Source organism: Chiloscyllium punctatum, chromosome 36 (assembly GCF_047496795.1).
Source record: "Chiloscyllium punctatum isolate Juve2018m chromosome 36, sChiPun1.3, whole genome shotgun sequence".
In the NCBI taxonomy this organism is placed as follows: Eukaryota; Metazoa; Chordata; class Chondrichthyes; order Orectolobiformes; family Hemiscylliidae; genus Chiloscyllium; species Chiloscyllium punctatum.
Genome location: NC_092774.1, coordinates 72011595 through 72062312, shown reverse-complemented (window position 1 = coordinate 72062312; position 50718 = coordinate 72011595). Strand labels below are relative to the sequence as shown.

Below are 50718 nucleotides of genomic sequence, written 5' to 3'. Positions count from 1 at the left end.
TTAAATTTCCCTTCATAATTATTCGTACTTTCTGTTTCACAGGATCCGATTTGGTGACGGCCTCCCCTTCACCTTCACCTGCAGGTATTCCTGACTAAGATTAGTATTTGTGTTCGCGTTACTTTCCAGAAAAGTGACATTGATGCTGTTGGTACTTTCACGATTTTGAAGCTAGTGCCATTGTTTACTTAATGATGATTATTTACAATTTTCCATGGCAGACCTTAACTATGCTCAACCCATTTGTACTCCCTCCTTTAAGGGCAGGAAAGTCCACCTATTTCTATGCCTGTTGTCGTCTGTTCATCTTTGGGAGTCTTGTTAATCTGTGAGTTGGTCGCATTACTGGTGGTCATGCAGAGAAAATTGCAAACGAAAGGTAAGCATCACATCTACCGACTGAGCTAACACTGCGTCCCTTTCACTGTTGCATATGTTCTCGGTGCTGTAGATTCTTATTGCACTTATCCAGCATTTGACTGAGGTGGTCACGATTGTGCGGCATTTCTTGGCTGTCTGTTTTCTTCGAGGGAGTTTGCCCAATGAAACGCTAAGTTTTAATAAACACGCAGATAAAATGCATCAAAACTGCAAATAGCAGATAAAAGAATATTCTAACTGTGTGAATTATTCACCAAGTCGTTCAATATATTTGGAGTGTAACTGAATTAACGTGTAATGTGGAGTTTCTCCAGTCATTATCATTGGGAAAGAAATATAAAGACTGCACTTTCTTATCTTTCAGTTAACATATACATGACATTCCAGAACAAGTTAATTAATACAGCAATATGTCTCCATTTCTTTGAGATATTTGCAGACTGCGTCCAAATATTTCTTCATTAGTTACTATTCATTTATGGTTCTTCAGTGTCTGGGTGCTGCAACCACAACCCAAGAACATTGAGAGGATTAAGGGTCCTTTTAAGGTAACTTTCAGTGAGGCAACAACTGGCTTCCCTTGACTGAGCAAATGATACTTCTATACTTTGCATAGTAATTTAAAAGCGTTGGCCTGGGAACCATTTTCCACGAGTTGGCAATGACAATCAACACTAAGAACAATCATTTTCTATCCTTTCACATGCTCTTAATTTTTCCTTTACATATAGCCACATAAACTGTGCACTTCGTCTATCACGATCAATGTCATCAAGATACACCTTATTTCATTCGTCTCACGGTTTGGTTTTTACCGAATTGTCATAACTATGCAATTGTTTAATGAAAGTAGTCCAATTCAAATAACATAATTATCAACCTTTTTTGTAAGCACCACAGGGTCTTGAGCATTAATTTGTAATCTCCTCAATGTTATCAAGTTTTTTAAAAGAAATATAGGTGAGGTGAGGCCATACTGGATTTGGTTCTGGGTAACGAACCAGGCCAGGTATTAGAACTAGAGGTACGTGAGCACTTTGGGGACAGTGACCACAATTCGGTGATTTTTACTCTAGTGATGGAGAGGGATAAGTGTGTACTACAGGGCAAGAGTTATAGCTGAGGGCAGGGAAATTATGATGCGTTGAGGCATGACTTAGGATGTGTGGATTGGAAAAGTAGATTCCAAGGCAAGAGCATAATTGATATGTGGAACGTGTTCAAGGAGCAACTATTGAGTGTCCTTGATAAGTACGTACCTATCAGGCAGGGAGGAAAGGGTCGTGTGAGGGAGCCGTGGTTTAATAAGGAATTGGAATCCCTTGTTAAATGGAAGAGGGCGGCCTCTGTAAAGATGAGGTGTGAAGGTTCAATCGGGGCGATTGAGAGTTATAAGGTAGCCCGGAAGGACCTGAAGAGAGAGCTAAGAGCAGCAAGGAGGGGACATGAAAGGTCCTTAGTTGGTAGGATTAGGGAAAACCCTAAGGCTTTCTATCGGTATGTTAGGAATAAAAGAATGACTAGGGAAGGAATCGGTCCAATCAAGGATATTAATGGGAAGTTGCGTGTGGAGGCTGAACAGATTGGGGAGGCACTGAATGAATACTTTTCGTCAGTATTCACTCAGGAACAGGACATTTTTGTCGATATGAATACTGAGGCACGATTAAGTAGAATGGATGGCTTTGAGATATGTAGAGAAGAGGTGTTGAAAATTCTGGCAAGGGTGAAAATAGATAAGTCCCCTGGGCCTGATGGCATTTATCCTAGGATTCTCTGGGAAGCAAGGGACGAGATTGCAGAGCCATTGGCCTTGAGTTTTGTGTCCTCTTTGTCTACAGGAGTAGTGCCAGAGGACTGGAGGCTAGCAAACGTGGTTCCCTTGTTCAAGAAGGGGAGTAGGGATAATCCTAGTAACTATAGGCCAGTGAGTCTCACTTCTGTTGTGGGCAAAGTCTTAGATAGAATTGTAAGCGATAGGATTTATGCACATCTGGATAAGAATGATGTGATCAAGGATAGTCAGCATGGTTTTGTGAAGGGCAGGTCGTGCCTCACAAACCTTATTGAATTCTTTGAGAAGGTGACTAAGGAGGTAGATGAGGGGAAAGCGGTAGATGTGGTATATATTGATTTTAGTAAGGCGTTTGATAAGGTCCCCCATGGTAGGCTACTGCAGAAAATACAGAGATATGGCATTGAGGGTGAGTTGGAGGTTTGGATTAGGAATTGGCTGGCTGGAAGAAGACAGAGGGTAGTAGTTGATGGCAAAGGTTCATCTTGGAGTGCCGTCACTAGCGGTGTTCCGCAAGGATCTGTTTTGGGACCATTGCTGTTTGTCATTTTTATAAATGACCTGGAGGAAGGGTTAGAAGGTTGGGTGAGCAAGTTTGCGGATGATACGAAAGTCGGAGGAGTTGTAGACAGTGAGGAAGGATATGGCAGGTTACAGCGGGATATAGAGAAGCTGCAGAGCTGGGCAGAAAGGTGGCAAATGGAGTTCAAGGTAGCTAAGTGTGAAGTGATTCACTTTGGTAAGAGTAATAAAAAGATGGATTACTGGGCTAATGGTAGACTACTTGGCAGGAAGATCCTATGAGGAAAGGCTGAGGCACTTGGGGTTGTTTTCATTGGAGAAAAGAAGGTTTAGGGGTCACTTGATAGAGGTGTACAAGATGATTAGGGGGTTAGATAGGGTTGACAGTGAGAATCTTTTTCCACGTATGGAATCAGCTATTACAAAGGGGCATAGCTTTAAATTAAGGGGGGGTAGATATAGGACTGATGTTAGGGGTAGGTTCTTCACTCAGCGAGTCGTAAGCTCATGGAATGCCCTGCCAGTAGCAGTAGTGGACTCTCCCTCTTTATGGGTATTTAAGTGGGCATTGGATAGGTATATGGAGGATAGTGGGTTAGTGTAGGTTAGGTGGGCTTTGATCGGCGCAAGATCGAGGGCCGAAGGGCCTGTACTGCGCTGTATTCTTCTATGTTCTATGTTCTATGTTCTATAGGTTATTAACATTTTAGTTTGTTCATTGCATTAAAGAGTTTCATTTTCTGCACTCAACATTTTGACTCACATGCACCATTGTGAGCTGAAAATTTTCTTGAGTAAATATTTGAATCAGCAAAATTCGAACAAAATACCCATATTTATACCAACAAGTGCAACACGCTCTTTCTGTTTAACATGCTAGGGTTCGGTAACTGATGTGACAAGGAAATTAATCATGGCGTGTTCATTTGTTTTTTCCAAGATCTTCTGCCTTCAGCGATCAGTTAACGTTGTGTGAAGATTCTAATCACCAGCATTGTGTGAACTCATTCTTCTCTCTAAAGGTTCTTCAGAAACAAAGACTTTGTTTCTGCGAGTGTTCAGCTACAAATGCTGACCAGTATGTCTTTTATTCAACAGAACTTTACCTTGGTGGCAGAGGCTCAAGTCTTGGTTTGTACCAAGGAATCTATGAAGAAATTGAGAATGTTCCCCCTGGCAAGAGGACGGGTCACAAAAATGGACCAGGTATGTATTTCCTATTGTACAGTGAATCGTGACTGGATAAGTATAGCTTCCATTCAATTTGCAGTCTTACATGATTAATGACTGAATGAACATGATTAATAGTTAAAACACGGTCGTCGTGTGTGGGAAGCTATCTCAATAACTGTGTCTCTGTCCGCATTTAGTGAGATGAAGAATTTCAATATGATAATTCCCACTGCCCTACACTCATGATAGATTATTTCTGGCATGTATTTGAAAAAGCAAACTGAACTATCAATTTCACTTCTAACCTGGTTCCACCCAAACCCCTGCAGAAAGCTGGACAACTAATCAATTCGTCATTGATTTTAAAATAATATAAAGTTTGCAATAAGTAGGGATCACACAGCACCAAAGAGTGGAAGCAAAATTGAGGAATCAATGTATAAACAAATATGATGAGTCACAGAAGATGAGTGGTGCTGAAAGTCTGCATATGACTCTGAAACTTTGCAGGTGTTCAGACACAGTGTAAGTGAATGGAAAGAAAATGTCTGGAAGATGATAAATGTGAAATTATCCATTTTGGTTGGAATAAAATTAGAAATGACTATTACTTGAACGGACATGGCCTGAAAAGTAAAGATAGCAGATTTAGGACTAAATTGAGGAGGAACATTTTCACCCACAGGATTGAGAATTTATGGAATTCCCTGCCTCATCAGATGATTTTAGAGCTGGGGTGAATGATGTTGTGAATATTAAAATCATGAGTAAGTCGAACTGAAGCCAAGAAAAGATCAGTTATGATCTTATTGAACGGCAGAGCTGGCTGGAACGGCCAGATGGAGTTCTCCTGCTCTTAGTTCTTATATCATATTCTTTCCCACAGTGGGTCACTTGACATTATTCCAGAGATTTCTGCAGGCACGATTAAAGAACAATACTTTCTTTTGTCACCCTACAATTAATAACATAAAACCTTGAACTACAGTCCATAAGTCTACGACTTACAGGAGCAGAATTAGATCATTTGGCTCGTCGAGTCTATTCTGCCATTCAATAAGGGCTGATGTGCTTCTCAACCACTTTGCTTTGCCTTCTCTTTGGATGTTTGTATCCCCTTATTAATCAATAACCTGTGTAATTCTGTTTTAAGATACACACTGATTGGCCTCCATAGCCATCTATGTTCCATAGATTCGCAAGCCTCTGGCTGAAGAATACTTGCCTTATTCTAAATCTTCGAGGAGAAAGTGAGGACTGCAGATACTGGAGATCAGAGCTGAAAATGTGTTGCTGGTAAAGCGCAGCAGGTCAGGCAGCAACTAAGGAGCAGGAGAATCGACGTTTCAGACATCAGCCCTTCCTCAGGACTCATGCCCGAAACGTCGATTCTCCTGCTCCTTGGGTGCTGCCTGACCTGCTGCGCTTTTCCAGGAACACATTTTCAGCTCATTCTAAATCTTCTTGGTCATGGCTTCTCTTGGAATTCGAGCTTGAAAATAACTGTCCATTTTTATTTTTAGTAATTTATGCTTCCATTGACTCACTCAATCGCATTGAATACTACACCAGCCACAACGTGACTGACATTAATCCCGGATCTGAAAATCTTGAGGTGGAATCCAACAGCATTCCAGGTGTGTATGGCTTCACTTTCTGTCAATTCATTTTTTGTCCTACATTGTCTACACTGTCCAACATTTAACGATGGCAACCCTCACAAGGTAATGTGACCACTGCATTCACACGATAGTGTGACCACTGGCTGTTTCATAAGGAGTGTTAGTTAAAGTGAAAACTGCTGTTTTGATACCACATAATCATGGGCATTGTCTGTCCGGCTCGTGACGGCCAAAAACAACCAGGTTATCATTCTAATCGTATTTGCCAGCACACCTTGGCCCACAGCCTTGTATCTCTTGACATTGCAAGTGTACCACTAAATACTATTATGAGTGTCTTTTGCCTCTATCAAACTTCCTGGCAGAGAGTCGAATATTTCCTATTTACTTCTCCCATCACTTCTCTGAAATGTATGATCCCTGATCTTTGATCTCTCCACCATAGAGAATGTTCGTTCCTTTCTTCCCCAACTACAGTCGTTATCATTTCATGACTCATCGCAGCCATGCCAGCAACTGTGCATGCTCAGCTGCAAGTCAATCAATTGCAAGATAGATACAGCGGTAGGTCTCTCAGCCCTTCGTAACTCTTCCTGCATTCAATGAGATAATTCTAAACTCTGGTGTGGCCTAAATCCAGCTCCCTGCCTTTGAAACATGTCCATAAATACCTTTGACCAACATTAATCTCTGCCACATTGAAAATTAAGAATTGATCAGACATCAGCTAATGTTTGTGAAATATATTTCCAAACCCTTGTACAGCTTTATCCTTTCTTGACATCTTCACTGAACGGTCTGGCATTAATTCTGTGTATAACACCTCGAGCTAAAATAGTCTAATCACTTGAAGTATTTTTATTTGCATACCCTGTCTTATCCGGGTTATTGTCTTGAATAATTCGACCAGAAAACCTTTCACCTTCTCATTTCCAGGCAAAACAATCCCAAATTGCACCAACTCTGCTCATTCCATCACTTCAGAATTACGATGACCGACCTAACTCTTCTGGTCTCAGTTTCCAGCACTTGCCTTATCTGAGGCAGTAATCTCGTTTTCTAGTTATCGTTATTGTGTACTTCAATTTGTATCAGTGATGCTCATCTTTCCCACTAGGTCGAATTCGTGGTGAGTATGACGATGTTGAGACTGAAGATGCAGAATCTCATGATGGAAAGTTACAATTGGACAGTGATCGTGAAGAACCCCTCACACTTACAGATGATGATAGTGGTCTTTGTTCACTCGGTGAGTTGAATAACAGATACTCACATCTTTAACCAACTTTCTACGCATTCACACTGCCATAATTCCTTTCCATTCCATGATAATATTATATTTACTTGAAAATCCAAGAACAACGTCCAAAGCTACTAGTGCCTTATCCCCATGACTTGTCACTAAGAAAGAAATGTACTATTGGAGGAAAATTTTTATTTCAACAGCATAAGAACCGTTTTTAAAAAATGAATTCCATGCTATTCATCATACACTGCGTCGTGTCAGTTCTTCGAATCGCTGATCTTCACCCAATTTTGTATTTACAAATCTATAAAATTGCTGTTTCAATGCATCATCAACTGGCTGGATGGAGAATACGAAAGATGGGGTTTTCCGTGCTGAACATTTTGAATGGTTTAGTTCTTGTAGCTCACAGGGAATACAGAGCTTTGGACCTTTCCTTGTCATGTGCAAAGAGACGTGCGTTTGATGTGGTTGTTTTCAGGAACTGCACTCACACCCATTCCCGAAGACGAATACATCTCCTGACGCAGAACATTACAAATGCCAATAACTCACGGCTGTCTTTGAAACCCAGACTATCTGATCAGCTGCTTAACCATTTTAGTGTTTTCGAATGGCCATTTGGAAAAGAAAAGCTGCTCCAATGTTCCTTGTGTTCCCAATTATCCGCTTCCATTATTCTCCACCTTCTCTCCTTTTTCACAGAGATGATTAATTACTGTTGTGAGAACCCTCCTGTAACATGTAACAGTCACCACACTGACAACCAAGTTCCTGTGTTTCTTTGTAGAAGGGTCACCGGGCCTGTAACTTTAACTTTGATGCCTTCCAAACATGTGTCCAGACATGCTGAGTTTTTCTAGCAATTCCCGTTGTTTGATTCTGATTACGAATGGCCAAATGAGCTTCACTGCACTGCATGATTCGATAGAGCAATGATTCAGCCATTGCCATGTTACCTCTGTTGTCCAAACAGAAAATCCATCTGACTTCCCCTGATAACTCGCACATCGGTGGCACTTTCACTGTTGACATGCACTGGATGTGCGATCCAAAATTTTACAACGTACGCATCAAACCCATAATTGCTACGTTTCCCTCTGAGTACCAATGTTTCTGATGCAGAGGAGAGAATGGGATGCCTCGGCTTTCTGCAAAATTCTGAAATATCTTGAGCATTATGTAATGTTGAAAGTCATCTTGGAAAACTTGACAAGCGTGAGGCTTGTTTCAATTAATGAAGAAAGCAACTTTTATTGTTTCACAGACATCTCTTAAATTGTTTTAGAAGAGTGATAGAAACCATAGATATTTGTTTATCTTGCACTTTCAATCAACATCTCACCTGCAAAATCGTGCATGGCCAATGATATACTTTTGAACATTTCATAACTACTATAATTTAGGATATTGCCCAGCCAATATTCGCACAAACCAGAGGCGATGATCATTATATAATATTTTCAGTGAGCTTGTTGTTTGTAGAATAAATATTGGCCCAGTGATCACTTGCTGCACACATCTCTGCAACTCTTCAGAGTAATTTCCAGGCTCTCGTTTCCATCCAACCGAACACACAGATAGAGAAACATGTCATTGTGCCTTCCAAATATGGCCCATCATCAGTCTGACATTGCAGTGGCAGAATTAGTCTTGCCCCTACTCCATGGAGTGAGAGCTTCATATCGGGATTGATTGATTCATGTGCGGTGAATAGAGCCAGAGGCGACTTGAATGCGTGGACTCAAATTATTTTCTTTATCATTTCAGGCAGATTTTAGAAGCTATTTCAACATGGGACGTCCTAATATTTCGCGAATTCGCCGACTATCGTTTTGAATCTGCCAAATATTTTTCTCGAATATAAGCTGCAACTGGTCGTTATTGAGCAGCGTTTACTATGGCATTGAAAGGAATATATTTGCATATATACTTGAAACATTGCATGCTGTGTGTTTTAATGAGTTAAAAGTGGGTATAAACAGAGTTCATCGGAGTTATTTTTTATGTGTGAATATATTATGTAATTCATTTCTCAGTGTGGAAGTTTGAAGTCACAATAGTGGACGATGGTCCTGTGGCTTGTCAATGAGGTATTGAGGAAATTCCATTTGTAATTGCTTTGCTTTCTCATACCGCATGAAGGAGGATTTTAAATTTGTCAAGCCAAAGAGTTCAATGAAGTGCTGTCTTGCTGTTTATTGAATGAAATGTTCTCTCCATTAACATATCCTCCATGAACTGGGAATATTTCTGAAAGTGAGGCGGCAAAATGTAGGAGACAATTCAACAATAAAAATGCAATGATTACAAGTATGTTTTGGGATTCTGAGTCCGTTTGTTGATGTCAGTGCCACAGTGTATGTGTGTGAGTGTCAGTGAGGAAGTGAGAGTGGTTGTAATTAGCCGTGCTTGTGCAACTGCATCTCTGAATATGAGAATACTTGTGCTTCTGCCAGTGCATTGGAAAGCTGATTGCAGGAGGGAAGTACACAGGAAATGGAAGGGAACTTGGAAAGTTAACATACAGAAGGATCGTGGCTTACAATCTGCTTTTCTATAAAAGTAGCAACGCAGGAAACTTTGGAAAAATATGATTTGAGACACGGCATGTTTGAGTGTCAGAAATGTGTAGGATAATATTTTAATGTGTAAACAAGCAGGGAGTGGTGGGTGAGAAAGACAGAACGAAAAGGGAGAGACAGAGATTAAAAAAAGGAGAACACATCAGGAGATGATATCTGTGACTGTGTCTCTGTGCAGTGGAGTCTCTGTTTATTTTAGATGTTGAATGTGTTGAAATAGGGTGAAGCCATTCCCCACTTTCTCTCAGTTGTCACTTTTGTTCAAAGAGATGGAACACTCATGGTCATGTTGATGCGAGTTCCCTTTTTGTGTCATTGCATTTTGTTGTGTTTGTACCAGTGTGTCTGTACCTGACTGAAATGCGATACACTTTATCTGGGAGGGAAGTTTGAATGAAACAATAAGCTAAAAAATGCGTGAGTCAAAGGCTTGGAAGTTCTCTCGCTTTCTCTCTCTAACCACTCCACCAACCCTGTCCTCCTCTTGTATTCCAAATGACACAAGCCAACCAATACGAGTCCATAAGCGGCAGATAGTTTTTCATGGATAAAGCATTCAAGCCTGTGAATTTGCCAGGTTACATTGAATCGTTGTTCTTCAAACCCTGCGCTTGTAGAAATTTTGTTCAATCAATCTTGCCCCTGTGATATGTGCAGAAGGAGATGAACAGACCCAGTGTTGGCCTGACCCCCCTCAAATATTACATTCTTCCGTCACTTAGAATCTGACTCAATAAATTACATAGAATTGTAAATTGCACAAAGTGCATGAAAATTCATCGTGTCTCCTAATAAAAACAATTCAATGGGAGGTGTCTGAATGCAGTTGCGGGCAAATGTTCGATTTAATGTGTACAATGTCAGGAAACAGCCCAAAGATAAATCAAATCGACATTGCAGTAGAAACTCATAGATTTTCTCCACATAAACATCTTTCATTCTGAGGGAACCCGAAGTATAATTGCAATCATCTCACTAGTGTGCTAATATCTGTATGCTTGCATCTCTCTCTCTGATGGTAGTTTGATGGCTTTCACGCTGCAGCATCTCCTGTGCAGTGGCGTTGATCAGCCAGCAGAGGGCGGCGTTGTATCACTTTCAACACAAGGGAGCAATTGGTACAGAGACATTTCTCTTCGCCTCTCTTTCTCTCTGCCTTCTTCTTCTTTCCTCTTCACTCCTCCATCTCTCTCTCTCTCCCTCTCCCTGTCCCACTCTCAGCTCGCTCTTCCTTCATTTCTCCCTTACTCCATGTCTCTCTCCATGTTTCCCGTTCTCCACACCCTCTGCCCCATCTTTAAGCCTTCCTCTCCTCCTTCTGATCCCGCACTGTCTCTCACTCGTTCACTTTCTCGTGTTCCTTTCTGCCGTGTCCCTCTTCCTCTCTCTCCCTGAGTATTTCCCGCAGAGCTGCTTGAGGTCATGTGCCACATGTCCATAAACCATGACCATTTTCCCACATGTCAGTCATGGCTCAACAATGGCGAGTTTGGTCCCTGATATACATTGATTCCAGTTTTGCAAGAGCTCCTTGATTCTACACTCGCTGGAATGTGGTTTTGATATCAGCGGTTATCACTCTCACCTTACTTCTGGAATTCAGCTCTTTCGTTTATGTGTGAACCAAGGCAGTAATGAGGTCAGAACCTGATTGAATCTGGGGGAACTCAAGCTGGGAGTGACTGCGTAGGTTCATGCTGGCAGGCACTGCTTGATTGTACTGTTGATGACGCTTAACATGACATTTACGATGATTGGAAGTAGGCTTACGGGGTGGCAATATACCAGTTGCACACTCCTACCACCCTGTGTGAGAAACGTGCCTTTCACATCTCTTTTCAACTTCCCTATCTCACCCTAAATGCATTTCCCGAGTTTGATCCAGTTCAATTCCGGGAAAAAACGATTGTGATCATCAAGCCTACTTATGCATCTCATAACTGTACAGACTTCTATCGAGTGTCTCTCATCATCTGCCACTCCAGAGATAACAAGCCAAGTATTACTAGCCTCTCCTTCTAGTTCCTTCTAATTCAGGCAGCATGCTGGTAAACATTTTCTGAACCCTTTGCAAAACCTCCACAACCGCCCTGTAATGTAGTAACCAAAATTGAACACAGCATTCTTCGTGTTGCTGAACCAAGGTCTTGTAAAAATGCATTTTTTTTACGATTGAAAGAAAACCTGGACAAGGAGACCAGAAATCACGACAAGAAGAAATGATCGAAAGAATGGGAATGCCTTTTTCAATATCGCGTTTTGTTTTACATTGTCCGCAAGCATGTGATGAAAACACATTCTGTGTAATCCTTGTTTGAGAACATGGCGTCTGAAGTGGAGGAAAGATGGGTGTCATTTTTGTATTATGCCGAAATATATATTTTATTGATGAAGTCACAGAGTGATCTTCGAACAACGAATTCACCAATTATAAAACCATTTCATCTCTTCAGCCACACATCTTACCTAGCGTTAGAATTAGACCCGGTTTAAATTAGCTGAATAATGCACAAATTGAAGAATTGTTGTGGTTCTGTTCGCCGAGCTGGGAATTTGTCTTGCAGACGTTTCGTCCCCTGTCTAGGTGACATCCTCAGTGCTTGGGAGCATCCTGTGAAGAACTTTTGTGATCTTTCCTCCGGCATTTGTAATGGATTGAATCTGCCACTTCCGGTTGTCAGTTCCAGCTGTCCGTTGCAGTGGCCGGTATATTGGGTCCAGATCGATGTGCTGATTGATTGAATCTGTGGATGAGTGCCATGCCTCTAGGAATTCCCTGGCTGTTTTCTGTTTGGCTTGTCCTATAATAGTAGTGTTGTCCCAGTCGAATTCATGTTGCTTGTCATAGGACAAACTGGAAGACAGCTAACGATCCGCATCCATGAACACCAACTAGCCACGAAACGACACGACCAGCTATCCTTCGTAGCCACACACGCAGATGACAAGCAACATCAATTGGACAGATGAATGAACAGGTAGAGGATAGAGAGAGAAGGAGACCATATGCATGCAAATGGAATCAGTTTAGAACAGCATCATGGTGGACACAAGCATATTGGGCAGAAAGGCCAGTTACTTTGGAGGTCTGTCCTTTGTTCTATGTTGTGATCATATAATTCAGTGACATCAGTGCTCAATGTCTTTCTCCGTCTAATTCCCATTGCTTTATCCCTGCTCCGACTTAGTGCAACTTTCCCTCTTCTGCGTCTCTCGATGCTAATTATTTCCAAGTCTTGTTCATGCTTCATATCCCCTCCTGCCTGCCTGAGAGATCTGGACAGAGAAGATCGGGAGAAAGCATTCCCGAAAACAAATGGACAAGCAGCTGACAACAGTAGTTTAGAGATCTGCAAAAGCAGCGAAGATGGACGTTAGGATATGGAAGGCACTGCCTGGAAATTTGGGGAATGCAGATTGAAACTTGCCACAGCATTAGATGAATATGGAAGCAAGTATATACAAGGTTATCCGATTAAGGCAGGATACTGGCATTAGGTAATCATGAGTGTTTGAACAGCCAGGACAGACACGATTGGCCGAACAAACTCATTCCAGTCTGTAACGCTATTGCAACTCAGTGATTTTGTGACAGACAGGCTGTCTTCAAACCTATAGCCTTAGTCTTTGATCCTAATTCATGTTTGTTAGCACTGCTTGGATCTCAAACTGATCTTTTCTGTCACGCTGAATCATTCTGTTAGACGTTTGTTTACCAGTAACTAGATTACAGAAATTATGTGCGACCGTTCAGGATTTAAGGTGTTAACATATTTATAGATTCCCTGTTGACATGAGCTTGGAGCTGAGATGTGCTCTTCCATGATGAAGTACCCTTTGAGATTCTGTAGAGTCTCTACTCTAATTCCGAATTTACTGCTTTTCTGGATATGTTTTTGTTTATTTTAAAGGAGAAACAGGCGACAACATTAGAGCACAGAATTTACATGGTACCAGGTGTTTCCTGTTGTTTGAATAGAAAGCCAAGACGTGCAGTGACGGTTCTGTGGTTGTGCAGACTGAGAAGCTGCCTTTTCATACACTGAACCTTCCATAAATCTTGACAAATTTCAAATTATGATCTGCTGTAAAATATGCTTCTGCCTGTTTTCTAACAACATGCTACGGCTCTTAGATGTAATTAAGTTGTTGGTAATGTCCAGCATTTCTGATATCAAAATGTGTGTTCATGCATATCGCCTCTGTCTGAAAGATCAGATTTCTTCAGATGATTGGCAATTTGCCCTGTATCGCAACACAACCCATATATGATGTGAAATTCTGCAGCGCATCTGTGAGACATGGCTCAGGCGTTGTCTTGTCGATGAATAGTGCAAAACAGCACAGGATAAAACGGAAATCGTTGATAATGTGAATGAATGTAATCAATAACGCTAAACTGTACCCAGTTTCGAAACTATGGTAGCACGATCAAAGTTCTGATGGGGTTGGCAATCTGAATTAAGAACAGAGAAGATCTGCAGAAACTTAGGGATAAATATGATTTTAATGTTTCGAGTACATTGACTGTTATTCAGACTTGAAGAGGGCTGGATAATGCTGATTTATGTGCAGTTCATTTGAGATGCTCAAGGGAAAGAGATGTGGAGAATAAGCAGACAACAAAACAGAGACAGGCCGTTCAAGAGTAAAGGCGCGATGTGGATTCTAAATCGATATTGATGATAAGTGTGACGATCAGGACATCACTGATGAGAGCACTTACAGTTTCATCCAAAACACTTATGTACATTACAAACAACTGAGTTAAAGCACTGATGCTGTTGTAATAACATTGATCACAGACTTTCAGGGAGAGAAAATAACGCACACGCTTCCACAACTTCACTTTGCATTCTGTGATCATCCAATTTTGTTTCACGTATTTTGTGATCTACACTTCCATAAGGAGTGGTCACCTGCAAAAGGGTAATTTTGACACGATAACGTTATATCAATGTCTCTGCACTTTTCATGTCCAGAGGTCGTGCGGAAAATGGGCCACATGTGTTCCTGTGTTAACCACAGGACAAATCCAACCAGGCCAAATATTGTCTAAACCCGTTTATTCTCAGTCAGTAGTCTTGTAATTGAAGGGGGTCATCAATGATGCTGTCAAACAGGTTCCACATGGCAATCGACTGCACACTGATTCCCAGTCTGAGTTCCAACAGGGCAATCTAGCTCTTAATCAAACACCAAAAATGCTGCAAATCTCACCATGTCTCGCTGCGTCTGTGGACTGAAAAACATAGTGATGGAATACTCCACAAATGCCAGACTTTGTGCAGCTCCAACAAAACTCAATAAGCTAAAAAGCACCCAGAACAAAGCAGCGAAGTGACTGTGTCCACATACACAAACATCCAATACCATCACTCAGCAACAGCAATGTACATTTTTTTCAAAATCCTGAAAAATACCTTACTCACGCCATTGTCGGTCTAACTTCAGCGTTTCGAGTTCAAAGTTTTAAGAACCCAGATCATGACGAATTTCTGAAGGCTAAAAAAAGCGATGGGTAATAAATGCTGGCAGAGACAGCGCTGCCCGTATCCAGTGATAGAATTTTAAACAGAACTGTGAAGTTGATTAAAGGGAAATGGTCTGAGGTTGAGATCATGATCTGCATTCCATTCCACAATTGATTACCCTAGAAGATCTGGATTATCCCTCTTTCTGCTCCACATGTCACAAAGTGCAATGAAAGAGTCAACTACTAATTGAGGGGTGATAGATTCAAGTCAGATGCCAGTGGCAGGATCTTTAAGCAGAGAGTGGTAAGGGCGTGGAGTGCCCTACCTGCTAATGTAGTCAACTCAGCCACATTACAGAAATTTAAACAATCTTTAGATGAGCACATGGATGATTTTGGGATAGTGTAGGGGGACGAACTGAGAATAGTTCACCGGTCGACGCAACACCGAGGACCGAAGGGCCTGTTCCACGCTGTATTGTTCAATGTTCTGTATTCTAACTTTACCTTCTACATTTAGCTTCCACAGTTTTCACGCTGGTAGGTAACTGATGCTTTTTTTCTTGAATGTACCCAATGACATCACAATCTTTTCGAGAATTCCACTCACAATTCCCGAAGTGACAAAATCTCTGTGCAACCCTACGAAATGGCAAGCCTGTAAACCAAGACCATGACCCATTTTTCTCGATACCATAAGCCAGACGAACATCAAACCTGCATCCTGCATGTCAAGGCGGTTAGAATTATTTGCGTTTCAATGACATCCTCACCAATGATTGTGGACACAATGAATACAATGTTTCCTTCCAAGACACATCTGATATGATAGAAATCAATCTGGTGGATTTCATTGCAACTATTCCAATGCAAGGCACTGTATCTTAGGCAAGGGGATCAAAACGGTACATAATACTTCAACGGTCTCTGCTATCTTCTGGAGAAGTATTTCTTTTTTTAAAAAACTTTGTTCTTGGACTGAACCCGTTTTGTCAAAGAAGGTCACATTAGCACTTACCTTTCAGTCTCGGAGTTGCTTCCTTGTTTTCAGTTAATGGTGTACCAAATCATCCATTTCTCTTTGTTCTTTATCACTAACATACCTTTAAATATTTATTTTACTCTCTGGTGTTCTATTCGGTCCTGTTTTCTGTCCAATGTCGTTAACCTCACACTGATCCGAGTTAGAAGGCATCTTTCACGCATTTGCTCTTTGACTCAACTTGTCCAGAAGGCCTTGAAGCCTGCTTGTATGGTTCTGATCAGCAAACCTCTCAAAGTCACATTTGATCCCCTCATCCAAAATCGCTGAAGTGCGTTTTACAATGCTAATCTCGCACCTTCGATTTCCCATGCACTCCATCTATCACCTCCTTCCACAGAAAATGCACATTTTTTTCTCTCTGTGAGACAATTCTCTGTCCTGGCCTCGACTTCTCTTCCATAATTAATTTCAATTTTGTATGCCCCAATTGAAGCTTGTTGTCACATTGTTTATGGTGGACGCTACCATGTTCTGAATATTGCAATTAATCCGTCAGCCTGTACATCCCTGTTTCTCCCTTCCTCAAATTTAGAACAGACAGTTCATATTTTCCATCCCTATTATTCCAGACGTGTTTCCTTTTCAGAATTTGGATACTTTTGCATTGTGACAAACCAAAACATGTACTAAATCTATTGCCATCTCAGTTAGTGCCAAAACATGCAGTTTACCAGTCTCCACGATTCATTCCGAATGAAAGCCTTCAGTCTGAAATGTCGATTCTTCAGCTCCTCGGATGCTGTCTGATCTCTTGTACTATTCCAGCGCCACACTGTTCGACTCTGATCTCCATAATCTACAGTCCTCACTTTCTCTGATGAAGCGACAAACTTGTTGCATTTTTTTATAACTTAGTCTACTCAGAGATTCGTAGTGGCTTAGAATGCATTGCTTGTAACTGTAGTAGACCCGCCAACTTTCAGGGCACTTTAATGGTCATTAGACAGACTTATGGATGAAAATGGACTCCTGTAGGATAGATTGATTTCACAGGTCGGCTTCGGATTGATTCCACAAGTTGGCACAACATTAACGGCCAAAAGGGCCTGTATTGCGCTGTAATGTTCGATATTCTACGTTCTATGCTCTACATGTACAGTCACAGTTGCCATGATGTCAGGCCCTGCAAGTTTGAAAGATGAGGCACATCAAGAGGAAATTTGATATTTGGCAAAATTGAATATTTGCGAAACATTGTTGTATTGCACTGTATCCGTCCCATAAGAGCTGACAATCCAAGGAGGGAAATCAATATGATTTGAAATTTGAGCAGATTTTGCATAGGAAGAGGAAAAGAAAACAATTATTCCCTCTCCGAACTGGGTTTTGACAAATTCTACCGAATGATCCTGATGAGTTAAATATTGGAAGGTCTGGTGATGGAGACGAGGGAACACGTTTGCAGAAGAGACATAGAAATTAAAACTGTAGTAAAAATAAGGTAATTTTTTGGGGATTTTTAAAAGTTTTTCTAAAAGTTAATTCAATGATTAACACATTTAGAATAACAGAAAGATGATTTTTATAAACAAACAAGACCGACATTTGAAGAAAACAACAAGTTGAGCAGCATGTGTGGACACACAAAGCGAGTTAATATTTTGAATCAAATGTGATTATTCTGGGTAAAAACAGTTTTTAATACTGTGAACAAACTGGGGAGGAGAAGAGACTGAAACAGGCGGACCGCGTGCTCAGAGGATAAGACAACGGACTGATAGTTATAGTAATGGACAGAATTATGACTCAGAATAGGTGCTCAGGAGTGAGGCGAATGAGATGAATATGGGTCTGCTGTGCTGAGACCAATGTCGACAGGACAGGAATATATAAGGGAGGAAAGGGGTTACTTGTAATCTAAAGGAAGGGTGGAGGTTCAGCTCTGAAGTTGTTAGTCTCCATTTTTAGTCCTGAAGAGTGTAAAGTGACGAAATGGAAATTGAGCTCTTTCTCCAGCTGCTCGTGGAGATGCTGAGTTGCAGAGTATCTTCAAAGAATCTGAGACCACTAACCTCCTGTGGTTGTGTGATTCTGTGGTATGGATTCCGGAGTGGGGACTCGCTTCCAAGTCAAAATCGGAAACGTCATTGATCTGTTAAGATGAACCCGGTTTCATTGTACCCATTAATGGTCACATCATTTCTCATTGGTGGAGAGGACAGAGTTTACTTCATAGTCCGCTCACGTCAAAATCTATTGGTTGATGGAAAGAAACACGAGCCCCTGGACAAGTCTTGGTGAAGGAAACAACTGTTGGAGAAATCGAGGAGTCACTTGATATGTTAACTGCTGCTCAGTATCTGTGAGACAGCATTCAGCAAATGTTCAGATTTGATCTGGAACCACCAGCTGGGACGATGGTTGTAACCCTGGTGAACTTACTTCTTCTGCAGCTGTTGAACTGTGAGTTATGGTCTCTTGAATACATTTTCTTAACCATTGATAGGTCAATGATTAGTAACATACATGTGGCAAAAATATAATGATCAGTCCATGCGAGATAAAATAGTGGCATGATCAGGAATGAAAATTATTTTGTCTTCAGTATTTTCCGACTTTTTATGGAACTGTTTCTGAGGCTTCAGAGCTCCCCGACCACAACCTTCATTCACCCCCAAACCTTGCACTTATTCGCTGTTTCCGTACAGCTCACAGAGTTGAAAACCTACTCCGACAATTCGGGTTTGTTTGGAAACAGTGCCCATCGCTGCTTCAACAGTGTGTGCCTTCGGGAAACCTGCTGAACAATATCTACCAAATTTATTCGTTAATGTTTGGGAGCGTGTAAAATAGAAACTGAATATTTTACCATTTCTCGGAGCTTGATGTGCCACTGATTTTAGTTATTATTTCTTCTTTTAATATTCAAAAAGTTTCTCGATAGTGATGCATTTATACAGAGCCATTGCAATGTCAGTGAAACGAAGGGACTCTGGGCCAATTTGGGACATTTTTTTGGTGAGACAGTTGTGTAATTTTGGAAACGTGACAGGCAGGTTCCTCCGAGGAATCTAAGAAACATTGCAGTGATAAAGGGCGCAGGTAGCCGTTCACATCCTCAGTGAAACAAAGGCGCTGTGTGGTAATTTGTTATATTTTATTGTTGAGACAGTTCTGTAATTTTGGAAGTTACAGAATTATTCCGAGAAATCTGTTAGAATTGTCGCTCTCATAATAGGCACAGTTAACTGGTCATCTTCAAATAACCAAAGCAAAACATTCACACTGCATTATGTCTGCAAATGTTGCTAGATCTGCGAAATATTTCCAGCAATTTTTCCTTTGTTTTTGATTTCCAACATACATAGTTCGTTTGTTAGCCAGTTTCGTTATTCACAGAATTTGGTCGAATGATTGGCACTGGCCAGTTCAGTATCAAAAGCTCTTCTTCCTGTACTTGGAAAGTTGTTGAAGAAATTCAGTCAAATTACTGTAAACTTATTTAACAGAAAGATGCTTCTTTTCTCTCTCCAAATAACATCTGTATTTGTAAAATACATTTACATTCATACGTAGTCATTGAAACAGGTCACTACTGGACCGTAGTTAAAAAGTGTGGTGCTGGAAAAGCAGAGCCGGTAAGGCAGCATACGAGGAATAGGAGGTTCGATGTTAAGAGCATAAAATCTTCATCAGGATAATGATCTTATGCTTCAAACGTCGACTCTCCAGCTCCTCGGATTCTGCTCGGCCAGTTGTGCTTTTCCACCACCACCCTTTTTGACTTTGATCTCCAGCATCTCCAATCCTCACTTTCTCCTCCTTCTGCACAATCCTGTGTGAAGGACAAACAAACACTGGAATTTGACTCTCTACAGAATACTCTAAAGGCATGTCTTACATGGACAGTTTTTAAACTATACATACTTGAGTCATCAGGAAGGTCTGATAACTGAACGGACCCCCATATACCTTCTGCTCTAAGACCTAAGACAGTGGTCTTTCTCCACTGTCTTAGTGGCAGCTGCCCCAACCTTAAATACATTCCTCAACACGTTGTCCTGGTCCTTGGAATGTGCCACTGTGCAACCCTCGTTCAGGGTCAAATACTTGCTCTGGATTACCAAAGAGTTTAAGGGCAACAAACGTGCATTTTTCAGCGACTTGGTGTCCTTCCAGGTGCAGTTGTTTGTTTCAGTGTCAGGGTGTGTCATGGGGAACTGACCGTAGAGCACTGTGTCCTGAGTCAAAGATTTGCTTGTGAAGACCCTCGACAGAAAGTACTACATCTTTCTCCAGACATCCTTTGCAAAGGACCATTCCAGAAGGATATACTTTAAGTCCCTACCGGTGTCCCCGCCCCCCTTCCAAACCCCGCATTCACTGAGAGAGCAGTGTGTGCAGCCGCACACTAGCTAGGTGTACATGAGAGATCTCGCAGTTTGTGCCCTTCCCAAGTGATATCTTCCTGCTTGTTAGAACGTTCTAATGGTGAAGCATTCTGCCAAATGACTTGGACAGTCTGATGAGTGAGCAACCCGACAGTAATATCATTTTGTTGGCAGAGTTAACTCTTTGAAAATTTGAACTCACTTTAAATGTATCTCCTATTCTCTGGTGAGAGTTGTACCCATTCTCTGATGAGAGTTGTGCTAGACTTACTTTCAGACATGATCTGAATAGGAATATGGAGGCAGTTTAGGCGTCTTATCTTGGTTTGAAAGTTTGTTTTGCTGACGATGTTATCACTGATGGAAAGCCAAGAAGGAAGAAATTTTCAATCTTCTCAAGAAATTCTGAACAGCTGTAACGGTTGTCTGTTATATTTGGGTCCACCGGGTTCTGGGCTAACAGTGAATATGGTGTCAGTAACACACCAGTCAACACCGTGTCACCATTGATTCAACTCACGCACAAATGGATTATACTCTCAGATGAAACCTGTGATCTGTGTGACCGTTTTGTGATATTATTCATGGAACTAGGTGACTTTTATGTGGAGGTGCCAGTGCTAGTTTCGGTTGGACAACGTTTAAAATCACACAACATCATGTTAGAGTCCAACAGGTTTATTTGGAAGCACTAGCCTTCAGAGCGCTGCCCCTTCATCATGTCGTTGTGCTGATAGAGGAGCAGCACTCTGCAAGCTAGTGCTTCCAAATAAACTGGCTCGACTATAACCTGGAGTTGTGATGTTTACATCTGTTACTTAATTTACGTTCGCCGCATTCGAGAATTTTTGTATGATTTGATGTGGAATTAATATGTTTACCTCAATATTGTTTTACATCACAATTTTCATTACGCAAGCCTTTCAAAAATGAAATATCCAAAACAAATCCTTTTCAAACTTTACTCTCAGTGACAAATGGGAGAGGTGAAAATCATTATTAGGATATTTATTTCACGACTCTTTTTCTTTTTGTTCAAAACTGTGGGAATGTCTGGTTTGGTCAATGTTACAGAAAATCCAACCAGGCGGCGGTGACCTGAACTCATGGTCCACTGCATTAGTTGAGGCTCGGTACATCATCATATGTGAGGAGAGAATTACAGAATCAGGATCAAGTATCAGTGAAGGAACAAGAGCGCCATTCCAATCAGGATGGGAATTCGTAAGTGTTGGTACTTTCCATTTTCTGTGCACCTTGTCAGCTGGTGCAGGTGCAGTTTTGTTCGGTTGTGTGAAGGTGTTTAGTTGAGTTGTTGCCATTAACATTGATGGCGCAACATCTGTGGCTGAATCTTGGTGGTGAATGCTTCAAGTTTTTCAGATAATGGGCGGTGTGTAAATGAAGCCGATTGCTTTGTGCGAAGTGCCTTCCAGCTTGGGAGTGTATGTTGCAGTTTAATGCAGCAAAGCAAGCAGCGAATGTCTGTTAATATCGCTGGTTTGTGGGTTGCTCACAGTTATTACTCTTCAGCAGTCAGAAAGTGAATAATGCTGAAAATCTGGCACCTGTTCTCCACTTGTAGTGAAAGGATGGGCATCCTGGTTCAGATTATTATATGGAGCAGCTCAGTTGATTCCAGCCTCGGGCGAGTGACTGTGTGGTGTTGACACATTGTCCCTGTGTATGTCTGGCTCTCCTCCAGGTGCTCCGGTTTCCACCCACAGTCCAAAGCTGTGCAGACCATGCCAAGTTGTCCACACTGCGTCAGGTGCATTAGTCAGAGGGAAATGGGTCTGGGTGGGTTGCTCTTCGGAGAGTCAGCATGGACTTGGGCCAATTGTCCTGTTTCCACTCCGTAGAAAGTCTAGCTAAAAAATATTCTGTCTATGCTATGGCGTAGTATGTTAAGAGAGTTCATGTACACTGAAATGTATTGCTTTGTGGTGAATTAGGTTTCTGAATCTCTGGAAAATTTACTCGTATTTATCCAGTGACATGAATTATCCAAGATATTGAAGCCTTCTTTTTCATTCTTCCCATGTACGTATTTCCATGTACATTAATGAATTAAGTGCTTGAATCAGAATCTTGTGGATTATTTTCATAAACCATATCACAGCGGTTAAATCAGCCTCTCGAGATCGAAATGACGGGTTAGAGTAACTGGTGTGCCTAGAGTCTATTGATGGACTGCATTTCGACAATTCATTTACACCCAAATCACGGATACAGTGACACTGAGAGTGAATTGCAGTTTATATCCAAAGACTAAACTGGTATTATTTCCTTTAAAGTTTAGTTGCTGTCTGTTTTGTCCTAAGATAAAAAAAAGACATGCACATCAACACTGCTCAAGTCGCTCAAAGACTCGATTTCACTTTCAAAATTATTTTATAAGATGATATATGACCAAAAGAGGTTGAATATAAATTTATTAACATGAATTTTGTGGAGTACGCATAACCGCGTCATACCTTAAAGAAACTTCAAAAATGTTGGATGAAATCAGGAGATCTGTCAACACAAATGAAGAGGGAAACACAGAAATGTTTAGAGTCTGATACGATCGCTCAGAACAGAAGGATAGAAAATAAGGAGTCACAACATAGTGGCAATTTTAACACTGTTCCTCTCTCTGCATGTGTTGGGGTTCTCCAGAATTCTCCACATTTGTTTCAGATTTTCAGTTTGCACTTTTCTTTTCTACCATCAGCCTCGTGTCTCAATTATTTTGGCTTAATTTGTAAAATTGTTTACGTTGTGAATTTGACGTCCAGAGACAGTAACCTGACGTTGTTTCATATAATTTAAGAAAAAGCATTTCGGGTTCAGTTGGAAGGAGACCCGTTTGGGGACTGATGCAAGAATAAATTCCCACAGAAATGGAGGTTGCTCAGAACCATTGAAAGAAAGATTTCTGAGTGAGTTTGTGTAACTTCGAGATTAACAGTCTTAGTGGCTACTAAGAAGAGACAATAAATTTGACCGAGAAGTAAATTTACTCTGGTTCTGCATTACATGTACACTATTTTGTTTCATCGCATGCTTTGAAACTTTTCAATTTGTGAAACAGTGAGACAAATTGGATTGCTTCATCTCATATTAATTTATCGAGAAGTAGCAACATTCTTGGATCAGATGATAGAGCACGAGATGGTAAAAGGCTCCATCATTATGTTTTGTCGATCGTTGTTGAACAGATGAGGTGCCAGAAGACTGGATGTTGGCAAACCTGGTGCCACTGTTTAAGAAGGGCGGTAAAGATATGCCCGTGAAGTGTAGACCAGTGAACCTGACCTCAGTGATGGGCAAGTTGTTGCAGGGAATCCTGAGGGGCAGGTTTCACATGTATTTGGAAAGGCAAAGACTGATTAGGCATAGACGACATGGCTTTGTGCGTGTGAAATCATGTTTCACAAACTTGATTGAGTTTTTTGAGGAAGTAACAAAGAAGATTGATGAGAGCAGAGCAGTCGATGTGACCTATATGCACTTCAGTAAGGCGTTCGACAAGGTTCCCCATGGAAGACTGATTAGCAAGGTTAGATCTCATGGAATGCAGGGAGAACTAGCCAGTTGGATGCAGAACTGGTTCAAAGGTAGAAGACAGAGGATGGTGGTGGAGGGTTGTTTTTCAGACTGGAGGCCTGTGACCAGTGGAGTGTCACAAGGATCGGTGCTCAGTCCTCTACTTTTTGTCATTTACATGAATGATTTGGATACGAGCATAAGAGGTACAGTTAGTAAGTTTGCAGATGACACCAAAATTGGAGTTGTCGTGCACAGTGAAGAGGGTTACCTTAGTTTGCAACAGGATCTTGACCAGATGGGCCAACAGTCTGAGAAGTGGCAGAAGGAGTTTAATTCAGATAAATACGAGGTGCTGTAAATCTTAGCAGGACTTTTACACTTCACGGTAAGGTCCGAGAGAGTGTTGCTGAACATAGAGAACTTGGAGTGCAGGTTCATAGCTCCTTGAAAGTGGAGTCGCAGGTAGATAGGATAATGAAAAAAGCATTTGGTTTGCTTTCCTTTACTGGTCAGAGTATTGAGTACAGGAGTTGGGAGGTCATGTTGCGGCTGTACAAGACATTGGTTCGGATATTGTTGCAATATTGCATGCAATTCTGGTCTCCTTCCTATCGGAAAGATGGTGTGAAACTTGAAAGGGATCAGAAAAGATTTACAAGGATGTTGCCAGGGTTGGAGGATTTGAGCTCTAGGGAGAGGTTGAACAGGCGAGGGCTATTTTCCCTAGAGCAATGGAGGCTGTGGGGTGACGTTGTAGAGGTTAATAAAATTATGAGTGGCATGGATAGTGTAATATGCAAAGTCTTTTCCCTGGGGTGGGGGAATCCTGAACTGGGGGGCATAGGTTTAGGGTGAGAGGGGAAAAATATAAAAAGACCTAAGGGATAACCTTTTCACGCAGAAGGTGGTATGTGTATGGAATGAGTTGCCAGAGGAAGTGGAGGAGGCTGGTACAATTGCAACATTTAAGAGGCACTTCGATGGGGATATGAGTAGGAAGGGTTTGGAGGGATATGGGCCCAGTGCTGGCAGATGGGACTAGATTGGGTTGGGATATCTGGTCAGCATGGACAGGTTGGACCGAAGGGTCTTTTTCCATGCTATACATCTCTATGACTCTATGACCCTTATTAGGACAGTGCATGAAATATGAAATTGCAAGGTGCATAAACCGCTTCAATATTCACCTCGTGCCCAAGAAATGAATAGCTGACTTCTTAATCCACTATTGCCCTTTTATATATTCTATATTAGTCAAGAAGAAATGCAAGGATCACTCCCAGGCACCCATGTTCAACTCAATGTTTTCTGTTTTACTAAGACTTGAATTCTTTATTCGCGCCATATTTCTACTACTTCGGTAGACCATGAAATCTAATTGATCCTTTATGTAAAGAAAAATGGATGTTTGAAGTCATATCAAATTCGAGGTTAATGCATTGTTTAGTTTCTAAATTTAGTAATGAATATGTGTTCAGTTTTAATCTGCATACAGAAATGTCAAGTATTCTGCATTTTTGCTGCTGTCAATAATTTTGTTTCTTTATATTCCCTGTGTCGATTGACACTTAACTGAATTACAAAATCTCAGACAAATTCAGATTTTTTGAAATCTAAATGAACGCAACAGTAAAAGAAAAAATGGTATTCATGTCCCTCATGTGTAGTTGAAGCAGACTGGAAATCAACTTGCCTTCTTCCTCGATACAGCGAATCAGCTGGAAGTAGGCAGTAATCTGTCTTAGCTAAATAATGCACTGGCACTGGACAGGTTGTGGAGAAGGTTCACAGCATTGATTCTGGAGAGGACAGCTTGAGAAGACTAGGACTATATTTGGTATTTAGAAGAATGAGGGGCGAATCTTACAGAAAGATAGAAAATAATGATCGGAGTAGATATGATGGAACCATGGAGGTTCACCACACTAGTGGGTGAAAGTAGAACTTGGAAAGTAGCCTTAAAAAAAGGAGGATCAGGTTTCAGACTGAGATAAATAGGAACTTTTCCAGCCATTCTGTTGTGAATCTGTGGAATTCCCCGCCCAGTGAAGCAGTTGAGATTATCTTGTTGGATGAAATCAAACGTAGATTTATGGATTATTGAACAGTACTGGAATTATTGGTTGTTGAGAATCGGCGGGTAAGTGGAACTCAATCCACGAAAAGTACAGCCATGTTCTCATTGAATGGTGGTGCAGCCTTGATGGGTCAGATGGCCCACGCCTGCTCGACGTTCTTATGTCCTTACACAGGTGTGAAATATGTAGCATACTAATTGTACCGACTCTCACCTCATTCCTCGTTGAAAGTTGTGACCTCTGCAATGTTGCAAGAGAAATTTCATGTGAGCCAGTAAATGCTGCAAAAGTAATTCGAAAGGACATACGTGTTCATAACCAGACAGATTTATTCCACAGTTACATGTGTCTGAAACTGCGATGAACAGTCTTTCAGTAGATTTAGTTTGTACCAGTTCTGCCATCAGTTAGAATGTTCACAATGATGCCACTGATCTCATATGTGTTTGTTGTTTTCCAAAGCTCTCCAGTGAGTAAGGATCTTCAAACGTCTGATGATTGGGCCAGCGTGCAAGACATTGTTTTAGATTATTTTCTGTTCATTTTCTGTCATGCATTACATTAAAAAATAAAGATTTAACATTGAATTGTAGGGATATTGCACACGCATGATAAAGAGGTGAACGATCAGTCAAGTCGGTGAATGCAGTTTATGAGAGATGTTGTACAGCAGGGATTGAATAAATCCATAGTGAGCGACCATCTATTAACACATGTACAGATGACCCATGATGTGTAAAAATCGACATGATATTAATCTGAGATTGAAAACAAGCAATTCGAGGTTTATAGAATGTATAATAAATGTATGGAAAAGCTTTCACAAGAAGCTAAAAATCATCAAACTGTATCACACAGTGCGTGAAATTTGAACTTAACTAAAATTGAAAATATATGTCAGCTTGGGAGAGGGGGAAAATATATTGTGGTAACATCAATAACAGGACAAACTCAGTTGAGTCATAGAGATGTACAGCATGGAAACAGGCCCGTCGGACCAACCCGTCCATGCCGACCAGATATCCAAACCCATTCTAGTCCCATCTGCCAGCACCGTGCTCATATCCCTCCAAACTCTTCGTATTCATGTACCCATCCAAATTCCTCTTAAATGTTGCAAATGTGCCAGCATCCTCCACTTCCTCTGGCTGCACATTGCATACATGTACCACCCTCTGTGTGAAATAGTTGCCCCTTCGGTCTCTTTTATATCTTCACCCTCTCAACATAAACCTATGCCCTCTAGTTCTGGATTCCCCGACTCCAGGGAAATGATTTTGCATAGTTACCCTATCCACGTCCCTCATAATTTTGTACACCTCCATAAGGTCACCCCTCAGCCTCCGACGCTCCAGGGAAAACAGCCCCAGCCTGTTCATCCTCTCAATGTAGCTCAAATCCTCCAACCCTGGCAACATCCTTTAAATCTTTTCTGAACCCTTTCAAGTTTCACAACATCTTTCCAGTAGGAAGGAGACCAGAATTGCACGCAATATTTCAACAGTGGCCTAACCAATGTCCTGTACAGCAGCGACATGACCTCCCAACTCCTGTACTCAATACTCTGACCAATAAAGGAAAGCAAACCAAACGCCTTCTTCACTATCCTATCTTCCTGCGATTCCACTTTCAAGGATCTAGCAACCTGCACTCCAGGTTCTCTTTGTTCAACAGCACTCCCTTGGACCTTATGATTAAGTGTATAAGTCCTGCTGAGATTTGCTTTCCGAAAATGCAGCATCTCGCTTTTATCTGAATTAAACTCCATCTGCCACTTCTCAGCCATTGGCCCATCTGGTCAAGATCCTGTTGTAAGGTGAGGTAGCCCTCTTCACTGTCCACCACACCTCCAATTTTAGTGTCATCTGCAAACTTACTAACTGTACCTCTTATGCTCGCATTCAAATCGTTTATGTAAACAACAAAAAATGTAGAGGACCCAGCACCGATCCTTGTGGCACTCCATTTGTCACAGGCCTCCAATCTAAAAACCAACCCTCCAACACCACTCTCTGTCTTCTACCTTTGAGCTAGTTCTGTATCCAAATGGCTAGTTCTCCCTGTATTCCGTGAGATCTAACCTTGCTGATCAGTCTCCCACAGAGAACTTTGTCGAACGCCATACTGAAGTCCATATGGATCACATCGACCGCTCTGCCCTCATCAATCCTCTTTGTTCCTTCTTCAAAAAACTCAATCAAATTTGAGAGACATGATTTCCCACGCACAAAGCCATGTTGACTATTCCTAATCAGTCCTTGCCTTTCCAGATACATATATATCCTGCTACTAGGATTCCCTCCAACAGTGTGCCCACTACTGCCTCAGGCTCACTGGTCTTTCGTTCCCTGGATTGTCCTTACCACCCTTCTTAAACAGTGGCACCACGTTCGCCAACCAGTAAACACTTACAAAAAGTTTAAAGCGGGTTCATCACCATCCTGTCCCCAGTGCAGTTGAACGTGGGCTAAAAATACTGAGAGTGATACTTTGTTGGCAATGACGATAGACATTGGAAGACATTACGCAGTGTGTTCAAAGAGGTAGCATCGGCGCCTTGTACCGAATGACCTTCTTCCTGTGTTGTGACCATAGAATGGTTTGTGGACAGTTACATATTGATCTTATTTTTTCAATCCATCATAAAATTTCATCTTCCAGAATTAGGGAAATGTATAATTCCTGCTGAATATTGTTGATGAGTGAATCTCGTAATGCTGTCGCCACGTAGATTGGGGAACATAATAAAGCCGTATATTAAAGATGGTAAACACTTTAAAAAATAAATATACTTTCGGGTGTTGGTTGGGAACTAAGCACTGTTCGACATTGTTTATTTAAGTATTGCTGATCGACTGAAGTTTCTAAACTGCTGAAAGCTTCGGCCGGGGGTGCCTTGCTTTTGTAACTGGGGAGTATTATCGCTCTTTCCGGGGATCATCACAATGTTGAGGAAGGTAGCAATGCAGTGACGAGCAGACCAGTCAGAGAGTTGGCAGCATATGTTCCTGTGTGGAAACAATTTGGTCAAAGTTAGAAGAAAACAGACAATATTTGATAATTGCAGTAATTATATTTCCTGCTTTTGTCACCATTGCATGAAATGAGGTTTTGAACTTTCCAGATATCATATACAGTCATAGTACGGACATAGGGCCTTTGTCCCAAACTGGTCTATGCTGATCAAATGTCAATCCACAAATGTCAAATCCATTTCCCTTCACATGACTCATATCATTCTCAACTGTTCCAATCCATGTAATTGTCCGAATATCTTTTAAGTGTTGTTACTGTACCCGCCTAAATCACTTCCACTCACAGCTTATTCCATATGCTTACCACCCACTGCGTAAAATATGATTATTTGGCTAACTAATGAAAATTATTGCCCGCATGTGTTGCATTTGTCTATTTTATTTCAACGTGCTAAATTGAATTTTCATCTCTCTATTTCAGACAGAGTTGCTGACACTCAGGCCGATAGTAAAGGTAACTGCATGCTCTTTTCATATGGAGTCGAATCTCGATATTCTGATGATTCTGTTCAAGCACGAAATTGTACGAAGAATCTCTTTGCCTTAAAATTCATGTTGAACCGCTGTCTGTTCATACCTAATGGGGGTGCATGACTTCTGAAGGTCTCTCATTTCAGGATTGCTGGGGAGTAGAGTGTGAAGGATCAGTTCCTCCGCACATTGCCATTCTCAGACAGAGACAACACATGGAGATACTGTGAAAATTCAGTTACACACACAGTGCTGCTTTCAGCAATGTATATAAACCATTTCACTCACTATTGAGCAGTGACATTGTGCTCACATGACCATACATCCCACAATATTTCGGGCTGTGACAGGCGGAAGTACTGTTTCATTTTCAGATGTTCGCAGGGAGGATCAGTTGTGTTTTTCTCGCCATTCATTGCTCCCATATGTCATGAATGAGTAATACAAAATCTCCTCACGTTGGCCAGGTTTAGAGGAATTGTTTCTGTGGGAACATTTTTCTGACCCTCGCTCTTTGTGAGTGAGCATCACTTCTAAAATGGCATTTCACCATCCACAACACGTATTGTGAGTTACATTGCGATAGCATGCATTTTTTGCCATGCCATCACTTCCATTGCATTGTGAGCTGGGAATGCAGACAGCAATTGGAGCTTTCACAATTGCACAGTATTCACTTTGGTTTCCATTTCTATACTTTACAGAGACGGTGAGGCTGAGACTTGCGAATGGGGGCAGTCCTTGCGCTGGCCGAGTGGAGATTCACTACAGGGGACAGTGGGGGACAGTTGATCATGATCTTTGGGACCTTCCGGATGCTGCAGTTGTGTGTCGGGAGCTGGACTGTGGGACCGCAGTCTCTGCCCCGGGCGGGGCTCACTTTGGACGAGGATCCGAACCCATTGTGACCTGGAATGTTCAGTGCAGCGGGACCGAGCGCGCTCTGAAGGAGTGTCAATCAGAGGAATGGGATCACTACGGCTACTCACACGAGTATGATGCTGGTGTCGTCTGTTCAGGTAAAAATCTATTACCATTTCTTTGGAGCTTTATCACAAGCCGGAGCTGCCTGAAACCAGAAAGGGATATGATAGCAGAGCGACAACTATCCAAATATTATTAACATGATCATAACTAAACGCCCAATTCATTCGGTACGATAATATAATGCGTGAATATTTGAAGACAATGGGAGAGGTGAATTCCCGTTACCGTTTCCAATCCGGTAAAGGGGCGCGACAGGTGTCCATAGTGAAGTCACTTGAAGCCACATTGAGAGAACTGCGCTGCAGGAATGATCACATTTACAACCCAATGCACACTGAGATTCGACATTGAGTTGGATGGCAGAATCACTTTCTGTCATTTATCTTTAGGTTGAAAGTTGCTTTCTGTCTGAACAGTTGAGGGTTGGGGGTTATGGCTGAAAATGAATGAGATCGACAGGGCAGCAAACTGATTGGACGAACAATTTATTTCCAGAAATGCCAGACCTGTAATTAATCACATAAATGTTTATCAGAAAATAATCTAAGTCGCGGTTGCTACAAATTGCTTTGATTCTGTGCTTTTTTAAAATCTCAGATCACAGAGCTCCGAGGTTGGTACCTCAAAATTCCCAATGCTTTGGCAGACTGGAGGTCCAGTTCGGTGACACCTGGAAAACAATGTGTGGGCTTGACTGGGATTTGAAAACCGCCGATGTGGTCTGTGCACAGCTTCATTGTGGAGTCGCAGTGTCTGTTTCAAGCGCGATGCATTCTGGAGGCAATACTGTTCTCACGGCTACTGAGGTATTTAAATGTATGGGCAATGAGACTCAGCTGGAGAAGTGCCCTCGGTCTTCAACCACGCACCAGGATTGCACTGGACACAACAATGTCACCCTGATATGTTCAGGTGAGTACAAGCTTACCTAAAGGAGAAACACACATTTCCAGTTAATGTGCGTAAGAGTAATGGCTTTCCTGACATTGCTTTGACCGTGACAAATCTCAACTAATCCTCAAGATTCTCATCTTCCCTGGCACAAAAGTGATGAGGCAAAATTTACACGAAATTATTGAAAATTTACACATTTAAAAACTATGGCGTTTGGATTGGGATAGACATTTCTTCAACTGTCCACAGTCAATATCTGTTCGTGTGGACATTGACTAAACGTCGCTCACGGACGATAATATGTGTCGTTGGTCGATACAGAGACTTTGACGTGAACTTCAGACAGTTAAAGTTATGACAAAGCAATTGTTTATTTTCTGAATCTCCCTGACCCGGTTATATTTTTTTAACAATACTAACAGACTGTATGACATCATTGAACATCACTCTTGCCAACAAATTTTTCAGCAAGAAGTTCCAGCTCACAAACACTGGTTGGCTGATAGATATGATTATGGTAATTTATTCACCTTTCTGCCCCTTACTTGCGACCCTTCTCAATCTCTGAACTTTCACGTTGCTGTAAATTTATCTTGCCTTTGTAACACGTTCTATTTTGCATGGTATATAAACTTTGTCAACAGTCTGATTCAGTATATTCCAATATGTAATACTGTACACCTGTTGTCCCAAATCATTACATTATTGCCTGCTACACTTTCGATGATCAATTGGCAGGTCTATTCATTCCTTTCGTTTGTTGCTTTGGTCAACAAGTAATATTATCGTATACCTCTATCTGTTCCAGCTCCATTGCTTCAATACGATCCATAACCTGTCCAATACTCATTAATCGAAAATAGAAGCCTTTTTGCGTATCTCTTCGAGTATGCACCTCCTCAAGATCCAGGACACACTTTATGAATTATGTGTTCCACATAATTATAAACAAGGTTTTCCTATCTTCCCAAATGCATAGTAATTATTTCTGTCTTTCTGCCCTAATTTCTTCTATTCTGAATTTTACGTTTAAGTTGCATTTCTGACTACTCTACCAAGTATTCTGTCAACTTGATGTATCTCAGTTTTTGAAGCTCCAGTACTTCTGTCGAAGTGCACTTATTCACAACATGAAGAGGGAAAAGGTGAAAACATCTCAATGCACGTTGTACGTCATTTTCCAGGCTGCCAAAATATACTGCCTCAAACGTCTTTGCTTAAAGTTTCATCTGTCACTTACTTATCTGTTCTGTTCTCTTTGCATGCTCTACTGAAGTTGGGAGAAGTCTTGAATCATGGTTTGAAAACATTGATGCATGGTACCGGGGCTAATTTTGAAGTGTTCCTCTGCATCTCAATGCAAATTCGGAAAAGTCCATGTCACATTCTACCAAACGATACACATTCACAGGTTATAATTGATTTCATTATTACAGGTTCAATGGGAGATGAAAGGTTAATAGTATTGAAACTGTATATTGCCGCCAGCATCTGATGCACTGGTCTTGATTTGGTCACCTGGACGCTCAACATCTTAGTGTACAAAAAAACTTTGAACATCCTAAATATCTCAATTGCCTCAAACTTGTAAGCTCATTTGTTGCCCATGTTTCAGAAATTGCCTTCAAAAAGAATTATTTAATACATTCGCCTGGTGAGCCGCACTGTATTGTAACACCCTGATGGAATCGCCTACCTCAGTGGGTTGAATGACTGGTCTTTGATATAAGGTAATGCCATCAGCGTTGGTTCATCCCCCCCCCCCCCCCCCCCACCCACCCCCCACCCACAATCTGAAGTTGCCATGATGGTCCTAACCTTCTGAACTCATCCCTCGGCTGACGAATAGTGACCATCAGATTAAATCACCATCAACCATATCTCTCTAACGAGAATGCAGTCACGTATTCATCAATAAATTGAGTTAAGCATTACTGCATGATTGCAAAAGTCTAACCTTCACGAGCAATCGGTACTAAAAGTACACTGCTGTTATCAAACTATGGACTGCATCAAGTAAACCTTTACATTCTCGTTTCATATGTTTTCCAGGACTGAGGTAAATGATCATAATCACTATCTTGGGAATACCCTTTAACTGTGAATAGTGGAGAGAGTTTCATGAAATAATCGTAATTATTTTGAAGACATTGTAACTGTCATGTATTGTATTGGGCAATGGAGGATGAGATTTGATTTATTTTCTCTTTTGAATCTTGAACAAGTGCGTGGATGTTTGCAAACGTTTGTTTCTTTATTTGATCCAAAACAGGAAACAATGGGCCCCGATTGGTTGGTGGGGAGAACAGGTGCTCTGGGCGAGTGGAGGTCCTACATGGAGAGCAGTGGGGAACGCTGTGCGGTGTTTACTTTGGCTTACAAGACGCCAATGTGGTCTGTGAGCACCTTTTATGCGGGACTGCAAAGTCGATCCCGAGAGATGCTCGATTTGGGAGGGGAGCCCGACCAGTGTGGAAGGAAAACTATGAATGCCACGGAAACGAGCGACGGTTGTGGAACTGTCCAGTTTCACATGGGGAAAGCTTCAACTGTTCACATGGAAATATGGCCAATGTCATCTGCTCGGGTGTGTCCTTTATAGCAATTTTTCTTTTGCTAAACAGTGTTTCTGTGTACTTAAAGTTTGGAATTATTTTATTTATACCTTAATGGAATGTCACTGGTGAGCCCATGGCCTGTTGGCCTTTTGTGATTAATCTCGGTTTAACTGGTGCACTATGTTCACTTCAGGAAGTCATTACCTTTCAACTATATGGTTAATAATCCGCAGTCACATGTCAGTCAGAAAAGGTTAGACTGGCAGATGTCCTTCCACAAGGATAAGTATTATCCAGATGAGTTGTTAGGAGAATTGATGATCGTTAGACTGTCACCATCGCTAAGACTAATTTTCCGTTCCAGACGATTAACTCAGTTTGATCTTTACCAGCTGCCATTCTGGAATTTCGGGCACCCTCAGCACCACCAGGTCTTAATTTCTCCCTCCACTTTGCAAATCAAGAGGCCATGTTTGATTTGGCACAATGATGTTCTGAGATGCAACACTTGAGTTTTCGGAAGTTAATTTGTATTAAATGTACATTATCTTTTTTAAAAAATTCTGAATGCCATCCAAGATGATAATTAATTTCCTAACTCTCTGCCGCATTCTTCAAATGTCAATCCCCTGTCTCTCCACAAATGCATCCATTCTGTCTGGGTTACTAATTCTGTGAGTGCTTCTCAACTCTCTGTACTGTTTTAGATTTGGAATATTTCACGAACATTTTAACGAGTACTATTCTGATACTTAGTGTTTCAGGGAACGCAGATGTGACCAGTGAGACTAGGTTTTGTACTGATGCCTGATTTCAGTTTAACCAAGTTGGTTTTACAGGCCTTTAGTTATGATTTTCTCACTCCTTTATGATCCTGAAGACCTTGTCGGGCCGATCAAATGTGGAAACCAGATTTGATTTCCTGTCAAACATTATGAGCTGCATGGGTTTTGTTTTCAATATTTCTTCATAGTTTCCCTGTTCACGAGCTGAAACTTGGCTCCAATTCATTAGCATACATTTTCCAACATTCCCCTAGAGAATGCATAACCCATCTGAAATACTCGTGTCAACATTTTTATGACATGACATTCTGCCCTCAACTCCTGGCAGGGAATATCAGAATCTGCAGAAATGGCGACGCAGAAATCAGATGTATTCGTACCTTCTAATAAAAGATTTTGACGTATCAATAGCGTGGAGACAATTTTCAAAAGAAAATGGTGAATATTAGCAGTTACGTTAGTGAGTGACAGTATCACGTTTTAAAATCTATGAGCTATCCCAAATTTTCACAAGTGTTTTGAATGTTATAATTCTCAAACAGACTTGTTCCTCAATCTCCATTATCTTCTTGACCGTTGCCTCAGTCATGTTGAAGGTCATTTGCTCAGTGCAACATGTTCTGCCGTCAACAATGAGAGTAGTGGCAACATATAAATGGTCAAAGCATACGAGTAGCATCTGCAGACTGAGAATCAGCCTGAATGAATGAGGTCGAGACTTTATATTCAACGAATGCTAGAATAGCAGCACTTTTATTTCCACGCCTCTCTCAATTTTGTTTAGAGAAGAAATGTGATGACATGATAGAAGTATTTGAAAACGTAAATGGACAAAATATCTTTGTGATTGCAAATCATACATTTTCCTGTGATTGTCAGTTCTCGAATATCTGTGTTCATGTCAATCGCTGTTCTCAGTAACTCTTACTTTGCAGATGAAAATTGGGCGCTAAGACTAGTGAATGGCGAGAGCCGCTGTGATGGCCGAGTTGAAGTTTACTATAATGGAAGCTGGGGCGGAGTGCAGGACACCGTGTGGGATCAGAATGATGCCAACGTTGTCTGCAGACAGCTGGGATGCGGTTATGCCTTAGAAATATATAATTCTTCAAAGTACGGGGAGAGTGATGGTGGTTCGAGGGTACATGTTGTCCAATGTCATGGACATGAATCACAGCTCCAGGACTGCAGAATCTCCAACACATTGAATTCGTCTGTCACCGAAGGCAGTGGCGTCGGGGTCCTCTGTTCAGGTAAGTAGAATCTCACATTTAAACCAGCTCAGATATATCAAGCCAAACATTCATCTACTGAGTAAATTGACAATGTACACCATTTGCTTGTCAGTGTCACTCAAACCATTTATTCATTGCTCGGATGAAAGCAGATCTGAGGTGGGAGGCGGGTGCAGAAGGATGAATATGAAAAATTAACACCATTTTGTTGTCAGATACAAGCATTACGTGGCAGGTCATGTGAATTGGCTATGCTAAATTGCCCAGAGTGTTATTTGCATCAGTCATAGTTAAATGGGTCTGGCTGAGTTAAATTTTGGAAGGTCGGTGTGGACTGGTTGGTCCAAAGGGCCACTTTCCACAATGGAGGGAATCGAATCTTAGATAAGATTAGATTGCTCGCTGGCACAGTGGTTAGCACTACTGCCTCACAGCGTCAGAAACGCGGGTTCAATTCCCAGCCTCAGGGAACTGTCTGAGTGGTTTGAACATTCTCCCCGTTTCTGCATGAGTTCGCTCCGGTTTCCACTCACAGTCCAATGATGTCCAGTATAGGTGAATTGGCCACGTTAAATTACATGTCGTGTTAGATGTAGGGGAATGGGTCTGGGTGGGTTACTCTTCGGAGTGTCAGTGTGGATTTGTTGGTCCGAATATCCTGTTTCCACACCGTAAGTAATCTAATCTAATTAGCGTTTCTTAACCCAAAAGTAAAGTTGACACACGTGCACAAAGAATGCGTTAGTTCAGGTAAAGAGTCACTCGATTTGAAATGGTCACACCACTTCCCAAAGAGGCCAGTAAAACTCCTGCATTTCACCAGCCATTTCTAATTTTGTGAGAGTGACGTTGGCGTTGCGATTTGAAATTTTGATGAGAATGAATATGAACAGATATTGATCAGACAGGCAAAAATGGCGAGGAGTGGGAGATGGAGTTTAATTTATTCTCAAACTGCAAGAAGCATGATTTGGAGCAGAGCAGAAAACTGTGTGCAGTTAAGGAATCCACATCAGAGGATGGATTGGACAGTCATGGAGACAACACAGGGGGAAACGTATGAGAGATTTTCTTGAGATGAACAAAATTTAAGTATGAAGACAGCGTGGTCATATTTGGATTCTTTTCCTTTGAACAGAGGCGACTGAGTATGGGCAGGATTGAGGTGTATAATGAGCAAGAAGGAATCTTTCCCCGATATTATGCAATTGCTTACCTTGCGGCATAGAGTTAAGGTGATGGACAGAAGGTTCAGAGGGACCTGAGGATATTCTTTTTCATCCACTCGGGGCGGGGGTGTAGTCTGTAACTCACTGCCTGTAAGTGTGGGAGAGGCAGAAACGTAAGTGAAATCTAAGATATATTTAGATGTGCACTTGTGATGCCAAGGAGTTAAGGACGAACTCAAGTGCTGTGAAATGAATTGGTGGGCCGAAGGTTCTTTCTCTGTGCTGAAGACTTCTTAAATCTGTGATTCTGTGAATTCGTTCTGGACCTTTATATCTAAGTACACGTGATAATAACCTGAAAGGACTTTTCGTGCCCTTTCAGTATTTACACTTCTAAAACTACTCAAAGTGCTATTGCTGTCACTCCAATATATATGTTATCTTTCAGTTATGTTCTCGTAAGTTATAGTATTCCCTTGTGCGCTGATGAATGAAAGCTGAGACGTTATTTATATTGGACGAACGTACAGATATGTGCACTATAAAATAGGGGGAGCATTAGACAAAGTAACGTGTGGACAGACATATACAGAGTGACAGGATAGAGAAAGCACAAATACAACTATTTTCAAAATATTTCAATGAACGTTCAATATAGAAAGAGAAACTGAACCTGGCAGTACCAAGTGCAATAAGATATTTTGAAACATTTATGTGCTGGACATTCGTGCTAAAAGGTTACACTTGATCGATTAGTTTTGTAAGAAATTATGTTTCAGCACATTAAGTACTTCTCATGAGAACATTTAAAACGGTCATTCCTGTATCTATACACTGTGTTGCCCTGAGTGATGAAGGGAATGTGCATTGAAAGTGTCATTGTTTCACAGAGCACTTTCAGCTGAGGCTGTCAGATGGTGGAAGCCCTTGTGCTGGTCGAGTGGAGATTTACTACAATGGAATATGGGGCTCGGTTTGTGATGATTTATGGGATGTGGTCGACGCTGAAGTCGTTTGTAAACAACTGGGTTGTGGAAAAGCACTGGACATGACACTCCCTTCCTCCTCTGGACCGGGCTCAGGCCACATTTGGTGGAAGGATGTAAAGTGTTTTGGAAACGAATCATTTCTATGGGAATGCCCTTCAGTACCATTGGGTCACCAAGACGACTGTTCTCATAAAGAGGATGTGAGAATTATGTGCTCGGGTGAGGCCATTTTTCAATGCTTTTACTTTGCTCGAATGTTGTTGGTGAGACGTCATGCTGACACATGTTCACTGAATTCAAAAGAATGTAGAGCAGCGGCAGTAATTTAAAGAAACGATCTCTGATACTTTCATGCTGCACAGAAAGTGATAGAGCAATTCGTTTCTCTAATCTAAATTACTTTTCTGTCAGTTTGTTTCACCTTCTATTGATACAAATCGCGTTTGTCATGAAAAGTGTCATCTTTGATCTGATGTCACTACTCCAATTGGATGTCAATATTGATCTGTATTTCATAAAGGGTTTACCAAAGATTAATTCCAAATTTATGATCTTTATTTTTGTATCGAGCCACCAGAAATATGAGACCTGTTCGTGTGTCTATCGAACTTTTCGTGACTCGAAAATGAAGGAGTGATTTTTTTCTCTTTATGTTTCCGACCAGACTTCCCTGCATTAGACATAGCTCCTGTACATACCTGTACTGCCTATTTACTACTGTGCACTTGCGTTTTTCATGATTTTTCAGAACAGTAAAAATATTCCGTAATTTGCTTCCAACTGAGCAGTTTGAAACTTCCCTGGTGATACAAATTTAAAATTGATTGCATGTATATATAAAATTGTACAGCCATGATATCAGAACCAGTTCCAGTGGATCGTCACTTCTGCAAAGTGGACAATTTACTTTGTAACACAGGCTTTTTGTTTTCTGTCAGTTTCTGCTTCACGACCATTTCGGGTTCGCAAACAGTTCGCCAGATTCTAGTAGTGTCTTGGTGAAGTCTTTCTAACCTCCATGCACGATGCACACTTGGCTCACTCCTTTTTTCATTGCATTATGCTTTATTAAGAAAACTGATCACAACGATCCGCGGATGCTACGAATCTAAAACAAATAGGAAAATTTCTGGAAAAAGTCATATGTCTTTCAGCATCTGTCGAGACAAAGAGGAGTCAACGTTTCATGTTCAGTGACGCTTCCTCCAATCAGAATACACGTCACTGGACCTGAAGATTTGTCTGTGCTTTCTCTCTTCACAGATTCTGTTGAGTTCCTCCAGCAATTCCCTTTGTTCCTATCATGCATCCTGCTCGTTACGGCAATCACAGGACACACCAGAAACATGAACAATCTAAGAATCTGGATATCTGTTATTGTTTGAACAGAACACAAGGAGCTGCGGCTGGTGAATGGAAAACATCGCTGTGAGGGAAGAGTGGAGGTGTTCTACAATGGGACCTGGGGAACAGTGTGTTCAGACACATTGGATTCACACGTTGCCAAAGTGATTTGTAAGCAGCTGCACTGTGGTGCGTTCCAGTATGTTGAATACGACCCTCAATCATTCGGAGCAGGAACGGGAACTATTTGGCTCGATGAGATGGAGTGTCTGTCACACGAGTCGACACTGTGGCAATGTCACACAGATCCGTGGGGTCAACACAACTGTCAACACCGGGACGATGCTGGTGTAGTTTGTTCAGGTAACATGACAAGCCTTCTCAATGTTCGGGTGTCATTTCAAACATGAATTTCGAATAGGCTGAGCATCTTTCTCCTTTCAACAGAGAGCAAGGTGACAAAGGAGCAGACCCTCAGTTCAACTTACTGCCATCAACAATTAGGTGCGTCTTCTTTCTCTTTGTGCCAACTCTTGGAGATTCTGCTTTGTACTGAATTCACTAATAATCAGTTCTGTACCACAGATACGCAAGACAGTGTGCACCTGCATGGAGGAAGCAGCAACTGTTCTGGAAGAGTGGAAATCATGTGCGATAAACGCTGGGGAACGCTGTGTGGCGATTCCTGGGATATAACTGATGCTCATGTTGTCTGTAGAGAGCTGGGATGTGGCTTTGCTCTATCAGCCCGAGATGTGGTCGTTGTCTCCCAGGAGAATGATGTTATCTGGCAGAATGATGTGAAGTGTAAGGGAAGAGAATTCTCTTTGTTTGACTGTCTCTCCGCAGCTCCAGCTAAAAGGAAGTGTAATCACAAGGAAATTGCCAGTGTAAAGTGTTCAGGTAAGATTGATACTGACTGACTGGCGCCTGCCCGTGATCATTCATGTCAAAAATTAGGGCAAATACTTGATTTCCTCAGTTACATTTCCTTCATAATGTTTCCTATTTATTGTTCCACAGGATCCGAGTTGGTGATGACCTCCCCTTCACCTCCACCTGCAGGTATTTATGACTGATACTAAGATTAGTATTTGTTTTCGCGTTACTTTCCAGTAAAGTGACATTGATGCTGTTCGTACTTTCACGATTTGTAAGCTAGTGCCATTGTTTCCTTAATGATGGTTATTTACAATTTTCCACGGCAGACCTTAACTGTGCTAAACCCATTTGTACTCACTCCTTTAAGGGCAGGAAAGTCCGTCTATTTCTATGCCTGTTGCCGTCTGTTCATCTTTGGGAGTCTTCTTAATCTGTGAGTTGGTCGTATTACTGGTGGTCATGCAGAGAAAATTGCAAATGAAAGGTAAGCATCATATCTACGGACTGAGCTAACACTGCGTCACTTTCAATGTTGCATATGTTCTCGGGACTGTAGATTTCTATTGCACTTATCCAGCATTTGACTGAGGTGGTCACGATTGTGCGGCATTTCTTGGCTGTCTGTTTTCTTCGAGGGAATTTGCCCAATGAAACGCTGAGTTTTAATAAACACTCAGATAAAATGCATCAAAACTGTAAATAGCAGATAAATGAATATTCTAACTGTGTGAATTATTCACCAAGTCGTTCAATATATTTGGAGTGTAACTGAATTAACGTATAATGTAGAGTTTCTCCAGTCATTATCATTGGGAAAAAAATATAAAGACTGCACTTTCTTATCTTTCAGTTAACATATACATGACATCCCAGAACAAGTTAATTAATACAGCAATATGTCTCAATTTCTTTGAGATATTTGCAGACTGCGTCCAAATATTTCTTCATTAGTTACTATTCATTTATGGTTCTTCAGTGTCTGGGTGCTGCTGCCACAACCCAAGATCATTGAGAGGATTAAGGGTTCTTTGAAGAGAACTTTCAGTGAGGCAACAAGTGGCTTCCCTTGACCTAGCAAATTATACTTCTGTACTTTGCACAGTAATTGAAAAGCGTTTGCCTGGGAACCATTTTCCACGAGTTGGCAATGACAATCAACACTAAGAACAATCATTTTCTATCCTTTCACATGCTCTTAATTTTCCTTTACATCTCGCCATAAAAACTATGCACTTCGTCTATCACGATCAATGTCATCAAGGTACACCTTATTTCATTCGTCTCACGTTTTGCTTCTTACCGAATTGTCATAACTATGCAATTGTTTAATGAAAGTATTCCAATTCAAATAACATAATTATCAACCATTTTTGTAAGCACCACGGTGTCTTGAGCATTAATTTGTAATCTCCTCAATGTTATCAAGTGTTTTAAAAAAATATAGGTTATTAACACTTTAGTTTGTTCATTGCATTAAAGAGTTTCATTTTCTGCACTCAACGTTTTGACTCACATGCACCATTGTGAGCTGAGAATTTTCTTGAGTAAATATTTGAATCAGCAAAATTCGAACAAAATACCCATATTTGTACCAACAAGAACATCTCGCTCTGTCTGTTTAACATACTCGGGTTCGGTAACTGATGTGACATGGAAATTAATCATGGCCTGTTCACTTGTTTTTTCCAAGACCGTCTGCGTTCAGCGATCAGTTTGCATTGTGTGAAGATTCTAATCACCAGCATTGTGTGAACTCATTCTTCTCTCTAAAGGTTCTTCAGAAACAAAGACTTTGTTTCTGCGAGTGTTCAGCTACAAATGCTGACCAGTCTATCTTTTATTCAACAGAACTTTACCTTGGTGGCAGAGGCTCAAGTCTTGGTTTGTACCAAGGAATCTATGAAGAAATTGAGAATATTCCCCCTGGCAAGAGGACGGGTCACAAAAATGGACCAGGTATGTATTTCCTATTGTACAGTGAATCGTGACTGGATAAGTAAAGCTTCCCTTCAATTTGCAGTCTTCCATGATCAATGACTGAATGAACCTGATTAATAGTGAAAACACCGTCGTCTTGTGTGGGAAGCTATCTCATTAACTGTGTCTCTGTCCGCATTTAGTGAGATGAAGAATTTCAATATGATAATTCCCACTGCCCTACACTCATGATAGATTATTTCTGGAATGTATTTGAAAATGCAAACTGAACTATCAATTTCACTTCTAACCTGGTTCCACCCAAACCCCTTCAGAAAGCTGGACAACTAATCAATTCGTCATTGATTTTAAAATAATATAAAGTTTGCAATAAGTATGGATCACACAGCACCAAAGAGTGGAAGCAAAATTGAGGGATCAATGTATAAACAAATATGATGAGTCACAGAAGATGAGTGGTGCTGAAAGTCTGCATATGACTCTGAAACTTTGCAGGTGTTCAGACACAGTGTATGTGAATGGAAAGAAAATGTCTGGAAGATGATAAATGTGAAATTATCCATTTTGGTTGGAATAAAATTAGAAATGACTATTACTTGAACGGACATGGCCTGAAAAGTACAGATAGCAGATTTAGGACTAAATTGAGGAGGAACATTTTCACCCACAGGAATGAGAATTTATGGAATTCCCTGCCTCATCAGATGATTTTAGAGCTGGGGTGAATGATGTTGTGAACATTAAAATCATGAGTAAGTCGAACTGAAGCCAAGAAAAGATCAGTTATGATCTTATTGAACGGCAGAGCTGGGTGGAACAGCCAAATGGAGTAATCCTGCTCTTAGTTCTTATATCATATTCTTTTCCGCAGTGGGTTCACTTGACGTTATTCCAGATATTTCTGCAGGCACGATTAAAGAACAATACTTTCTGTTGTCACCCGACAATTAATAACATAAAACCTTCAACTACAGTCCATGAGTCTGCGACATACAGGAGCAGGATTAGATCATTTGGCTCATCGAGTTTATTCTGCTTTTCAATAAGGACTGATGTGCTTCTCAACCACTTTGCTTTGCCTTCTCCTGGGATGTTTTTATCCCCTTATTAATCAATAACTTTTGTATTTCTGTTTTAAGATACACACTGATTTGCCTCCACAGCCATCTGTGTTCCATAGATTCACAAGCCTGTGGCTGAAGAATACTTGCCTCATTCTAAGTCTTCGAGGAGAAAGTGAGGACTGCAGATGCTGGAGATCAGGGCTGAAAATGTGTTGCTGGAAAAGCGCAGCAGGTCAGGCAGCATCGAAGGAGCAGGCGAATCGACGTTTCGGCCATGAGCCCTTCCCCAGGACTCATGCCCGAAACGTCGATTCTCCTGCTCCTTGGATGCTGCCTGACCGGCTGCGCTTTTCCAGCAACACATTTTCAGCTCATTCTAAATATTTTTGGTCATGGCTTCTCTTGGAATTCGAGCTTGCAAATAACTCTCCATTTTTATTTTTAGTAATTTATGCTTCCATTGACTCACTCAATCGCATTGAATACTACACCAGCCACAACTTGACTGACAATAATCCCGGATCTGAAAATCTTGAGGTGGAATCCAACAGCATTCCAGGTGTGTATGGCTTCACTTTCTGTCAATTCATTTTTTGTCCTACATTGTCTACACTGTCCCAAATTTAACGATGGCAACCCTCACAAGGTAATGTGACCACTGCGTTCACAAGATAGTGTGACCACTGGCTGTTTCATGAGGAGTGTTAGTTAAAGTGAAAACCTCTGTTTTGATACCACATGATCATGGGGATTGTCGGTCCGGCTCGTGCCGGCCAAAAACAACCAGGTTATCATTCTAATCGTATTTGCCAGCACACCTTGGCCCACAGCCTTGTATGTCTTGACATTGCAAGTGTACCACTGAATACTATTATGAGTGTCTTTTGCCTCTATCAACCTTCCTGGCAGAGAGTCGAATATTTCCTGTTTACTTCTCCAATCACTTCTCTGAAATGTATGATCCCTGATCTTTGATCTCTCCACCATAGAGAATGTTCGTTCCTGTCTTCCCCAACTACAGTCGTTATCATTTCATGACTCATCCCAGCCATGCTAGCAACTCTGTATGCTCAGCTCCAAGTCAATCAATTGCAAGATAGATGCAGCGGTAGGTCTCTCAGCCCTTCGTAACTCTTCCTGCATTCAATGAGATAATTCTAAACTATGGTGTGGCCAAAATCCAGCTCCCTGTCTTTGAAGCATTTGCATAAATACCTTTGACCAACAGTAATCTCGGCCACATTTAAAATTAAGAATTGATCAGACATCAGCTAATCTTTGGGAAATGTATTTCCAAACCCTTGTACAGCTTTATCATTTCTTGACACCTTCCCTGAACGGTCTGACATTAATTCTGTGTATCACAGCTCGAGCTAAACTAGTTTAATCAGTTGAAGTAGTTTTATTTGTATACCCAACTCATCCGGGTTATTATCTTGAATAATTCGATCAGATAACCTTTCACCTTCTGATTTCCAGAGAAAACAATCTTAATTTGCACCAACTCTGCTCATTCCGTAACTTCAGAATTACGATGACTGACCTAACTCTTGTTGTCTCAGTTTCCAGCACTTGCCTTATCTGAGGCAGTAATCCCGTTTTCTAGTTATCGTTGTTGTGTATTTCAATTTGTATCAGTAATGCTCATCTTTCCCACTAGGTCGAATTCGTGGTGAGTATGACGATGTTGAGACTGAAGATGCAGAATCTCATGATGGAAAGTTACAATTGGACAGTGATCCTGATGAACCCCTCACACTTACAGATGATGACAGTGGTCTTTGTTCACTCGGTGAGTTGAATAACAGATACTCACATCTTTAACCAACTTTCTACGCATTCACACTGCCATAATTCCTATCCATTCCATGATAATATTATATTTACTTGAAAATCCAAGAACAACGTCCAAAGCTACTCGTGCCTTATCCCCATGACTAGTCACTAAGAAGGAAATGTATTATTGGAGGAAAAGTTTTATTTCAATAGCATAAGAACCGTTTTTAAAAAATGAATTCCATGGTATTCATCATACACTGCGTCGTGTCAGTTCTTCAAATCGCTGATCTTCACCCAATTTTGTAATTACAATCTACAAAATTGCTGTTTCAATGCATCATCAACTGGCTGTATGGAGAATACGAAAGATGGGGTTTTCCGTGCTGAACATTTTGAATGGTTTAGTTCTTGTAGCTCACAGGGAATACAGAGCTTAGGACCTTTACTTGTAATGTGCAAAGAGACGTGCGATTGATGTGGTTGTTTTCAGGAACTGCACTCACACCCATTCCCGAAGACGAATACATCTCCTGAAGCAGAACATTACAAATGCCAATAACTCACGGCTGTCTTTGAAACCCAGACTATCTGATCAGCTGCTTAACCATTTTAGTGTTTTCGAATGGCCTTTTGGAAAAGAAAAGCTGCTCCAATGTTCCTTGTGTTCCTAGTTATCCGCTTCCATTATTCTTCACCTTCCCTCCTTTTTCACAGAGATGTTTAATTACAGTTGTGAGAACCCTCCTGTAACATGTAACCGTCACCACACTGACAACCAAGCTCCTGTGTTTCTTTGAAGAAGGGTCACCGGGCCTGTAACTATAACTTTGATGCCTTCCAATCATGTGTCCAGACTTGCTGAGTTTTTCTAGCAATTCCCGTTGTTTGATTCTGATTACGAATGGCCAAATGAGCTTCACTGCACTGCATGATTCGATAGAGCAATGATTCAGCCATTTCCATGTTACCTCTGTTGTCTAAACAGAAAATCCATCTGACTTCCCCTGATAACTCGCATATCGGTGGCACTTTCACTGTTGACATGCACTAGATGTGCGATCCAAAATTTTACAACGTACGCATCAAACCCATAATTGCTACGTTTCCATCTGAGTACCAATGTTTCTGATGCAGAGGAGAGAATGGGATGCCTCGGCTTTCTGCAAAATTCTGAAATATCTTGAGCATTATGTAATGTTGAAAGTCATCTTGGAAAACTTGACAAGCATGAGGCTTGTTTCAATTAATGAAGAAAGCAACTTTTATTGTTTCACAGAGATCTATTAAATTGTTTTAGAAGAGTGATAGAAACCATAGATATTTGTTTATCTTGCACTTTCAATCAACATCTCACCTGCAAAATCGTGCATGGCCAATGATATACTTTTGAACATTTCATAACTACTATAATTCAGGATATTGCCCAGCCAATATTTGCACAAACCAGAGGCGATGATCATTATATAATATTTTCAGTGAGCTTGTTGTTTGTAGAATAAATATTGGCCCAGTGATCACTTGCTGCACACATCTCTGCTCCTCTTCAGAGTAATTTCCAGGCTCTCGTTTCCATCCAGCTGAACACACAGATAGAGAAACATGTCATTGTGTCTTCCAAATATGGCCCATCATCAGTCTGACATTGCAGAGGCAGAATTAGTCTTGCCCCTACTCCATGGAGTGAGAGCTTCATATCGGGATTGATTGATTCATGTGCGGTGAATAGAGCCAGAGGCGACTTGAATGCGTGGACTCAAATTATTTTCTTTATCATTTCAGGCAGATTTTAGAAGCTATTTCAACATGGGACGTCCTAATATTTCGCGAATTCGCCGACTATCGTTTTGAATCTGCCAAATATTTTTCTCGAATATAAGCTGCAACTGGTCGTTATTGAGCAGCGTTTACTATGGCATTGAAAGGAATATATTTGCATATATACTTGAATCATTGCATGCTGTGTGTTTTAATGAGTTAAAAGTGGGTATAAACAGAGTTCATCGGAGTTATTTTTTATGTGTGAATATATTATGTAATTCATTTCTCAGTGTGGAAGTTTGAAGTCACAATAGTGGACGATGGTCCTGTGGCTTGTCAATGAGGTATTGAGGAAATTCCATTTGTAATTGCTTTGCTTTCTCATACCGCATGAAAGAGGATTTTAAATTTGTCAAGCCAAAGAGTTCAATGAAGTGCTGTCTTGCTGTTTATTGAATGAAATGTTCTCTCCATTAACATATCCTCCATGAACTGGGAATATTTCTGAAAGTAATGTTGCAAAATGTAGGATACAATTCATCAATAAAAATGCAATGATTACAAGTATGTTTTGGGATTCTGAGTGCGTTTGTTGATGTCAGTGCCACAGTGTATGTGTGTTAGTGTCAGTGAGGAAGTGAGAGTGGTTGTAATTAGCCGTGCTTGTGCAACTGCATCTTTGAATATGAGAATACTTGTGCTTCTGCCAGTGCATTGGAAAGCTGATTGCAGGAGGGAAGTACACAGGAAATGGAAGGGAACTTGGAAAGTTAACATACAGAAGGATCGTGGCTTACAATCTGCTTTTCTATAAAAGTAGCAACGCAGGAAACTTTGGAAAGCTATGATTTGAGACACGGCATGTTTGAGTGTCAGAAATGTGTAGGATAATATTTTAATGTGTAAACAAGCAGGGAGTGGTGGGTGAGAAAGACAGAACGAAAAGGGAGAGACAGAGATTAAAAAAAAAGAGAACACATCAGGAGACGATATCTGAGCCTGTGTCTCTGTGCAGTGGAGTCTCTGTTTATTTTAGATGTTGAATGTGTTGAAATAGGGTTAAGCCATTCCCCACTTTCTCTCAGTTGTCACTTTTGTTCAAAGTGATGGACATGGTCATGTTGATGCGAGTTCCCTTTTGTGTGTCATTGCATTTTGTTGTGTTTGTACCAGTGTGTCTGTACCTGACTGAAATGCGATACACTTTATCCGGGAGGGAAGTTTGAATGAAACAATAAGCTAAAAAATGCGTGAGTCAAAGGCTTGGAAGTTCTCTCGCTTTCTCTCTCTAACCACTCCACCAACCCTGTCCTCCTCTTGTATTCCAAATGACACAAGCCAACCAATACGAGTCCATAAGCGGCAGATAGTTTTTCATGGATAAAGCATTCAAGCCTGTGAATTTCCCAGGTTACATTGAATCGTTGTTCTTCAAACCCTGCACTTGTAGAAATTTTGTTCAATCAATCTTGCCCCTGTGATATGTGCAGAAGGAGATGAACAGACCCAGTGTTGGCCTGACCCCCCTCAAATATTAAATTCTTCCGTCATTTAGAATCTGACTCAATAAATTACATAGAATTGTAAATTGCGCAAAGTGCATGAAAATTCATCGTGTCTCCTAATAAAAACAATTCAATTGGAGGTGCCTGAATGCAGTTGCGGGCAAATGTTCGATTTAATGTGTACAATGTCAGGAAACAGCCCAAAGATAAATCAATTCGACATTGCAGTAGAAACTCATAGATTTTCTCCACATAAACATCTTTCACTCTGAGGGAACCCGAAGTACAATTGCAATCATCTCACTAGTGTGCTAATATCTGTATGCCTGCATCTCTCTCTCTGATGGTCGCTTGATGGCTTTCACGCTGCAGCATCTCCTGTGCAGTGGCGTTGATCGGCCAGCAGAGGGCGGCGTTGTATCACTTTCAACACAAGGGAGCAATTGGTACAGAGTCATTTCTCTTCGCCTCTTTCTCTCTCTGCCTTCTTTTTCTTTCCTCTTCACTCCTCCATCTCTCTCTCTCTCCCTCTCCCTGTCCCACTCTCAGCTCGCTCTTCCTTCATTTCTCCCTTACTCCATGTCTCTCTCCATGTTTCCCGTTCTCCACACCCTCTGCCCCATCTTTAAGCCTTCCTCTCCTCCTTCTGATCCCGCACTGTCTCTCACTCTTTCACTTTCTCGTGTTCCTTTCTGCCCTGTCCCTCTTCCTCTCTCTCCCTGAGTATTTCCCGCAGAGCTGCTTGAGGTGATGTGCCACACGTCCATAAACCATGACCATTTTCCCACATGTCAGTCATGGCTCAACAATGGCGAGTTTGGCCCCTGATATACATTGATTCCAGTTTTGCAAGAGCTCCTTGATTCTACACTCGCTGGAATGTGGTTTTGATATCAGCGGTTGTCACTCTCACCTTACTTCTGGAATTCAGCTCTTTCGTTTATGTGTGAACCAAGGCAGTAATGAGGTCAGAACCTGATTGAATCTGGGGGAACTCAAGCTGGGAGTGACTGCGTAGGTTCATGCTGGCAGGCACTGCTTTATTGTACTGTTGATGACGCTTAACATGACATTTACGATGATTGGAAGTAGGCTTAAGAATGGGAATGTCTTTTTCAATATCGCGTTTTGTTTTACATTGTCCGCAACCATGTGATGAAAACACATTCTGTGTAGTCCTTGTTTGAGAACATTGCGTCTGAAGTGGAGGAAAGATGGGTGTTATTTTTGTATTATGCAGAAATATATATTTTATTGATGAAGTCACAGAGTGATCTTCGAACAGCGAATTCACCAATTATAAAACCTTTTCATCTCTTCAGCCACACATCTTACCTAGCGTTAGAATTAGACCCGTTTTAAATGAGCTGAATAATGCACAAATTGAAGAATTGTTGTGGTTCTGTTCGCCGAGCTGGGAATTTGTCTTGCAGACGTTTCGTCCCCTGTCTAGGTGACATCCTCAGTGCTTGGGAGCCTCCTGTGAAGAAGTTTTGTGATCTTTCCCCCGGCATTTGTAATGGATTGAATCTGCCACTTCCGGTTGTCAGTTCCAGCTGTCCGTTGCAGTGGCCGGTATATTGGTTCCAGATCGATGTGCTGATTGATTGAATCTGTGGATGAGTGACATGCCTCTAGGAATTCCCTGGCTGTTTTCTGTTTGGCTTGTCCTATAATAGTAGTGTTGTCCCAGTCGAATTCATGTTGCTTGTCATAGGACAAACTGGAAGACAGCTAACGATCCGCATCCATGAACACCAACTAGCCATGAAACGACACGACCAGCTATCCTTCGTAGCCACACACGCAGATGACAAGCAACATCAATTGGACAGATGAATGAACAGGTAGAGGATAGAGAGAGAAGGAGACCATATGCATGCAAATGGAATCAGTTTAGAACAGCATCATGGTGGACACAAGCATATTGGGCAGAAAGGCCAGTTACTTTGGATGTCTGTCCTTTGTTCTATGTTGTGATCATATAATTCTGTGACATCAGTGCTCAATGTCTTTCTCCGTCTAATTCCCATTGCTTTATCCCTGCTCCGACTTAGTGCAACTTTCCCTCTTCTGCGTCTCTCGATGGTAATTATTTCCAAGTCTTGTTCATGCTTCATATCCCCTCCTGCCTGCCTGAGAGATCTGGACAGAGTAGATCGGGAGAAAGCATTCCCGAAAACAAATGGACAAGCAGCTGACAACAGTAGTTTAGAGATCTGCAAAAGCAGCGAAGATGGACGTTAGGATATGGAAGGCACTGCCTGGAAATTTGGGGAATGCAGATTGAAACTTGCCACAGCATTAGATGAATATGGAAGCAAGTATATACAAGGTTATCCGATTAAGACAGGATACTGGCATTAGGTAATCATGAGTGTTTGAACAGCCAGTACAGACACGATTGGCCGAATAAACTCATTCCAGTCTGTAACGCTACTGCAACTCAGTGATTCTGTGACAGACAGGCTGTCTTCAAACGTATAGCCTCAGTCTTTGACCCTAATTCACGTTTGTTCGCACTGATTGGACCTCAA

At 41.2% G+C, this 50718-nt stretch overlaps 1 protein-coding gene across 1 annotated transcript; it reads left to right on the top strand.

The window, feature by feature from the left end:
• Positions 1–354: 354 nt before the first annotated feature.
• Positions 355–43026, top strand: LOC140460138 (scavenger receptor cysteine-rich type 1 protein M130-like). The gene is made up of 15 exons (XM_072554536.1): positions 355–379; positions 3797–3904; positions 5395–5508; positions 6611–6742; positions 29999–30313; positions 30879–31193; positions 33448–33762; positions 35454–35771; positions 37813–38130; positions 39301–39649; positions 39854–40158; positions 40279–40320; positions 40505–40621; positions 41986–42093; positions 42947–43026. Exons 1-15 carry the CDS (start codon positions 355–357, stop codon positions 43024–43026), a joined length of 2961 nt encoding a protein of 986 aa, XP_072410637.1.
• The last annotated feature ends 7692 nt before the right edge of the window (positions 43027–50718 follow it).

Excerpts from the sequence above, each read along its gene's own strand:
- LOC140460138 (XM_072554536.1), top strand. The coding sequence starts at position 355 with ATGCAGAGAAAATTGCAAACGAAAG. Across the intron at positions 40,159-40,278 it reads TGCCAGTGTAAAGTGTTCAG|GATCCGAGTTGGTGATGACC; the intron begins GTAAGATTGATA and ends ATTGTTCCACAG. Across the intron at positions 42,094-42,946 it reads GGGTCACAAAAATGGACCAG|TGGGTTCACTTGACGTTATT; the intron begins GTATGTATTTCC and ends TCTTTTCCGCAG.